Source organism: Phaseolus vulgaris, chromosome 6 (assembly GCF_051622355.1).
Source record: "Phaseolus vulgaris cultivar YP4 chromosome 6, ASM5162235v1, whole genome shotgun sequence".
NCBI classification, from domain to species: domain Eukaryota; kingdom Viridiplantae; phylum Streptophyta; class Magnoliopsida; order Fabales; family Fabaceae; genus Phaseolus; species Phaseolus vulgaris.
The window spans coordinates 8,903,854-8,975,942 of NC_143503.1; the positions used below are offsets into that span (position 1 = coordinate 8,903,854).

General features: G+C 36.5%; 3 protein-coding genes across 16 annotated transcripts in view; 2 read left to right on the forward strand and 1 right to left on the reverse strand.

Moving 5' to 3' along the window:
• Nucleotides 1-15,522: 15,522 nt before the first annotated feature.
• Nucleotides 15,523-17,752, forward strand: LOC137816931 (uncharacterized). Its single transcript, XM_090303809.1, has 8 exons — nt 15,523-15,543; nt 15,628-15,795; nt 16,117-16,264; nt 16,360-16,444; nt 16,981-17,101; nt 17,205-17,309; nt 17,459-17,536; nt 17,609-17,752. The coding sequence occupies exons 1-8, from the start codon at nt 15,523-15,525 to the stop codon at nt 17,750-17,752; spliced, it is 870 nt and encodes a 289-aa protein (XP_090159935.1).
• Nucleotides 17,753-46,896: 29,144 nt separating this feature from the next.
• LOC137816910 (Glyceraldehyde-3-phosphate dehydrogenase-like family protein) lies at nt 46,897-56,066 on the reverse strand. Of its 4 annotated transcripts, none has more exons than XR_016521530.1 (12): nt 55,822-56,066; nt 55,359-55,509; nt 55,199-55,276; nt 54,157-54,272; nt 53,097-53,150; nt 52,119-52,206; nt 51,911-52,003; nt 51,383-51,423; nt 49,380-49,437; nt 49,099-49,262; nt 48,844-48,913; nt 46,897-47,273 (listed from the first exon to the last, which is right to left on the reverse strand). XR_016521530.1 is itself a non-coding variant. In XM_068620082.2 (12 exons), exons 1-12 carry the CDS (start codon nt 55,915-55,917, stop codon nt 47,148-47,150), a joined length of 1,131 nt encoding a protein of 376 aa, XP_068476183.2. In that variant the 5' UTR covers nt 55,918-56,066; the 3' UTR covers nt 46,897-47,147. The 4 variants fall into 4 exon arrangements, 2 of the variants coding, with proteins under 2 accessions (XP_068476183.2, XP_090159615.1); XM_068620082.2 differs by having other exon boundaries at nt 49,380-49,433; XM_090303489.1 differs by lacking the exon at nt 46,897-47,273 and adding an exon at nt 48,528-48,751 and having other exon boundaries at nt 49,380-49,433.
• Nucleotides 56,067-71,982: 15,916 nt separating this feature from the next.
• The window catches only part of LOC137816898 (uncharacterized), a 15,246-nt gene continuing 15,139 nt past the window's right edge, over nt 71,983-72,089 (forward strand). For 2 of the 11 annotated variants that reach the window (XM_090303302.1, XM_090303305.1), the window contains exon 1: nt 72,075-72,089. This exon is cut by the window's right edge and continues 103 nt beyond it. The gene's annotated coding sequence lies outside the window, so the exon portion shown is untranslated. The other 9 variants (XM_068620058.2, XM_090303298.1, XM_090303300.1 and 6 more) reach the window with 9 other exon arrangements.

Sequence of the window (72,089 nt, forward strand, 5' to 3'; positions counted from 1 at the left end):
TCAATACAAAGAAAGCAGAGCAATATCGAACTCTGATTCAAGACACATTAAATACGCCAAGTTGGGACTGTGATGATGTCTTACATATTACGACAGGAAATACCATTTGGATAACGCCAATCATTAGTTACCTCACCAAAGAAGTGCTCCTGAGTAACTCCAATGAAGCAAGAAAATTAAGATGACAAGCTTTATTCTACACCATGTGCAATAGTGACCTATTTAGGAGAGGATTCTCATTACCTTTGCTTAAATGTCTAGATAATGATCAAGTAGAGTATCTCATGGTAGAGTTGCATTCAGACATATGTGGAGTGCATAAAGCTCGGTTTATGGCATCAAGAGTATTACGAGCAAGGTACTATTGCCCAATACTTAGAAAAGATGTTCATTCTTTTATACAAGAGTGCCAAGAATGCCAAAAATTCGGGCCCATTTACACATTACCACCTGAAGAGCTTCACTCCATCATCACACCTTGGTCGTTCACTACTTGGAGAATGGATATAGTCTACCAGTTCCCAATGGCTAAAGAACATGTGAAGTTTCTCATAGTCGCCATTGACTATTTTACTAGGTGTATAGAAGCAAAACCATTGGTGACTATCACATCTCAACAAGTGCAAAATATCTCTTGGAAGAATATCATATGTAAACATGAATTATCAAATTGTATTGTTACCGATGATAGGCGACAATCCACTAATAAAGGTTATGAACAATTTTTACAACAACTTAGTATCAAACACCGAGTTACTTTCGTTGAGCATCTCCAAATCAATGGACAAGCTAAAATCGCCGAAATGTGATATTAAATGAGTTGAAAAAAAATATTGGTCAGACAAAGGGGCTATGGGCAGAAGAGATCCCAAGTATTTTATGGGGATATAATTGCATGCCTCAATCATCCACAAATGAAACTCCCTTTCGTTTGATGTATGGAGAAAATGTCATGATTCCTATCGAGCTCGGCGAAATCTCTTGGAGAAGACAAGTTCATGACAAGCAGCATAATGATACAAACATTCGAGGTGAACTCGACACGATAAAAGAGATCTAGGAATAGGCATGATACAAGAGATCTAGAGTGGCTCGATGGTACAACATTAGAGTGCAAGAATGAAACTTCCACAAGGGAAACCATGTGTGGCACAAGTTCGACGATGTACGAAGAGACAAAAAGAAGGGCAAGCTAGCCCTTAATTGGGATGACCCATACCGAATTGTTAATTCTCTCCAAAATGGTTCATACAAGTTAGAAGATTTGAGCGGTAAATTGATATCTTACACAAGGAATGCTACTAATCTTAAGATTTATTTTAGTTAAAGTCCATTGTAAACCTCTTAACAATGATAGTGTACTTTTTTTCCATAACTCGGATTTTTTTCGTAAAGGGGTTTTGAGGAGTAAGGTTTTAATGAGACACTTTCTTGAATAAATAAAAATAAAAGTTTATTTTCTATAATTACATGTTCAAATTTAAATATATACACTCGGTTCAAAGTTAATCGATCATTATTGATTCAAAGTGTTGAACAAGATGCTTTGATGTCTCCAAATCCAAGAGGAAAGGTTGAAGACCTTGCTGCTGGGTGTGTGTGTGTTGTCTAGTTGTTTGAAACTTATTAATTCACTCCTTAAGATGATCCAAGTTCATTTGAATCTTTAACCTTTTGAAAAGATGTGTTTTCTAAAAAGCTGTCAAAATTTCAACAGGCTGTTTTACCTTAGTAGTTTTTGAAAAAGGTTGAAAGCTGTTTGACTTAGTTGACTTTGCTGTCAAACCAAATCAATCGATTGTTTCGACAAAACAATCGATTGTTTCGACAAAACAATCGATTGTTTTCCTGTAAACCTTAACAAAATTCTGTTAAGTGGTTTTAATATGTTTTAAATGATCCTAACTAACTTGGCTCCTTTATTAAATGCTTTTGACCACTTGGTGGGTCTATATAAAGATGGTTTTACGCTCCTAATCTTGGAGTTAGAGAAAGAGTTTATCAAAACAGTTTTTCCAAGATTTGAAAGAGCTTTGGATCATTCTTAAGTGTGTGGAATAGGATTGAGTTGTAATTCTGAACTTTAAGCTTTGTAATACCCATGTGTATTCTATTCCCTTCTTCCTTGATTACTGTATTTCTGTAGTTGTGTTGCTAAGGAGTGTTGTGTGTTCTTGAGGTGTTCAATATCAACATTCTTGGTGTGGTTTGCCAAAGGTAGTGTGTTTCTTGAGGGGTTCAAGGTCACTACTTTGGTGTGTGATGTGTGTAATCTGGTTTTGATTGCATAGTGGATTACCAATGGTTTCTGGGGACTGAATGTAGCTCTTGGTGTAAGAGTGAACCAGTATAAATCTGTTTGTGTGATTCTCTCTTTCCCTGATCTCACATATATCAGTTTTAAGTTGTTTTTATTAACTGCTGATAAAAACAACCGATTGTTTTTCTGATATCATTTTAAAACAATTTTGGGTATTTGTTTCCTTGATTCTTTTCTTTGTAATTCAGCATTGATTTTCATTATACTTTCAAAGTTTGCGAAAATCCCTCTTAAACAATTCACCCCCCCTCTCGTTTAAGGCCATATATTCTAACAATTGACATCAAGAGCTAAGTTCTTGAAAGTTATTCAAGTTTTCGATCCTAAATCTTTTTTCTATGGCTGAAAAACTACCTTTTGGGGAGGGTGCCTCAATTAACAGGCCACCTCTGTTTTGTGGACTGAATAATCAATTATGGAAGGTTATAATGAAATTCTTTGTTGAATCTATAGATAGAAAAATCTGGAATGTTATTACAAATAACTATCTCATGCCTATATCTGAAAATGTTTCTTCTGAAAGAGAACATCTTGATTGTGTAGCTATGAACATCATTGTATCTGCACTTGATTCTGATGAATTGCTCAAGGTTTCATAATGTAGTTCTGCAAAAGAAATGTGGAATACCCTTGAAGAGTATCACAAGAATCCAAGGAGTGCCTTGATGGACAAAGAAGAATCTTCTGTTGAATCTTTCTCTTCAGAATCTAGAAAGGAGGTTTGTCTTATGACAAAAGAGAATCTGAATCAAGTCAAGAGAGAAGGAAAAGAAAGCAAAATAAAAAAGAAGCCAATCTTTGTTTGATGGCCAAAGAAGAAGATGATGCAAGTAGTGTAAGTTCTTGTACTTCTTTAAATGCTGAAAATTATAGTCAACTTTTTCAAGCCTTTAATGAAACTCATAAGAAAGCTAATAGGTTGGCCCTTTTAAATAAACGGTTGAAAGGTTTAAACAACTCGTTGGAAAATAGAGTCAAGACTTTGGAAGAAGAGTTGAACCATTCAAAAACAGATTTTGAAATGATTTACAAAAACTCTTCTTGCAAGTGTGATTCTAGCTTTTGTGAAAATTGTGAATCACTTGAAAAGAAAGTCCACTACCTTTTAAAAACCATGGACAAGTTTTCCAAAGGCCAATCCAATCTAGAAACTGTTCTTGCTACTCAAAAATGTGTTTTTGGCAAGGCTGGGTTGGGGTTTAATCCAAACAGCAATAACAAATCTGTTTCAAAACCCTTTTCAAGTTTCTTTGAAAAACAACCTGTTGTTTTATCGAAACAACTGGTTGAATTTTGTCATTACTGCATGAAAAGGGGCCACACTATTAGACTCTGCAGAGTAAGAAGGTTTTATGTTCCCAAAGGTATTTTGAAATGGGTTTCTAAGGTTTCTAAGGTTCCTAAGGCTCCTACTAACATCATTGGACCCAAATTTATAAGGGGACCAAATCTTGCTTCTTAATCTTTTCTTGTAGGGATCTTTGGCAGCCAAGAATTATCTTTGGACTTGAAGAATGACTGCTAAAGGGAAAAGATTCTTTCTGGACTTCCAATTACTGTTGAGTACAAAACCTAGTTTTCTTGGAGGCCAAGAGAAGTTACTTGATTATGGACAATGACTCATTGAAAGAACTACATTGTCAAAAGGATAAGACTTTCCTTGTTTTTATTTTCTTCTCTTGAATTTTTCTTTAATTCTATAGTATGAAAAATATTGATTGATGTCTTTATCTTTCATCTATGTAATGTGAATATGAATTCTATCCTTCTGATTCATCTTTACCTGTCAATTCTGAATCTGTGAAATGCTTAAATTGCTATCACGGAAAAACAACCGATTGTTTTCACGAAACAACCGATTGTTTTTCCTCTGGCACCTTTGTATAATGCTGCCAAGTTTGCTTATGCATGAGTAAACCATTCCTCTTTTTCAAATCTTGTTTTTGGACAAATATACATTGAGTGTGCCTCAGAATTTGATAATAAAAGATTATATCCACTTGTTTTCTTGAAAGCTCTATATCATTTTCTATTTCTTGAAATGTCAAACTTGTTTGTACTGCTGGTCTACTATATTGTCATTCTGATTTCTGCTTTGTACAACCCTTCTCATTTGCTATTTGTGAGAGCAAATAGGGGGAGCTGTTTATGCTTGATTTGGTTGTATAAGGTAGCTTTAAAACTGATGCATTATGTTGTTGTTCTTTGCACTTGAAAGCACTTGATTACTTCAATTTTTCTGGTTTTTCTGCTAATGTTGTATATGTAGAAAACTGGTTTGTGTGTGTCTTGTTATCTTGCTGCTATACTTGCTTTGTATATGCATCAATTCTGCGTTACAGGACTTTTCAAGTACAGGTGCTATGTTGAAGACAAATCAAAGTGATGCTTCTTATTATGGTTCAAGAGCACCTTACTCATATTCATGACAAGTCAAAATTCATGACCTATGTAAAGAAACTTCAAGAATAAAGAGTCTGATCTGGTGTTGTTGATGGCTTATAACTGTGGAGGAGTCTGTCCATGTTGTGTTTGATGAAATCATTCATAGTGATCCAGGTTTTATAAAGGTAGTGTGTTTCTTGAGGGGTTCAAGGTCACTACTTTGGTGTGTGATGTGTGTAATCTGGTTTTGATTGCATAGTGGATTACCCAGTGGTTTCTGGGGACTGGATGTAGCTCTTGGTGTAAGAGTGAACCAGTATAAATCTGTTTGTGTGATTCTCTCTTTCCTTGATCTCACATATATTTGTTTTAAGTTGTTTTTATTAACTGCTGATAAAAACAACCGATTGTTTCGACAAAACAACCGATTGTTTTTCTGATATCATCTTAAAACAATTTTGGGTATTTGTTTCCTTGATTCTTTTCTCTGTAATTCAGCATTGATTTTCATTATACCTTCAAAGTTTACAAAAATCCCTCTTCAACAATTCACCCCACCCCCCTCTTGTGTAAGGCCATATATTCTAACACAAAGTAGGGGTGGTAAAGTGGGGGAGGGCGGGTTGCTTATTTCAACCTGCTGGCCCGCTTAGACCCGCCCCGCATAACCCGCAGCCCGCGCGGGACAAGTGCGGGGCGGGGCGGGTTGGCCCATATAACCCGCTTAACTTTAAAATGTATAAAAAAAATAATTTACACCCCTATATTTTCTTCATGAAACCTTATATTTTACATTCTGAAATTTTTAATAACATCTTACTATACATATTTCATGAAAATAATACTATGAGACCATTTACCTAATGCATCTAGATAAAAAATAAATTATTATTTTTTTTAAATATTTCTTATGCGCACTGACACGCAGGCCCACGAGCCAACCCTTATGCGGGGCGGTTAGAAAAATCAGCCCGCAAATTCTATGCAGGGCGGGCCAAGTGCGGGGCGGGTCAGCCCGCATTGCCACCCCTAGTTCAGAGTTAACCAATATTTATTATGTTCAAATCAGTTCACTCAAAGTTAGTCAATTATAATACGTCACTCAGTTCAAAGTTAACCAATCACTATTCGTTCAAAGTTAACCAATATTTATTTAAGTTCAAATTAGTTGGCTCAAAGTTAGCTGATTACAATACATTACCCAATTCTTAGTTATCCGTTTATAATTGATTGTTTAGTTAACCAAATCTAATCATGTAAAGCTCGACAATATTTCAAAACACCACATCGAGTAGAGATTATGACATTTCATAATATATAAGTGGGTGCAAACCTCACCTTATAAGCCAATTTTATAAGGTTGAGTTAAGCTTAAAGTCTACTTCTTAACATGATATCAGAGGCACATAGAGTAGTGTTTCTTGGGCTTATCAAGTCACCTGTTATCGGACCACCCATAATTTATAGTCTCACATACGAGTTGGTAGCCTCAGCATGAGGGTGTGTGTTGGAGATCCCACATCGACTAGAGATTAGGACATTTCATAATATATAAGTGGGTTCAAACTTCACCCTATAAGCCAGTTTTATGAGGTTGAGTTAGGCTTAAAGTCCACTTCTTAACATGGTATCATAGTCATTTAGAGCAATGTTTGTTGGGCTTATCAGACCACCTGTTATCGGACCACCCATAATATATAGTCTCACGCTCGAGTTGGTAGCTTCGACATGAGGTGTGTGTGTGTGTTGGAAAACCCACATCAACCAGAGATTATGACATTTCATAATATATAAGTGGGTTCAAATCTCACCTTATAAGCCAATATTATGAGGTTGAGTTAGGCTTAAAGTCCACTTCTTAACATTGTATCAGAGCCATTTAGAGTAGTGTTTGTTGGGCTTATCAGCCACCCGTTATCGAACCACCCACAATATATAGTCTCATACATGAGTTGGTAACCTCGGCGTGAAGGGGATGTGTTGGAGATCCTACATCGAGTAGAGATTAAAACATTTCATAATATGTAAATGGGTTCAAACCTCACCTTATGAACCGATTTTATGAGGTTTAGATAGACTTAAAGTCTAGTTTTTAACACTGACAACTTGGATTCACCACCTCGAACGACCTATACGCAAAACCCAATAAGAACATATTAAAATAAAAATAGAGTATTATATTTTTCATAATAAATAAATAAAAAATAGTATGATATTTTTTTTCATAAAAAAAAGATGTTTTCATTACCTAAATTCAATTTAGTATATGTTTCTTTTGTGTTAACTGATGCAATAGTGCGTTTCAGCTTTGGGCTTGGCTGAGACGGAAGACAGAATGAAGAGATCTGTCGACGCGAAAGGGGATGGATAGTTGTATGGTTTAGAAACACTTATTTCACCTTTTCATTATAAACATTTTCTGCTCTAACTATACACTTACTATATCAATAAAAAAGTTACTTAACACCCACCACTTTATTTTAAGTACATAAAATGTTTATATCAAAGTTAATAAGAAATTCACTTCAATATAATGTTTTATTATTAAAATAGATTTGTCATATTATTGTTCATAAAAAGGGTTGGTTATTAATGTATACTTTTCTAGAAAAAAAACTAGAGAAAAAAAAATCATTAATAATTATGCATAATACTTTTTTTAGCAGCAAAATTTTCGTTCCCAAACTCATAGTTTGTATGTATAACTATTTAAATTTGCTAATTTAACAACTCATCATAATGTAAACAATTGTATTGTTAAAATGCTTATAATTTTTGTTTTATTTATTCCTGGTTGACGATGATATCTTGGTAAGACATATAGAAACAATGTATTTGTAATGAATTAATTCGTAATTTATTAGGGTTTAGGGGTTATTTGTAACTACTGAACAGAATATAAAACTTAATTATATCTATCCAATCAATTAATTATGTCACATAATAACTAAGTATATCATATGATAATTGATATATAATTTTCTTAATAACTAATTAAGTCATATAATGACTAATAATATCACATTATAACTTATATATTTCTTAATATTCATCATTGGAGAGTGCAAATCAAGAACTCCCAACTTGCTTATAAAAACTTCAATTGCTCTCTGCCAAGCACTTTCATAAAAATGTATGCCAACTGCATCTTTGTAGAAACATAACATAGATGAATCTCACTTGCTTGATGTTTTTCCCAAACTATGTGACAATCAATCTCATGTGTTTGTACGTTCGTGAAAAGCTGGAATATGTAAAGCTGTTGGATTATCACAAAATAACGAAGTCTGTTTGTGCAATTCAACCTTCAAATCCCAAAGTATATATCTCAACCAAGCTATTTCCAGACAAGTATTTGTCATTGCTCTGTATTCTACTTCTACCAACGAATGTGAGACATTTGTTTGTTTCTTCGATTCCCAAGAGATAAGTGATGATCTGAGAAAAACACAGTAACCAGTAACAGAACGTCTTGTAGTACGACATCCTCCTCAATCTGAATCACTTGTAGTACGGCATCCTCCTCAATCTGAATCACTTGTAGTACGACATCCTCCTCAATCTGAATCACAATATGCATTAAGAGTTAAATTATTTTCAGATGGTAGAAAAGGTCATTGACCTGGCATCCCTTTAATATATCTGTGAACCCGCAATGCTACTTCCCAATATGGCTTTCGAGGTGTGTTCATGAATTGACTAAGGGTACATACTGAATATACTATGTCAGGTCTGGTAACGGTCAAGTATATTAATCTTCCAACCAGTCTCCGATACTTGCTCGGATCATGAAGTATTTCACCATCTTCATCTGTCAGTTTCAAGTTTTGGTCCATTGGAATTTTGTCTGTTTTCACACCTGATAATCCTATGTCTTGTAAAATATCCAATGCATATTTTCTTTGAGACATAAATATCTCTATTTTGGAACGAGAGAATTCTATCCTTAGAAAATATTTCAATTCATCGAGGTTTTTAATAAGAAAATGCTTGATCATATGACTTTTGAGCAACTTGATTTCTTGTAAATCATTACCAATCTACAGGATGTCATCAATGTAAATGAGAATAGCAATAAACTTTTTACCTTGATATTTAGTAAAAAGTGAATAATTTGCCTTTGGTTGTATGTAACCAGTAGATTTCACTGTAGTTGCAAAAGTTGAAACCAATTTCATGATGCTTGTTTTAAACCATAAATAAATTTGTGAAGCCGACATCCTCCCCTGCCGGCGAAGACCAGGAGGTGGAGTCATATACACCTCTTCTTGTAATGTCCCATGAAGGAATGCATTGTGCACATCAAGTTGATGGGTATACCAGTTGCGGGAAGCAACAACAGTTAATAAACAATGAAGAGTGGTGAGCTTGGCAGTAGAAGAAAAAGTTTCCTTATAGTTTATACCTTCAACTTGGGTGAAGCCCTTGGTGACCAAACGAGCTTTATATCATTCAATGGTCCCATCAGAATTATACTTTATTTTATATACCCAACGACATTCGATTGGTTTGTGCCCCCAGTGGAAGAGAAATCATATGGCATGTGTTGTTGCGTTTTAGAGCTTGAAGTTCAACAAACATGGCTTGGCGCCAAAATGGATTACTGTCAGCTTGCTCAAAGGAAGATGGTTCTTTTTATGCTCTTAAGCTAAAAAGGCACAATGATGAGGAGAAAAATGAAAAACAGACAAATGAGAAGAAAGGGGATACCTTGTACCTTTACGAGAACTTGATAACATCAAAGAATGATTAATGTGAGAAGACATGTCGTAGTCTTTTTGCCATGTAGGAGGTTGAATATGACGAGTGGAACGGTGGAGAGGAGGTTCATCGAGGGTCGAAATTGGTGACGGATTGGAGGGTTCTAACGTCACGGAAGGTGAGGAAGAAGACAAAGTAGGCAATGAAGAATGAGATGAGGATGGTATGGTTGTTTCAGGGGATGAGGATTCTGGAATAGTGACATCAGAGGAAGGTGTATGTGATTCAAGATTATGATCAAGTAAGGGAAGCGTGGAATTGAGAGAAAAATCAGGAGAGGATATCAGTTGAATCAGTGTATCAAAGGAAATGTTGTGAGGTAGAGGAAAATATGGTGATGAATTTTGAGGAAACAAAAAAGATATGGAATGAAAATGGAAAATATTTTCTTGAAAATATACGTCACGGCTGATGGATATTTTTTTGGTTTGTAAATAAAAAATTTTATACCTTTTTTGTCCATATGGATACTCCATGAAGACACAAATAAATGCACGAGGGTCAAATTTTTGTTTAGGGTGAACATTAATCGTGTAACATTCACAACCAAGGACCCGTAAATATGCAAGAGAAGGAGGGCGATATATAAAACCTCAAATGGAGATTTGTTGGATAACAATGGTGTTGGAATTCGGTTTATGAGGTAAACTACAGTTAAGACACATTTTCCCCAAAATTCAAGTGGGACATTTAATTGAAACATAAGAGAATGAGCAACATTCAAAATGTGTCGATGTGTTCGTTCAACAACGTCATTTTGTTGTGGAGTGTGAATGCAAGAATTTTGGAGCTCGATTCCTTTATTTTTCAAGAAAACTGGGAAGAGAAATACATTTTGTGCCATTATCCACTCTTATCATTTGAACATTTGTTTTAAATTGAGTTTTGACGAATTGTATGAAATTAGTCAATAAAATTTGTGTCTCTGATTTATGATGCATGAGAAAAATCCATGTGCAACGAGAAAAAACATCAACAATTGTAAGAAAGTAATGCAAACCAATGTGTGTAGGAATTTCTAAGGACCCTAGTCATTAAAATGTAAAAGAGAAAAAAGGAAATTTTGTGGTTATTGAGATTTTGGGAGAAGGTAGGCGTGTCTGCTTATCCTTTGGACAAATTGTAGAATTATTTCTTAGTTCTTTAGGATGATCAGGGAGTAAATGTGACCTTAATTTAAAACGAGAAAAAGTGGGATGACCCAGGTGTAAATGCCATAAGTTGGACGACTGAGAGTCATGGAAAATAGCTAATTTATTCTTTGATGGATGCATGTAGTATAAACCACCACACTGTCTATCCAAGCCAATCATCTTCCCCGGAACCAAGTCTTGCAAAATACAAAATTCAGGAAAGAATATAATGCAGAAATTTAGGTCCTTTGTGAGTTTGTTGTCTAAAACCAAGTTCAAGTTAAAAGATGGGACACATAGGACATTTTTAAGTGTGAGTTTGGGATTAAAAATAACGGTGACAGTGTGTGTGACTTCAGTCGTAGCACCATTCGGTAAATTGACGCTTATAATATTAGAAGATTTGGATTCAGTTAAAAGAAACATGTGGGAAACAATGTGATCTGTGGCGCGGGTATCCAAAATCCAAGAACTTGCGCTAGTAAAATTAACAGACACAAGAGTTGATGGAATCAAACCTCGTCGGTTGACCTCGGCGACAAGCTCTAGCCTGGTCTGCCTTTTCTGTAACCTGTTGTACGTCTTGTTGCACTGGAACTCGACTCCGTTGAAACAGAGGGTTCCTACCTGTTGATTACAATCCGACGATCAAGTCAGTAAGGGCTTACTAGAATTTAAGAAGTATTCAGTTTCAGTCCCAAAAACAACGTCCCTTTACCTGGAGTCTCAAGCCCATTTTATAGTTTATAACAACTTTCTTTCATTGAATCTAATCTCAACTGAAATCATACTCAACAGAAAAACATTTTGTTTACGGGCGCCTTCTCTCTAGGTGCTACAACAGAAAGGAATCAGAATCTTATCTCTAAAGAGAGCATAAAATAATAACATAATAACCACCTGCCAGCAGGACACCATCTTAGGCCCAACAATAGGGAGATATTTTGCTTATGTGGGCATCCTTCTCACGATGCAATGTTATCTTTTACCATGCATGCAACTTAACCACTATAACACACATACTTAGGTTAAAAGAAACATTTACTTGATCTAGACACCACATGTACTATACTTACGTATCCCTATATTCGAAAATACCTTTTGCTAGTAGCCTTATACCAACGTATAAAAAGGTTATTTTAACTACGCCTTAACGGGCTTACCAACCAAACTGGGTTCACTCACATGGCCCACCTTACTGACCCAACAAGAGCCTTGAGTGCTCTGTCCAGTACAAATTTAATATCTATCAGAATGTATAATATAAAATTTTTATTGTGATTATAAAATCATAATATAAAGTTTGTATTACTCCTCTTTTACTTCAGATTCCACCAATTTATCTTCAGCAACGCAGCATTACCAAAAGAAAGTGGAGAAAGAAGGAGAATGAATGGACGAATGAGAGCGAAGGGGGAAAATCTATACTTATAACATTTGAGGGAGCACAAACAGGCAAGTTTCTCCACGTGTCACTCTCACGATTTTTTGAAAAAAAAAACAAAAAAAAATTACCAAAAGAAGAAAACATTACACGTGGCAGATTGTGAGGCTTGGGAAGAAAACGAGTCACGAGCCCATGGATCTGCTGGGCCAAAATGAGTGAACAGACCCAATATCTATAGGTGGAGGAAAAATTAGGGTTTCTGAGAATGTGTTTTCTGTGTGCCTAGCAATGGCTTTTCCAGAAGCGTGTATGGCTCTGCAAATGCCGATTCCAGCAGTTGTGCAGAACAATGACAGAGCACCCTTCAGGTAATGTTTTGAATTTGAATTTGAATTTCTGCTTTCCCCATTCTCTGTATCTCTGAAACCTAATTACTATCCTTTACTCCTTTTCACCAATTTGGCAACTTCAGAGATGTTGTATTTGAAAGCTTTTTTTCCCCAAAACACCATTATTTTTCACTATATATACCGTGTATTTTTCACTGGGGTTGAGTTCGTGTTCTAGGGTTGTAAGCCTTTTCATTGCTCTTTATTTTTGCCTTTCTGATATTTTGTTCTTTTGATTTGTTCATATGTTCATCGTATTTCTCATTTTTCGCTTTTTGTTCATCTTATCCAACTTATTCAATGTCTTTGTTTTTCATCATTACTGTTAGTTCAAAGATGGCAAACAGTTCCTCCATGCATTCAAACAGGCGCTGCAACTCAACTGTTCAGGTTGTATTCATTACTGTTTTTGTTCTCTGTTTTTTTTATCAAAGTTGCAAACTTTGATCTTCTCTGCCATCCTTTTGTCAATATGTTTTCTCATGCTTTATTTTCATGATTTTTTGGTCCTTTGTTCTCTTTTTCAGATAAAAAAAACTTTCTTTCTAACATGCAAAAGCTTTCTTAAATTTATGTTTGTTTTTGTTCTTTGTTCTTTTATCAAAGTTGCAAACTTTGATCTTCTCTGCCATCCTTTCATGCTTTTTCTCAATTTTATTTGTCTTTGGTTCTTTGTTTCTGATCAAAGGTAATTTCTTTTTGAATTTGAATTGTCCATTGTTATTGTTTTTTAATTTTATTAGACTTTATTGTGTAGGCTGCATTTGAAGAAGTGTCTGAATATCAGTTTGAAGAACACGTTGCTGCTTAATGTGTAGCCTGCATTTGATCTTCAATGTGTAGGATCAAAGATAGGAGAATATTGCTTTTTGGTCTTTGATTCTCTGTTTCTGAAAAAAAAAACTTTCTTTCTAACATGCAAAAGCTTTCTTAAATTTATTATTCTCTGTTCTTTTTATCAAAGTTTCGAACTTTGATCTTCTCTGCCATCGTTTCATTTTTTTGTTTTGTTAATATGTTTTCTCATGTTTTTTATCACTTTGGTCTCTTTGGTTCTCTGTTTCTGATAAAAAAGCTTTCTTTCTCACATGCAAAAGCTTTTTTAAATTTCTTTTTATTTTTGTTTTCTCTGTTTTTTTTTATCAAAGTTGCAAACTTTGATCTTCTCTGCCATCCTTTCACGTTTTTTCTCAATTTTATTTGTCTTTGGTTCTCTGTTTCTGATCAAAGGTAATTTCTTTTTGAATTTAAATTGTCCATTGTTATTGTTTTTGACTTTTATTAGACTTTATTGTGTAGGCTGCATCTGAAGAAGTGTCTGAATATCATTTTGAAGAACACGTTGCTGCTTAATGTGTAGCCTGCATTTGATCTTCAATGTGTAGCATCAAAGATAGGAGAATATTGTTTTGTGGTCTTTTGTTCTCTGTTTCTGAAAAAAAAAAACTTTCTTTCTAACATGCAAAAGCTTTCTTAAATTTATTGTTCTCTGTCCTTTTTATCAAAGTTTCGAACTTTGATCTTCTCTGCCATCCTTTCATTTTTTTTTGTTTTGTCAATATGTTTTCTCATGTTTTTTATCACTGTTTTTTGTCTTTAGTTCTCTGTTTTTTTATTAAAGTTGCAAACTTTGATCTTCTCTGTCATCCTTTCTTTTTTTCTTTGTCAATATGTTTTCTCATCCTTTGTCTCCTTATGGTTCTCTATTTTTTAATTTTTTCACCGTTACTATTTTTTAAATTTGTGATTTATTTTCATTTATAATGTTTTCATCTGTTAATTTTATTGTTTCTTTTTTACATGCAAAAACTTTCATGTTTTTTCTCAAATTTTTTTGGTCTTTGGTTGTCTGATTCTGATCAAAGTTTGCAACCTTTGATATGTTTATGAATATGTTTTCACCATATTTGGTTGCTTATGGTTCTCTGTTTTTTACTTTTTTCACCATTACTATTTTTTAAATTTGTGATTTATTTTCATTTATAATGTGTTCATCTGTTAATTTTATTGTTTCTTTCTGACATGCAAAAGCTTTCATGGTTTTTCTAAAAAAAAATTTGGAAATCAAGATTTGGCGCCTGATTATTGCTTCAAGAATAAAGTTTCACCATTTATACCATCTCTATCTTGAAATAAGTTTGTAAAAACTGTAATTTGTAAAATTTAATAAAAAAAAAAATATAAAGTGGATTGTGGAAATTCATGTGGCGCCAATTTTGAGAAAATTTATTACAATGTTTCAATGAGGTTTGTTTGTATTACGACACACATTTATCAATGTTTTCTCCAATAATGTATAAACTTGAATAAGCCTTCCCAAAACTGTAAAAAGTATGTGCAAAAGTATTTTTTGCTGCATGGACTGCATTTTCAACATTTTTTATGGTTTATGAGAAATGTTTGCAGATCTGTATAATTCAACCTGGTGTGTTTCATGAAGTCAACCAATTGCCACAGCTGCCAATCCTATGAAGTTATGGGTGGTAGAGCAAAAGGTCTGTCATAGCCTTTCCCAAACGTTGTTCAAATTGGGCTGCCAAATAGAAAGTGGATTCTGGAAAGTATCATTAAAACGATACTAATTTTGTCTGGATTCATAACATTGTTTGAATGAGGTTTATGAGAGCAGTGCACAATGATCAATTTTTTCTTCAATAGTGTATAAAGTACAAGAAACCATCCTAAAACTGTAAAAAGTATGTGCATAATTGCTTTTGTATATAGGCAATGTGATGTACCTTTCATTGTCTAGAGGGGAGAATTCTTGCAAGACAATTAATTTATGTCTGCTCTAAAAAAAGTCGTGTCTTAGGTTTACCTTAACTGTGTTAAAATTTAGTTGACACATGGAAAGTTGAATGTGGAAAGCATATACATGGAAAGCTAGGTAATGCTGACTCTATTTAAATGAACTTCAACATTGTGAATACATTCAGATTGAATTTTATTCTGTCATTGTGTTTCTCTCACTAAAATTGTTTTCTCTATTTTGTGGAATACACTATGTCTATATTGAAATTAGATCAAACAATGAATGTGTTAAATGACATGAATTCAACAAAGGAGTCATGGAATGTGGTTGTTAGAGTCTTACAGCTATGGTGTGTGTAAGATTTCACGAAACAGAAAATCCCTTTTTCACTAGAGATGGTGCTACAAGATCAACAAGTAAGTTTTCCATAAAACTGTTGTGACATGCATATATTTTATATGTGTTGCTTTTGAACATGTTTTCCTTATGTATTTTTTTAGGGAGTACGAATCCATGCATGTGTGAGGAGGACACTAATATATAAATTCCAGAGTCAGATATCTGAAGGTCATGTGTATTCCATCCAATCGTTTAGTGTGGCATCCAATTTAGGATCTTACAGAATAACTAAACATGCTTATAAGATTAACTTCCAATATGGAACAAAGGTATCTTTAATGGCTAATGAAGTGGTACCACAAACTAAACCATATTACACCCCTCTTTCACTACTTTTTGTCGATGACTTTGACACTGATTTTTTAGTGGGTTAGTTAAATTAACTTTTTTGCTGGTTTTTGGTATCTTTTCAATACAAGTTTTTTGTTATTAACTTCAGTAGTGTTTTACACATATATAATTGGAATTCTGACTGAGCGGGAGTTGACAAAGGAAGGAAAAGTTACCAAAATGAATGTCATCTCCATAGATTGTGATGGGTAATCTTCTAACTTCTATCCACCATTTTTTTTAAACTGATTGTGTAACAGAGTTGTGAGTTGTTTTGTGAGAGTAGTTTTAGGATTCAATGCACCCATTTTGGGACTTATGTAGATAAGTTAAATGCATTTCTGTCAACTGGGGAAGTAGACAATGCAGTCATATCTATAGAATTTGCCAAAGTCAAGTTCTTCAGAGGTATCATTTTGGATGAATCAAAGTATCTTATCTCTATTATTTGTTATTAGTCTTGATTTCTTAATTTTCTTACATGTTAATTTTTTATTATATAGACAACATCTATGTTCAGAACTGTATTGATTGCACAAGAGTGGAATATAATGTACTGACTGAAGAAGCATTACTGTTGAAAAAAAGGTACTTTAGAAATATCATTATTTAATATTGGTCAAAAGCTTTTTTTAATGTATTATAATTTGTTTTTAATGGTAAAGGATGTTAGAAACAATGGAGTCTCCATCCTAGGGGCTCAGCCAACTGTGTGAATCTTCAAAGCAAATTCCTAAAGATGAGTTTCTTCAGTCCACCACCAGGAACACCATAGTAGGATTGAAGGATTGTAGAGAAGTAAACATCATTATATATTTTAAATTCTTATCTGTCTTTTGTTTCCACTTATTTTTACATTTTATTGAAACAGGTCAATACATTCATAGTTCTTGCAACTATAAAACATGTTGTGGATGATGATGATTGGTGGTATACTGCATGCATCTGTAACAAGACAGTTTACCCCAACTCCAAAATGTTTTTTTGTGAAAAATGCAATAAACACGTAATAAAGGTCACCCTTAGGTACACGTTTTGAAGTATATGTTATTGATATCTACTGGAATATTGATTATAGTACAATATTAATGTGTTGTGTTGAACATATTGTATTTGTATGGCAGGTATAAAGTGCAACTTCGTGTGATAGATGACACTGATTCTACAACCTTCATGCTTTTTGACAGAGAAGCAAGTTCACTGCTGAGTAAATCATGTGTTGAAATATTTGAAAGCCATGATAAGGTTATTGTTGCACACCTTTAAATGTTAATTATATATATATATATATACATACATACATATATAACTCGTGCATTGATTAATTTGAATTTCATTTTTATTTTAGAACGGAAATCTTCCAAATGAATTTGCACAAATATTGGAGAAAAAGGTTTTGTTTAAGGTTGATTCAAAAATGGATAAAGGCTTCAAGTTTGAGCAAACCTTTAGAGTTAAAAAATTGTGTGGATGAAGACATCATTCAACGTTTCATCAGTGACAATAATAGTTCATTGGTAAGTTATGTTTGACTGTACAATGTCTGTAATATAAAATGTCTATTAAGTACTGATTTTTTTAAATCCTCGTTTGTTTAATAAGGAGATATATGATCAAGATGGAAAAAAAGGAAAAGGAAAGCTAGCATTAACAGATGCTTACTGTGAGAACATCACAAAGGTATAAATAAATTCTAATAGACAATAGCATTACTTGAAAACATTTGTTCTAAAAGTGTGTGTATTGAAACAGGATTTGTTGACAAAGTTTGGGAGTGAATGCAATGACAGTGTTATAGTGACTCCACTCAAGAGACAATCTCCACCATTGTTGCAAGTTGGAGAGGACAATCTGCCACTCAAAACATTCAAAAGAAATGTTAAAATTGAGAAGTGAAATGTTATTTAAAATTTATGTGTGACATTTGATCTTTTGAGGATATGAGAGCAATTTGCTTACTTATGTAATATTGTAGTGGATTTGATATATTATGCAAAACAATGTCATAACTATTTTATGTTTTGAGGATATTATGATTATTATTATATATGACATGTTATGTATTCCATTGTATAGTTGTGTATTGCTATTTTGTAGGTTTGTATGTTTTGATCCTCAATGAATGAAGATTGTTAGAGTATGCTGAAAGTTTTGTGATAACAAAGTTGCAGAGGAGAACCAGAATGTTCCACGACATTGTTATAAGATTGAAGATTGTTCATACAATATTTCATACATGTATAAATCATTTGAGATTTGATTATTAATGTGAATAATCAAATGTGTTGTTTGTATCTTTCAAGTGTGTTATGCAGTGCATGACTTTAACCCATGTAATGGATTTATTAATAGGTTGTAATAAATGAAATTTCAAGTGTAGTATTGGATTTGAGCTCAAACATTCTTTCTTTGGTGACATTATAATGAATAGTTTGTCCAGTTATTGCTAAACTTTATTGAAATATGCCATATATAAGCTACCAAACTTATATGCCATTTTTTTTTTTAAATATAGAATTGAAGTTTGTTATTGATGACTTGATTTCTTAAGGTACTCCAGATAAAAATTGCAACAAAAAAAGTCCTCAGACAACCAGAATTTCTTATTGAGAAACAAATTATGTTTTAACAACAGGTAAATGAGGTTCTCATTGTTGGTTATTATTTACTGCTAATGTATTAAAATCAAAACTACATTGCAGATGTGACAAATCAGGCCACAATCCAAAAGAAAATGAAGATGGTTTTCAACCAAGAATCCACAAGCCAAAGGATAAGTTAATAACATTTTCATATGGATTAAACTACACACAGGATACGGTTTCTGACATAGAGAGTACAAAAGTTCATTTGAGAATGCAATAGAGAAAACTGTCATGGTTGTTACCCCACAATATACAACCCAAAAGAAAAACTTAACATATACAAACCATGGAGAAGAGTGTAATTTTTCACATAATGCAATATCAGACTTAGAGAATAGGCAACCCTCATGTCCTTTAAGTACAGGTAAGTCTTAAGGCCTTTCACATGTATAAATATGATTCTTCTTATTTATCTCATGATATACACAACAATTTTAGAAGCGAACTATATTCAAAATTTGAATTGCAAGGTTAGAACATTATTATTACTTGGTCAAAGTACATCTTAATATAACTAATGATTCAGTATAACGTTTTAGCATGTGTATTATAGAAAGATAATTTTATGAATTTTCAGATTTTTTTTATGTTGGTCAATGTGTTCATTGTGGAGTTGTTCTCTGGTATGATAAATCGAAGCATTCAGGAAAATATAAAATGTAATTTAATTAAAAATTAATTAAATTAAAATTGTAATTATAAAATTTAATTTTTGTTAAATTGGAATTAAAAAAATGATATATTAAAATGAATTTATAATGTGCACATGTATGTTCAAATATGCACCAATATTCTTTTAATGGTTTTCTTTACTTCTTATTCATAATGGAAAATAGCAATTTATTTACTATAACTGTCATTTCCCAAAATTTAGAAAAACGTATTCCTACTTCATACTAAATGTATATGCTAACTAATTAAAATTAAATTAAAATTCTAATTATAAAATATATTTTTTGTTAATTTGGAATTAAAAATATCATATATTAAAATGAATTTATAATGTGCACACATATGTTCAAATATGCACCAATATTATTTTTATGGTTTTCTGTACTTCTCATTCATAATGCAAAATATCAATTTATTTAGTATCATTGTCATTTTCAGAAATTAAGACAAATGTATTCCTACTTCATACTAAATGTATACGCTAACTAATTAAAAATAAATTAAATTAAAATTCTAATTATAAAATGTAATTTTTGCTAATTTAGAATTTAAAATATGATATATTAAAATAAATTTATGATGTGCATTCAAATATGCACCCTCTTTATTTGGAATTCTGTTAATTCTTTTAGATAGGGATATGTGTGAAGGGGAATTTAACCACAAAAATATTTATTTATTCATGAGAGTGCATTTTTTAGGCATGCACTCTCCTATGCTGGATTGGATTGATGTGTTGCCTCATAAAAGTTTCTTAATTCACATTAAAACGTATACCTAACTCTTGAAGTCTGATGAGCATATATTTATTCACACTCACTAGCCTTATTCATAGATTATTGGACTATAATAATAAATAAATTCATTATTTTAATTAATATTCTTATAATTGGGTTTATTTGGGCTTTAACTATTATTATTGTTAATTTTGTGTTTTTAGAGTAAATTATCCGGAGGAAGCATCTACCTTTGTGAATTGGCCAAATATGAAAAAGTCCAAGTTGCTTCTTGAACCAAAACAGAAAACAAATTCTGAGGAGAAGAAAGAGAAAATAAAATCTACAATATCTCAGAAACAAAATTGGAAGCAAATCTTCTGCAAAATACAAGAATTCTGGAAAGATGAAAACTTAGAAACGGTTAACAATTGCAAAATACAAGAATTCTGGAAAGATGGAAACTTAGAAACGGTTAACAAAATATAAACTACAATATTCTCTCAAGATCCTTGGAGCAGAAAAACCTATAAAAGGACACAAGCATCAAGGAGAAAAGAGAGAGCTTCATAGGGTTTTCTTAGTTTCTTTTCTTCTTTATAATTCTTTTGTTTTGCCTCCGCATGGAAGGCTAAACCTTTTTGGTTGATTCCTTTGTAATTTCCCATTGAGTTCTGAGGTTTTGTTCTATAAAAGTTTCGATTTTAAGTCTTTATAGCAGTTGTTTTTATTGTCTAATCTCCTGGAAAACTAGTTTTTGTGAGAGGTTGTACTTGAACGCATGATTGAGAGTCTTCCTTGTCTTAAACTTTGGTTTCTTAGTTAGTTTGCATCGTTCTAATTAATTTCTTGGGCGCATGATTCAAGAGAGAGGAGGTAAGCATTCCCATGGAGTATACGCATGGAACAAAGTGGGTATTGATTAAACTAGTAGACGCATGCTTTACTGGTGAGTTTCAGTTGAATCAGATCGGCGCATGTTCAATCTGGTTTAGCTCTGTTGGAGGTTTGAGAAAAGATTAATCTTTAGAGAACCTGTGAAGAATTCAATGGTGGAAGAACTTGGGATCAACCGCTTTTTATTTGCTATTTTAATCTCTTTTATATTTTTTGCACAACTATCTCAAACCCCCTTTGCATCTTTATTGTTATTGCTAACTTTTATTGCTTGCAGATAGATTTTAAACCCTGATCAACTGATTTTACTATTGGATTCGTTGGGAGACGACTTGGGGTCATCTGGCCACAATTATACTATCATCTCTCTAGTGTTAGACAAGTCTACGCTAGAATCATATTAATTTGACAGCAAAACGACAGCTATCAAAGTCTTTTTCAAACTCTTACATTTTAAATCCATTGTTTACCCAATCTTCTTTCTATGGTTTTTTTGTACTTCTCATTCATAATGGAAAATAACAATTTATTTACTATCACTGTCATTTTCCAAAATTTAGAAAAATGAATTCCTACTTCATACTAAATGTATATGCTAACTGTACAAGTTGGACTTAATGTGGACAACCATATAGGTTGTTCAAACATTATTAATATTTATAACTATTATATTTCAGTTTTTTAATTTATGTTTTTTTTTTTTGTGATTTGGTATTTTGTTATTTTCTATAAATTTAGTATCTTTGTTATATTATATAAATTTCTTTACTTACAAATTGTATGAGTTGATTGTGTTCCTGCCGGTTGACCAGGATCGTCTTTGCGCGTGGCTTGTCCTCGCGAGCTAGGGCACCTTCGTTCTGCTATGTCTGTGAGTATCTGAAAAGAAGTGGACAAAGGGGCGCCCTCGCGGTCGTTTGCTCTCCAACGATCAAGTCAGCTAGCGAGAAACATCAAAGGTGACGCACCTCTGTATCGGAACACCATGAACAGATGCTCTGAAGGTGGTCAAAAATGCTGGATAACTAATGCTTTCTTCCCTAATTGTCTGTGCGTACAGTGGGTGCGCGAGCAAAACAACTAGGGTTTGTGTGTGTAAAACTGAGTCTGATCTATGTTTCAAACGTCTCAAGCCCCTTTTCAACGTCTCCAGCCTTCAAAGCGTCTTAAAGCGCATTTAAAGCGTATAAAAACGTTCAACGCGTTTAAAACGTTCAAAGCATTTAAAGCGTTTAAAGTGCTTTAAAACGTTCGAAACGTAAACTAAATTAAAGCGTACCTTAGCAAACTTTCAGGAAAACATTGATGTTTCAGTGCTTACTGCCACGTGTTCCTCTGACTTGATCGCTACTCTACGTGGAGGGCCTCACAGTGCCGTAACCCAACTTAGGGACATTCCATCGTGTAAGTCCTTCTTCTTCGAAGTGCATCTGGCGCAAGGGGTGACTTTTTGGGTGCCAACTCATGCGCCCCAACCTCTAGTCACTTGCCCTGGGAGTGTATCTGCCTTTCTCTCGTACCATGCACATGGTTCGCCCTTGGGCGTGGCCCTCTCATGGGTCGTATCTGTCCCAGGGGCCCCCAGAGGTGGCGTGGGTACTTCACAAGTCAGGTTACTCCTCACTGGTACTAGAGCTATGGCCTTGAAGCCACCTTTCTCTTCTCTTAATTACTATTCTGAGGTACTGAGGCCTCTCGCGGCGTCGCCCCCTCCACGGTCTTTCCTACCCATGGGTATCGAGGGGTGACACCGTAGATGCGTTAACTTGGCGACGCCCTAACCTGGCGACGCCTCATCTTGGCGACGCCTTAAGCGGTCAACCTGTTGACTTTCTTCCATTGGGCCCCCTTGAGGGGTCCAACATACGTTGACTTTGACTTTGACTTTCGTCAACGTCCGGGGACGGGACGGTACAGAAGCCCCCCAGTCTTGAGCTGACACTTGTTTCAGCAAAAAGACTAAGGCCTCGCCCTATCATCCACGTAGCATTCCTGCTGATGTGACATTCCCTTGAGCAGTTGACGTGACACTCTCTGAGCGTCTGACGCGACATTCTCTGTGCTGAAGATGTGACGCTTTAAGTTGCGTGCTAATCTCTCGACACGTGGCACGATCCTACGGCTGGGGACGAGTGTCGTTAGCGCTTTCAAGTTAACATTATAACCTTTTGAAAACGCGCGCTCAAGGCACTGTTCCATTCGCTCTTTTCATATTCCCTCTATTGTTCACCTTCTTCTCCAAAAACTCTCTCTGCATTCTCTCTTCGCACTCCCAACCTTCGTCCATCCGATCACCTAAAGGTACGATTTTTCCTTTTCAATGACTCTTCTCCTTTACTGTTTTGCACTTATGACTGCCTGGGATTGTTTATATTTCTGCATCTCTTGTGTTCTTCTCCTTTCCCCCACATCTCTTCGTTCTTCCCTCTTTTCTGGATTTCTCGCGTGGGTAGGGTTTCTCTTCCCCTTTCTACCTTATCCCCATTTGCTAAACCTTTTTCCTTTCTTCCTTCTTCAGCTTTTCCATCAAACCATGGTGTTGAAGATGGATGAAGCTCATCTCTACCTAGTCCTACTGTGTTTGATGTAGATGTTAGCTAGGTTGCTTTGTAGGTTACTATATGGCTTAGATGATTCTGTTGTTTAGGCTTGTGTGTTGTCAAGGTTGCCTTTTGCTGCATGACCCATCCTAGATACCAAATCAAGGTAGTAAGATCAAGCTCATGATGTGGTTAAATGTTTTTGGAAAAGCTTTTTAAAGTTTTCTTAAATGGTTTGATTCAGTACAAAAATAAATCTGTTTTATTGAGAAGCAATCGGTTTATTTCTTCTCTGTTAAAGGCTTTTCGAAATTCTGTTAAGGCACCAAAGGTATAGCTCAGTCTGTTATTTCAGTTAAGCTGAGCTGGTAGCTTTATCATCTTTTAACCTGTTGTTTTTCAGAATCAATCTGTTGTTTTGCTAACGGCTCTGTAACTGTTTTTTAAAAAGTGGTTAGAAACTGTTCTCTATAAAATAAAATGCCCTTCTCACGTAAAGGGATGCTGAACAATCACAGTTTTAACAGAGATACAACATTCTGTGTGTAAGAAAGTGAATTGGAAAGGTTTTTGCAAAGGTTTTTCAAAAGTGAAATACATGTGAGCTTGTTCTTGAAGAACCTTGTGCTGGATGAAGGTGCTGGTACTGTTTTGGAGCAAATAGAACAACTGGTTTATGTTCTTGTAACATTGTTTCAAGTGTAATATTTTCCTTATTCCTTCTTGTATTGGTTTTGAGCGTTAGTCACTCTAGATAGGGTTTCTTGGAGTGCAAGGTATGCTGGAATAGTGTTTTTCAGGCTTGATAGTTGATGTTCTTGAAGGGTTCAAGAACTGTTGTGTGTTTGTAATTGATTGTATCAGTTTTTAGTGGATTACACCTTGGAGTGAGGTGGACTGGACGTAGCTCTTGATGAATGAACCAGTATAAAAATTCTTGTGTGATTCTTTTCTCATCCCTGCACTTAATTTTGTAATTTCACATAATCTGTCAAGAAAGGAATCTGTTATATTGAAACTAAATCTGTTAATTCTGGACCTGGATAGATCTGATGTTCTAACTTGTTAATTAATCCTCTAATCATAAATCAAGTTGCTGTGTGAATCTGTAATAGGATAAGAAGGGTGAACTGGTTCCCTTAACTAAACAGTGACATTTGGTTCATTACTCTAGATGGCTTATGTTAAGTAAAAAATTGATTAATTCTGTACCTTAAGCTGCAACGTTATAAACAGTAAAAGTTAATCAATTTGGTTTTGGTATTGTTGCTGGTTGATCTAAACTGTGCTGATCTTGTTTTAATTGTGCTAGATTCATCTGTAAAAACAATATGTTCCATTTAATATCAATCTATTCTTTTCACCTCTGTTACATAGTAAATTAGATTGTTTTGTGAAAATTTGATAAGCTCAATTCACCCCTCCCCTTTTGATCTTAGACATTGCTTAACTCTAACAATTGGTATCAAAGCTAGGGCTTGTATTTTGCTCAAGTGTATGCATGATGTCTGAGTTTAAAATGCCTTTTGCTGAAGGTGCGTCTATTAATAGACCTCCTATGTTTGGTGGTGTTAACTATGCTTTCTGGAAAATCAGGATGAAAATCTTTATGGAGTCTATTGACAAGGGGATCTGGGATGCAGTGGTCAGTGGACCTTTTATACCTATGCAGGTTGTCAAAGAAGAAACAATAAAAAAGCCTTGGTCTGAATGGAGTGAAACCGAGAAGAAGAAGGCCCAATATGACTCCTTAGCCAAGAATATCATCACCTCTGCACTGAATATGGATGAGTTCTTTAGAGTCTGTCAATGCAACTCAGATAAGGAGATGTGGGAGATACTAGAGGTAACTCATGAAGGGACTGATGATGTGAAACGGGAAAGGAAGCACTCACTAATTCAGGCATACGAACTGTTCAGAATGCAATCAGAAGAAAGTATTGCAGATGTGCAGAAACGATTTACACATATTGTAAATCACCTCACTGGCCTTGGTAAAGTCTTTGACAAGGAAGAGCTCAACATAAAGGTGCTAAAATGCCTCGATAGGAGCTGGCAGCCTAAGGTAATAGCAATCTCAGAATCCAGAGATTTATCCAAGATGTCCACTGCTGCACTTTTTGGAAAGCTGATGGAGCATGAAATAGAGCTGAAAAGATTGAAAGAACAAGAAACTGTGGAGAAGAAAGCCAAAGGAATTGCCCTGAAAACTACCATGGAACATGATACAAGTGAGGAAGAAGATGATCTTGAACATGATGAGACTTTGAGTCTGCTCACCAGAAAATTCAGCAGGTTTCTTAGAAAGAAAAACTGTGACAGAACTCAACAAAGAAAGAGGTACTCTAAACCCAATGATTCAAATTCTTCCAATTACACTTGTTTTAGATGTGGTAAACCAGGTCATATAAAGGTTGATTGTCCAAACAATCAAAACAAAGAAAAATCAGCAAGCAAGAAGAGTGAAAGAAGCAAAGGCAAAAAAGCATACATCTCATGGGAAGAAAATGATGTATCCTCATCTAGTAATTCCTCAACCGAAAGTGAGGAAGCAAATTTGTGCTTTATGGTGAATGATGAAGAATCTAATTCTGATTCAGTAAGTGATTTTTCTACTGATTCTGAAAATTATGATCAGCTGTTAATTGCATTTAAGGAAACACATGATGAAGCAAACAGATTAGCTGTAATTTGCAACAAATTGAATAGAGTAAATAGGGTACTTGAACCTAAGGTCAAAGCTCTTGAAGAATTGTTTGCATTTAGGTCTAATTATGTTGTTTGCATGCATCAATAAAAACCAGTGATAATTGTAAGAAGTTGGAAAAACATATTGAATATTTGTTAAAAACACTTTCAAATTTCACCAAAGGAAGAGAAAATCTTGAAACTTTATTAGGTTCACAGAATGTTGTTTTTAATAAAAATGGTCTAGGATATAATTCTGAAATGAAAAGCAATGTGAAAAAGTTATCCAGTTTTTTTGTTCCTTCCAAAACAGGTTTTTCTTCTTTTAGTTGTTCAAAAACAATGCATACTGCAACATGTTTTTACTGTATGAAGTCTGGTCATATATCTAGAACGTGTAAAGCTAGAAGGTACCTTGTTCCTAAAGGATTAGCCAAATGGCTTCCTAAGGAAAGGTATTAATCATGCTGGACCCTAGACTAAAAGGGGTACCATACATGCTAAATCTGCTTTTTTGCAGAAAAACAGCAGGAAAAATTAGTGGTACCTGGACAGTGGCTGCTCAAAGCACATGACTGGTGATGTGACCCAGTTCATAAATCTGAAACTCAAAGCTGAAGGGCTTGTCACATATGGGGACAACAATAGAGGAAAAATTCTTGGAAGAGGAGATGTTGGTACTAAAGACTCAACCACTATTGAGAATGTACTGGATGTTGAAGGGCTAAAACATAGTCTTCTAAGCATTAGCCAGTTGTGTGACAAGGGATACAAGGTCAATTTCGAAGCCAACACTTGTACAATTTCAAATGAAATTTCTAGTAAGGTGTTGTTCACTGGAAAAAGGGTAAACAACATCTATCTCTTAGATATTATAAAGAGCTGTTCTGAAAATGAGTGTTTGTTATCTAAAAGTGATGAGTCATGGCTGTGGCATAGGAGGCTAGCTCATATTCACACGAATCACTTGAATAAGCTAAAGTCTAAGGAACTAGTTTCTGGTTTACCAAACATAAAATTTCAGAATAACAGATTGTGTGATGCTTGTGTAAAGGGAAAACAGATAAGAACTTCATTTAAATCTAAAGATGTAGTTTCTACAAATAAAGCCTTGGATGTTTTACATATGGACTTGTTTGGACCATCTAGGACTGCTAGCTTAGCTGGAAATTACTATGCCTTGGTGATTGTTGATGACTTTTCAAGATATACATGGACTTTGTTTCTTGCTTCTAAAAATGATGCAAATAAAGCCTTTAAGAAACTTGCTAAGGTTCTGCATAATGAAAATGAAAATAGGATAAAACAGATTCGTAGTGATCATGGGGGAGAATTTCAAAATGCAAAATTTGATAGATATTGTGAAAAACATGGGATCACACATAGTTATTCTGCTCCTAGGACACCCCAACAAAATGGTGTAGTTGAAAGGAAGAATAGGTCATTAGAAGAGTTAGCTAGGACCATGTTAAATGAATCTGGTTTACCTAAATATTTTTGGGTTGATGCAGTATACACTGCTTCTTATGTGCTTAACAGAACATTGATTAGACCAATTCTTAAGAAAACTCCCTATGAATTGTATAAAGGTAGGAAGCCTAGCATTAGTCATCTTAGGGTCTTTGGCTGCAAATGTTTTGTTCTAAATAATGGTAAAGACAATCTGGGGAAATTTGATCCTAAATCAGATGAGGGAATACATATTGGATATGCTATAAATGGTCATGCTTATAGAGTGTATAACAAAAGATTGCTTGCAGTAGAAGAATCTATACATGTTGTATCTGATGAAATAGATTTTTGTGTGCCCAAATCTGTTCTGGATGAACCTGGTATGGATGATTTAAGAACCATTTTGCAAAAGAATCAATCTAGTGAGCTTGATGCAACTAATCAAAATTCTGTCAAAGAATCTACTGTGAATGCAGGATTACCTAAGGAATGGAAGACACCCAGGGATCTTACACTAGACAATGTAATTGGTAAAATTGAGAAAGGAGTCTCAACAAGGAATTCACTTAATAATTTCTGCAGAACAGTGGCCTTTGTTTCACAGATTGAGCCTAAAAGTCTGGAAGAAGCACTACAAGAGAGCAATTGGATAACAGCAATGCAGGAAGAACTGAACCAGTTTGAATACAATGAAGTGTGGACTTTGGTTCCAAGAAGGCATGAGATGAATATCATAGGAACCAAGTGGGTGTACAGGAACAAGATGGATGAACATGGGGCTATCACTAGAAATAAAGCAAGGCTGGTTGCTAAAGGTTATAACCAAGAAGAGGGAATTGATTTTGGTGAAACCTATGCACCAGTAGCACGTCTTGAAGCTGTCAGATTACTCCTAGCATTTTCCAGCATACAAGGTTTCAAGCTGTTTCAAATGGATGTCAAGAGTGCATTCTTAAATGGTTACATTAATGAAGAGGTGTTTGTATCTCAGCCTCCAGGGTTCGAAGATCATAAAAATCCAGAGCATGTGTACATGCTTAAGAAGACGTTATATGGATTGAAGCAGGCACCTAGGCAATGGTATGAGAGGCTAAGTGAATTTCTGCTCTCTCAAGGATATAACCGTGGCAGTTCTGATAAAACTTTGTTCATAAAGAAGAAAAGAGAAGACATTATACTTGTACAAGTCTATGTGGATGATATTATCTTTGGATCCACAAATGAAGAGATGTGTGAAGACTTTGTGAAAACAATGAAGAGTGAGTTTGAGATGTCAATGTTTATGTGCTAGATATCAATCTGATCCAAAGGAATCACACTACAATGCAGCAAAGAGAATTCTGAAATACTTACAAGGATCTAAGGATGTCGGGTTATGGTATCCTAACAATGTATCTTTAAATTTAACTGGTTTTTCAGACTCTGACTTTGCAGGTTGCAAGGTTGATAGGAAAAGCACAAGTGGGACTTGTCACATGCTTGGATCAAGTCTAATCTCTTGGCATTGCAAGAAACAGGCTTGTGTTGCTCTCTCTACAGCAGAGGCAGAATACATAGCTGCTGGAAGTTGTTGTGCTCAAACCTTATGGCTAAGGCAGCAACTAAGTGATTTTGGAATTTTATTAAACAAGATACCTATAAATTGTGATAATACTAGTGCTATAAATCTGTCTAAGAATCCTATCATGCACTCAAGGACTAAACATATTGAAATTAAACATCACTTTCTAAGAGAACATATAGCTAATGGAACTTGTGATATAAAATTCATTGGCACTGAATTTCAATTAGCTGATCTATTCACTAAACCTCTTGCTAAAGACAGGTTTTATTTTCTTCTAAATGAATTGGGTATCATTAGCTTAAATTGTCCTCTGCAGTAAAAATTTCAATATGTTACTTTATTTTTTAACATGTTTTGTTCCCTGTTTCAGAATCACAGCTGTGACTAGGAAAGAGAAAGATTTGTTTTTCTCTCTTTCTCTTTATCTTTGACTGCTTTTACGGTTATTAACCAGCAGATCTATGCAAATTAGCGTGTGGGTATCCTAACTGATTGGATATTGTGTAGGTGCAACAGATTTGATTTAACAAAATCTGGTTCCAATATATTCTTACGTAAATCAACACCTGAACATGCTGCACCACAAGAATAAAATCTGAAGCATATCTGTTTGATTTGATTTTCTCTTAACCCATAATTCTTGAAATCTGATTAAATTGATTTCCTTTAAAAATTGTGATTTTTTGAAATCTGAGTTAAAGCTCAATATAAACCTAGCACTAATCAATTGTCTCTCACACCTTCTCATATCTGCTACGTGCTGTCCAGGTTCAAAACAGATTATTGTGCTTAATTTCTATTTTGAAGTGATCATGTGAAATGTTACTAACCCTTCTTCTAGCTGATTTATCTTTAGGTGACTAAGTGTAGATAACAACAGATCAAGCATGACATCCTCCTCACACAGAAAGAAGAAATCCAAAGAACAATCTAACAGTAGCCAAGGCATCCTGGAAAAATGGTTTGCTGGAGATTCTGAAGCCATGATTAGGTTCATCCATGAGACAAGCAGAAAGCAAGTCAATGTGCCCAAGGTGCTGGAATTTTCATGGTTAAGGGAAGAAAATCTGACTGAAGCAAAAACTCTGCTCAAGCATCAAAAACTGAAAAACTTCTTAGAAATGACTGGAAATGTCTATCCAGACTTGGTGAAAGTGTTCTACAGCAATCTGGTTCAAGAAGGAAAAAATTTGGTCTCCCATGTAAAAGGTGTGAAGCTGAAAATTACAAGAGAAATATGGAGCAATGTGGGAGGAATCAAGTATTCAGGAATGAAGGTTAGCAAAGGGAATACTGCTGGAATTCAAGGGTTCAACAAAATGCAGTTTTATAGGAGCTGTGTTATAAACCCTGCTGAACCAGTAGCCAGATTTCATGCTGGAAATCTCACAATAATTCCAAGACTTCTAGCCTACATAATTGCTTGGCAGTTTACTCCAAGAGGAAGTAATCATGCTACTCTTCATGAAGAGGATTTGATTCTGTTGTACTGCATAATGAATCAACTCAAGGTAAATTGGGTGAGTACAATGGTAGAGCATATGCTCAAATCCACAAGGCTTCCACATTATCGTTTTCCATATGCTATTTTTGTGTCAAAGCTAATTCATTATTTTGAAGTTGACACTGCAAATGAGAGAAATGACACCATTAAGGCAGCAAGTGAAATAGACAACTCCACTCTCTTGAAGATGGGGTTCCAAAAGGAAGATGACAGCTGCGTATTTAGAAGGAATGCTGCAAATAGAGCTGAGAATGAAGCAGCTGATCCAGCAAATGAAGAAGAAGAAAATGCTGATGGGTACAACACATGGATGAGTCACCAGTGCACTCTTCTGGGAATGAGGATGTTGCTGCTACAAGCCAAAATGCACTGGTTGCATATGAGGAACCTGTGTATAGAGGTGAACCTCTGTCCATGTTCGAAAGACAAGTTCTAAGCAGGCTGGACATACTCACATATGAGCAAAAGGCACATTATGAAATGGCTCAAGCCAGGTTTCAACACTTGGATGACCAAATTGAAGGAGTTCAAGAGCAGCTAGCTGAGCTTTACTACCACAACAAGTGATCCTATTTCATAGTCTTTATCTTTTATATCTTGTTGAACAATTTGGGTTTAGTCTGTTTGTCTTTATTCTGCACTGGTTTTAGTTAGTTTTATTTTGGGTTGTAATAGAACTCTATACTGGTTGTTTGTTTGAACTGTTATGAATGTCTATGGTATGTCTTTATCCCATGCCTTATTCTGTTTGATGAATCCAAAGGGGGAGAAGAACAGAGAAACAACTCACAAAGGTTGATGTTTTGGTTCAAGTTGCAGGAAGGTAGCACAAAACTCACACACTGCTATATTCTGTCTTGGAGGTGCTGGTACTGTCTTGGAGCAAATAGAACAACTGGTTTATGTTCTTGCAAAATTGTTTCAGGTGTAATATTTTCCTTATTCCTTCTTGTATTGGTTTTGAGCGTTAGTCACTCTATATAGAGTTTCTTGGAGTGCAAGGTATGCTGGAATAGTGTTTTTCAGGCTTGATAGTTGATGTTCTTGAAGGGTTCAAGAACTGCTGTGTGTTTGTAATTGATTGTATCAGTTTTTAGTGGATTACACCTTGGAGTGAGGTGAACTGGACGTAGCTCTTGATGAGTGAACCAGTATAAAAATTCTTGTTTGATTCTTTTCTCATCCCTGCACTTAATTTTGTAATTTCACATAATCTGTCAAGAAAGGAATCTGTTATATTGAAACTAAATCTATTAATTCTGGACCTGGATAGATCTGCTGTTCTAACTTGTTAATCAATCCTCTAATCATAAATCAAGTTGTTGTGTGAAACTGTAATAGGATAAGAAGGGTGAACTGGTTCCCTTAACTAAACTGTGACATTTGGTTCATTACTCTAGATGGCTTATGTTAAGTAAAAAATTGATTAATTTTGTACCTTAAGCTGCAACGTTATAAACAGTAAAAGTTAATCAATTTGGTTCTGGTATTGCTGCTGGTTGATCTAAACTGTGTTGATCTTGTTTTAATTGTGTTAGATTCATCTGTAAAAACAATTTGTTCCATTTAATATCAATCTGTTCTTTTCACCTCTGTTACATAGTAAATTAGATTGTTTTGCGAAAATTTGATAAGCTCAATTCACCCCTCCCCTCTTGATCTTAGACACTCCTTAACTCTAACACATGGCACGTACAAAAACGACGTCTAACCCTCCACCCCCAAGGGTCAACTATAAGGCCCTGTATCCTTGGGCTCCCGACGAGCTGCTCGATGAGTACTCGAGCCTGACCTCCACGAAGGCCTGGAGGGATCACATTGGAGAATCGAGCGTCTACGACCATCGCGCCTTTGTGAAAAGGCATGACGAGGACATAGCAGTGCTCCCTTGTACCCCAGGGGAGCCTGTGTGTGGGGACGAGCGGGCCAACAATGGAGTCCCCTTCTTTTACTTTTACCAGGTGGTCTTCAAACGTATCGGGTTGCGCCTGCCCTTCTCGAGGTTCGAAAGGGAACAACTAACCGAAATTAACGTCGCCCCAGCCCAGCTACATCCCAACAGTTGGGCCTTTGTCAAAGCATTCGACATTCTGTGCAGGTTTTTCGGACATGCCCCCTCTGTCGACATCTTCCTTCATTTTTTCGAAGTGAAGAAGCAGGGGAAAAGCCTCTGGGTAAGCTTTAGCAGCATATCTGGAAGGGTCCTCCTGACATTATTTCAATAGTCCTTCAAAGGGTGGAAGGGAAAATTCTTCAAAGTATGCTGCTCTGACTACGACCACACCGCCCTTGACGGCTTCCCCTTGTACTGGGTGAAGAAGGTGAAGCTTACGAAGCCCAAGTCCCTTAACGAGCTGCCCTCGACCGATCGAGAGGCTTGCCAAATTCTGACCAGCGTGAGGGCCTTCAACACCTCTACCCTGATAAGCCTCGAGTACAACGTCGAGGCCCTCGCGAAATACATAAGTATAAGAGCCACCCTTATAACCCTCTATTCACTGCCCTTGCTTGTTCTTACTTAGTGTGTGACTTATTTGCTTTCTTTGTATAGTAACTTAACTTGTGCTTAACCCCTACTGCATTTATCTTCTTGGTGCAGATTCAAAGATCGACAAACAACGAAGGTTGAGGCTCGCTCATATCCTGAAGTCCAAGGGCGGGGCTTCGGCGAAGGAAGTTGGAGGGTCCCCACTTCCAACCTCCGATGCACCACCATCTTCTCCCAACCCTCGCCCTCAACATAACCCGACGCCATCAACTCCACCAGCCCAACTCTCTCCTTATCAACCTCCAAACTCACCCCCTCCCATCGCGGTCATCCCCCTTGCGCTGGTCGAAGCTGCTGCTCCATCAGCCCCCCTTGACAAAGGGAAAAGGGTAGTGGTGGTGCCCTCCGACGACGATGAAGACTCCGCCGAGGGGCAAGTCTTCAAGTGACGTAGGACAACCCAGCGTGCCCCTCAGACTGCCACCTCTGCCACTTCCTCCTCACATGGGGCCGACTCTTTGAGGGAGGACCCTCCAAGCGCCTCCTCACCTCCTCGATCAGGGGCCTTGGAGGGTCGTGCTGATGTTGATCCTGAACCTACCCATCCAGAATTCCCCTCGCCCATCTGGGACTCGCTGAGGGGCTACCTAGAGAGGGAGTCTTCGCGCGGCCAACATGAAGGGCCCAAGAGAGAAGGCATTTACTATTACTTGGGTGCCTTCATGTCTTGTGCCCACATCTGGCATGCGTAGGCCAAAGCCAAAGGCATCGAAGCCTCCGCCTTCCAAACATTGGAGAAAGAAGTCACCTCCCTGAAAGAGGAGAAGGAGAGGTTGGCCACTCACTGGGGGCGTCAAGAAGATGCTTACAAGGCCTCTCTGAGGGTGGCGCAGAAGACGAAGGAGGAGGCTAATAAGCGGTTGCATGAGGTGTCGCAAGCCCATGCTGAACTCCTTAATCAGGTGGTGCCCCTCCGCTTACAAGTCGTTGATCTTGAAGCAGAGGTGGAGACGTCAAAGGCGCAGCAAAAGAAACTCGAGGACCAATGTGTGGATCGAGAGCAGACACTGGGGAAAATTGAGGTCACGCTTGAGGACAAGACTAGTGAATGCTCCCAGCTAGCCGCCAAGAACGCCACCCTCCAAGCCAAAGTCCAAGAGTTGATGGCTGCTTTGGCCTCCAAAGAACAAGAGATGACCACTCAGGCTGCAAACTTCAAGGTTGCTGAGGAAAGGCTAAACGAGGAGGCTGCCACTGGGTTCACTGATGGGTTCGCAGAGGCTCTTGTCCAAGCGGCCTATGCTAACCCCGACATCGACGTCTCTGGGTGCAGCCCTCTAAATGAAGTGGTCGACGACAAAATTGTGCCCTTGGAGGCCTCTGAGGAATAGCCTCTTTTTGTAACCGCAACAAATATTAATTGTACCTATCTGTAATTATAGCTCTTGATTGTGCTTAAATGCCTATTCGAACTTTGTCTTTGCCTTCTCGTGTGTCTTTTAGCTTCTCTTACTCTCTTATCCTTGGTAACTCGTGCTTCCATCCTTCTTCTTCTTCTTGCTCGTCGGTTTTTACTTGCCTTCTGAACTCATAAAAGTCTTCAACTCGCTTTGTACTTACTTGTTTTGAGCCCTCTGGCACTCACTGCCAAAGGCATTGCTGGCTTTTCCATCACTTCAAGATGGAAAAAGGGGGTCTCATCTCTTCTCTGGCCTCGACATCGCTCAGGGGCGAGGGAGGACTTGATCTCTTCTATGGCCTCGACATCGCTCGAGGGCGTGGAGGGCTTATCTTACCTGCACTGTGTGTCCACGCTCGAGGAAAAACCTACTCTGGGTGTCCTCAGTGTGTCTAGACACTTGGGACGAAAGTCGCGCTTCGGTGCCCACGCCCATGGAGAGGCTTATACAACAACGTCGTATCGTCGATGGGGTGTTTCAAACACCAAGGCAACTTAGCCCTTATCTCTGCACGCTTGGTGCCCACACATGAGGAGAGGCCCACCCGGAGGTAGTGTCGTTTCGTCCCCAGGGTGTCTGAAAACACCAAGGCGATCAGTGTTCTTGGTGCCCACGCCCAGGGAGAGACATGCTGTAAGCATCGCCATATCGTTCCTGGTGTGTCTAAACACCAAGATGACCAGGGGTTTTGGCGATTACGCCCAAGGAGAAGGTTTCCCGAAGGATGGCTCTTCTCCTCGGCTGCGCGTATCTGCACCAAGTGTCCTGGTTCTCCACTGCTCCGAAACTCCTTACTGCCCGATGCCCACACTAGAAGGAAACACCCCCCGCCACTTCCTTGCGAGGTGTCTAAACACCAGACACTGGGGCTAGCTATTCATACCTGAGGAGGGGGCGTCCCGAAGGAATCCCTTAATCCCTTCCTAGGGACCAGATACCCGGATTTTAACTTATGTCTAACATCTGACACCGGAGTTGGCTATTCATACCTGAGGAGGGGGCGTCCCGAAGGAATCCCTTAACCCCTGCTCAGAGACTAGACACCCGGATCGTAACTTATATTGAACATACCTGTTATCTTGATCTCTGGGTGAGTGCATGCGCTCCTACTACTTGCTTCGAATTTTGACGTCTGTCCCTTTAACAGGCGAGGCCTTCTCCTAGTCGCGCCTTGTCCCAACTTGGAGACACTTCATTTTGGCGACGTCCCAACTTGGCGACGCCTCATCTGATCCCTACGTCTGGCGATACCTTAACTTGGCAACGCCTTATTTTGGCGACGCCTCGTCCCGGCGACGCCTCATCTTGGCGACTCCTTGTCTGGGCGACGCCTTATCTTGGCGACGCTTACCTCAGGCGACGCCTTGATTCTTTGTCTTTTGTTTCTTAATCTTTACTCTTATACTGTGTGAAAGGGAAAAATTGAGACAAAGTTTTCTTGAACTTATTTTTACTTAGGTGACCTCATTAAAAAACCCCTAAGAGTGAAAAAGAGTGTCCCCTTTACAACTGTGTATTTCATGACTTTCAACTAAAATAAAATTTTAAATTGGCCGCATTCCAACTGCGTGGAATGGGCCCTCCTTCTAGAGTCTTTAGGTTGTACGAACCGTTTCCCTTAGCTTCGGTTACTTTGAAGGGTCCGGTCCACTTGGGAGACAGCTTGTTTTCCAACTCGTAAGGATGAGCCTTCCTCATGACCAGATCACCAACTTGGAATTGTCGCAGCTTCACCTTAGAGTTGTACTGATGCTCTACTCTCCTCTTCACAGCTTCAGCCTTTATCCTTGCTTCATCCCTGGCCTCGTCCAATAGGTCTAGATTCACCTTTCTCTCCTCATTGGATTCTTCTGCCACAAAGCTTAGGAAACGTGGAGAACTCTCGTGAATCTCTACTGGGATCATGGCATCTGACCCGTATAGTAGGCTGAAAGGCGTCTCCATGGTGGAGGATTGAGGCGTGGTGTGGTAAGCCCACACTATTCTTGGTACTTCTTCTGCCCACGCCCCTTTAGCCTTCTCAAGCCTTCGCTTCAATCCCCTCAGCAAAACTCTATTCGCTGACTCGACCTGCCCATTCGTCTGGGGGTGTTCAACTGATGCAAACACCTGCTTGATTCCTACTTCTGCACACAACTTCCCCAGCTGTTGGCTCGCAAACTGAGTGCCATTATCTGAGATGAGACGCATTGGCACTCCGAAACGACACACAATGTTCTTCCAAACAAAGTGTTGTACCTTGTGCGCAGTGATCTGTGCCACCAGTTCTGCCTTTATCCACTTCGTGAAGTACTCGATGGCGACTATCAAATACTTCGTCTGCCTTATCGCCAGAGGGAAAGGCCCCAGAATATCAATTCCCCATGTGTGGAAGGGCCATGGGCTATAGATCGATCTCAGCTCCTCTAGAGGTGCCTTATGCCAGTCTGTATGCATCTGACATTGCTTGCATCGCTGGGCGTATCTTACACAATCTTCCCTTACTGATGGCCAATAAAACCCAGCGCGAATCACCTTGGAAGCTAATGATCTTCCCCCCACGTGACTTCCGCAAATCCCTTCGTGAAGCTCTGACATGATCCTCGTGCACTCATCGCCACTCACACATGTCAGAATTGGGTGCGTAAACCCATGCCTAAATAGCACTCCATCAACGAGGGTGTACCTTGCAGAGTTCCTCTTTATCTTCTTTCCTTCTCCAGGCTCTGCTGGGAGAATTCCATCTGCAATGTATCGCTTATAAGGCGTCATCCACGTGCCGCTTTCCTCCAAGGCGCACACCTTCATGCCCTTCTCTCCTTCTGGCGAGGCCGCGTAGGTGCTTATGCGAGGTGCCCTCGTCGTATCTTGAATCAAAGAGCGATGGCTCTTTGGCTTTCCTCTTGCTGCGCTAATGTGAAGGACATCTACCCTGTTGTCCGCCACGAACTTTCGCAGCATTTTGAGCGTCTCTTGGATGACTGTCCTCTGCCTTCCCCCCTTGCCTGAGCTGGCCAGCTTGGCAAGCAGATCAGCTATGGCATGTTGCTCTCTAGGGACATGCACCAACTCGAACGCAGCGAAGGCTCCCTTCAACACTTCGACGTACCTCAAGTACGCAGCCATCTGTGGATCCTTTGCCTGGTACTCCCCTGTTACTTGTCCTGTGACCAATTGTGAGTCACTCTTTGCCAGGAGGCTTTGCGCGCCCATCTCCTTGGCCAAGAGCATTCCAGCGATCAGCGCCTCGTACTCAGCTTGGTTATTTCTTGCTTTGAATGTGAAGCGTAAGGCTTGCTCGATCAACACTCCGTTGGGCCCCTCCAAGATTATTCCAGCGCCACTCCCCTGCTGATTGGAGGACCCATCCACTGAGAGCATCCACTGTGACCCTAACTCCACCTCTTGAGGGTCTCCTCCTGGTGAGAGCTCTGCTACGAAATCTGCATAGACTTTCCCTTTGATGGACCCCCTGGGTTCATACTGGATGTCAAACTCTGACAACTCCACTGCCCAGGGAACCATCCTCCCAGCTACATCTGGCTTCTAAAGTATTTTTTGGATGGGGAGATTCGTCATCACCACCACTGTGAAACTGTGAAAATAATGTCGGAGTCTCCTGGCTGAGAACACTACTGCTAATGTCGCCTTCTCCAGCGACTAGTACCTTGATTCTGGGCCTTGCAAGGCCTTGCTTACGAAGTAGATGGGTCTCTACACTTGGTCTTGCTCCTGGACCAGCACTGAGCTGATGGCCCACTTTGTTACTGCAAAGTACAATCGAAGGGGGACGCCTTGTCGTGGCTTGCAAAGCACAGGTGGCGTCGCCAAGTATCCCTTCAATTTGAGGAATGCTGCTTCACATTTATTTGTCTATGCAAAACGGCTATTCCTCTTGAGGCACTGGAAGTAGGGGTGGCCCTTCTCCCCTCCAGCAGACACGAACCTTGACAGGGTCGCCATCCTCCCAGTCAATTGCTGAACTTCTTTAACTGAGGTTGGGCTCCTCATGGCGATGATAGCTGCACACTTGTCAGGGTTTGTCTCTATCCCCCTTTCAGTGAGCATAAATCCCAAGAACTTTCCCGCCTCCACGCCAAAAACGCATTTCTCCGAGTTCAACTTGAGGCGGTATCTGGCTATCGTGGCGAACAGCTCTTCCAGATCCGCTGCGTGCTGCCCTCTCTCATGCGAAGTCACCACCATGTGATCTACGTAGGCCTGTACGTTCCTCCCAAGCATTGGTGCTAGGTGATGGAGGAGGGCCAAGCACACCTACCCAAGGAAGCCAAGGCCCAAGCCAAGGAGAGCGTCTAGACCAAGACCAAGGTGAGCGTCTAGGACGTGAAGGAGGGAGGCTATCCATGGAGCTAGACCGTCTAGGCCCCCTTACAAGATCAATGGCCAAACATGCTCAAACACAAGTAAATGAAGCCACGGATGGAAGAGAGAAGGCTTTGTATATGTTTGCATAAAGGCCCATTAGGGGTACTTAGTAGATAGGATAGTGTAGAAAGCACTTTTGGATGGAAACATTCTAGAATCTAGGGTTGTGTGGCCGGTCATTGCACATGGCACATGGCTTAGAATTTAGATTTAATTTTGGTTTTCTTTTCCTTAGAATTTAGCTTAACATTTACGTCCAAGATAGCTTATAAATAGGAAGGCTATCTCATTGTATTTTTCAAGTTTAATTGAGTAAGGTTATGCTGCCATTTTTGTGCACAAGCTTTACTTCTCCTAGAAATCTAGGCTCTAAACTTCAATCCTTTCACCTTTTCCCTTGAGCTGGCCGAACCACTCAAACACCATACTCATCATGCACCTACAAGGCCAACACAACTCCTAGGAGGGTCTTGATCATCTCACCCATTGCTTCCGCACCTTATTTTCTACTTTGATTCAAGAAGAACACATGAAAATGCCATCACTAGGACCTTATCCATTAGCCTCTGATAGGTGACGCCTCCGTTCTTCAGCCCAAACAGCATCACCTTATAACAGTAACTGCATGTCTCCGTCATGAACGCCGTTTTACACTCATCTCTTGGGTGCATCTTGATCTGATTGTAACCCGAGAATGCGTCCAAGAAACTCAGCATTTTGCAGCCCGAGGCGCTGTCCACCAATGCGTCGATGTTGGGCAGCGGGTACGAATCTTTGGGGCACACCTTGTTCAAATCCGTGAAGACGACGCACATCCTCCACTTCCCATTCGCCTTCGTCACTAGAACTACGTTGGCCAGCCACTCAGGGTATTGTATCTCCCTGATGTGCCCGGCGCTTAGCAACTTCTGCGTCTCTTCCTTCACGACGAGGCATCGTTCTCCGTTAAACTTCCTCTTTCTCTGTCGCACATGGCGAACCTTGGCGTCCATGGTAAGGTGGTGGCACAAAAAATCTGGGTCGATGCCTGGCATGTCCTCCGCAGTCCACGCGAATGCATCTAAGTGGTGTGAGATCACTGCTGCCACTTCATCTTGTTCTTCCTGGCTCAACAAACGTCCCAATTTGAACACCTTACCCCCTATCTGCCTTTCAACCACATTGTCTACTGGTTTGGGTCACTTGCCACGCACGCTCTCTGCACGAGACTCATTTCTGTGATCCTCTTCTATTGGCGTCGCCCTATCGGATGCATCAGGCGTCGCCTTCCCCGACGCTTCTTCCATGGGCGAGGCGTCACCGTATCTTTCTTCCAGTGGCGAGGCATCACCGTATCTTTCTTCTGTGCGCGCATCTTCTATAGGCGTCGCCCCTGCGGGTGTGGCCTCGACAGGCGTGGACTCCGCGGGCGTCGCCTCTTCCAAGGGTTCTAACTCCATTCGCGAACCTGAAATTGGTGGTCGTTCGATCACCATGACCACGCCTCTCTTTGTCTTCAGACTATTTTCATAGCATTTTCAGGCCTCTTCTTGATCTGACTTGATTACAATCACTTTGCCACTAAGATCTGGTAACTTCATCTTCATGTGACGCGTGGAGGACACTGCCCTTAGCATCTTCATGTGGTCTGTCCAACAAGATGTTGTAGGCTGAATTGGCGTTTACTACTAAGTACCGAATACTCTCGGTACGTGACGCCGCTCCATCGGTAAACGTTGTCCTTAGCTCTAGATAGCTACGTACCTCGATTGGGTTGTCCGCGAACCCATACATACATCCGGTGTAGTGCCTCAACAAGTTAGGGGACAACTGTAGCTTGTTGAAGGTCGACCAAAACATGACATCTGCGAAATTGCCCTGGTCGACGAGCACCCTATGCACCTTTCTTCCGGCGGTGATGACCGAAATGACCACTGGGTCATTGTTATGTGGGACGACGTCACGTAGGTCAGCTCTAGTGAACACGAGGTCTGACTCCCACAAGTCATCCGAAAATTCTTCAGCAACAGAATTCACTGACCTCACATATCTCTTACGCTGAGAAGCAGTGGGTCCTCCTCCGGAAAAGCCAACCAGAAATGGTGTGCACCTCTCCATGGATTAGCATTTCATGCGCCTGACCCTCCTCTAGTACCGCCAGGGTTGTGGTCGCAGCAGACCCAGCAAGATAATCCTTTAGGAAACCATTCTTCACAAGCTCATCCAACTGATAGCCCAACGCTAAGCAGTTGTTGATATGGTGCCCGAACGCCTCGTGAAACTCGCACCACGACTCTTTGTGGGGTCCCAGCACCTTGTCAGACTTCACCGGTGGCCTCAACCTATCAGCTATGTTGGGCACAACGATGAGGTCTTTAAGTTCCACCACAAAATTGTGCCTCAAGGGTCTATTTTCTTCCCTTTTTCCCTCTGCTCGACCCCTGGGTTGGGTCCTCCTTGCCTCGTAGGGGCACTTCCTGTCTTGGTTCTTCCTCCCTGTCGCGGCCTCGTGGACCCTGGCGGGTTGTGCGTGCGTCTGTGCTCTTGGGCGCGCGGGCGCAACACTTCTGCGTTTCTCATACACTTCACCCTCAGAGGCGATGTGTTCCACCGTGCGACGCCTTATCTCAGCAAAAGTCTTGGGGCGGTTGCGGATGATTGACTCGCAGAAAGGCCCAGGGCACACCCCTTTTCTAAATGCGTACACGATCATGGGCTCTTCTGTGGTGCCAACCTTCACCACTTGCGCCCCAAAGCGATTTATGTATTCCTTCAAGGTCTCGCCTTGATATTGCTTCACGTCGAACAGGTCGTATGAAACCGGGGGTGGAGCCTTGTTGGCTAGATACTGCTCTCTGAATAACTGCGAGAGCTGTGCGAAAGACGTGATATGACCCTCTGGGAGGCTGATGAACCCGTCATGGCCATCCCAGTCAAGGTGCTCATGAAGAGCTTGCACCTTACGGCGTCGGAGCCGCCTACCAGCATCATCTGTGTGTGGAACGCAGTGAGATGCACTTCAGGGTCCTCCATCCCTGTGAAGGTTACCTTGGGCCCCGTGAACGTGTTGGGGATCTCCGCCTCCAAAATCAGCTGCGAGAACGGCGTGGAGAACTCCCTCGGTGGTGTGAAAGGCTCAGACTCATCTATCTCGCGCTAAGCGCGGCGCTGCTCCTCTTTTGTGCGGTGGAGCTATTCATTTCTCGCCTAAGATGCTGCGAGATTCGCTTGCATGCGCTCTTGCTCCACTTTCGACGCTGCCATTGCTTCTTGTAATCCTTGCATCATACCCATGAGTTGTTGCATGGTCATCTCTTCACTCTCAGCGCGCGTCGAACCTTGTCTCGTGGACCTCATCATCTGGAACTTCTCCTAGCTGTCGTGCAACTCCAAAGGGCAAAGGAACTCGAACTCGAACGAACGCGATCGCACGACGACTCAACCAAAAGCAATTGGTGAAAACTGCACCAATTTCTCAATGACAATGGCTCTTGGTAAAATCTCGAGGGAATTGGGTTGGAAACTGCAACTGGAACTGAACTCTTGAGGTAGGACTGATGTTTTAAATCGGCCCCACGGTGGGCGCCAAATGTTCCCGCCGGTTGACTAGGATCGTCTTTGCGCGTGGCTTGTCCTCGCGAGCTAGGGCACCTTCATTCTGCTCCGTCTGTGAGTACCTGAAAAGAAGTGGACAAAGGGGTGCCCTCGCGGCCGTTTGCACTCCGACGATCAAGTCAGCTAGCGAGAAACATCAAAGGTGACGCACCTCCGTATCGGAACACCGTGAACAGATGCTTTGAAGGTGGTCAAAAATGCTGGATAACTAATGCTTTCTTCCTTAATTGTCTGTGCGTACAGTGGGTGCGCGAGCAAAACAACTAGGGTTTGTGTGTGTAAAACTGAGTCTGATCTTTGTTTCAAACGTCTCAAGCCCCTTTTCAATGTCTCCAGCCTTCAAAGCGTCTTAAAGCGTATAAAAACGTTCAACGCGTTTAAAACGTTCAAAGCATTTAAAGCGTTTAAAGTGCTTTAAAACGTTCGAAACGTAAACTAAATTAAAGCGTACCTTAGCAAACTTTCAGGAAAACATTGATGTTTCAGTGCTTACTGCCACGTGTTCCTCTGACTTGATCGCTACTCTACGTGGAGGGCCTCACAGTGCCGTAACCCAACTTAGGGACATTCCATCGTGTAAGTCCTCCTTCTTCGAAGTGCATCTAGCGCAAGGGGTGACTTTTTGGGTGCCAACTCATGCGCCCCAACCTCTAGTCACTTGCCCTGGGAGTGTATCTGCCTTTCTCTCGTACCATGCACATGGTTCGCCCCTGGGCGTGGCCCTCTCATGGGTCGTATCTGTCCCAGGGGCCCCCAGAGGTGGCGTGGGTACTTCACAAGTCCGGTTACTCCTCACTGGTACTAGAACTATGGCCTTGAAGCCACCTTTCTCTTCTCTTAATTACTGTTCTGAGGTACTGAGGCCTCTCGCGGCGTCGCCCCCTCCACGGTCTTTCCTACCCATGGGTATCGGGGGTGACACCGTAGATGCGTTAACTTGGCGACGCCCTAACCTGGCGACGCCTCATCTTGGCGACGCCTACACCTGACGACGCCTCATCCTGACGACGCCTCATCCTGGCGACGCCTACACCTGGCAACGCCTACGCCTGGCGACGCCTCATCTTGACGACGCCTTAATCGATCAACCTGTTGACTTTCTTCCTTTAGGCTCCCTTGAGGGGTCCTAACATACGTTGACTTTGACTTTGACTTTGACTTTGGTCAACGTCCGAGGACGGGATGGTACAGATTGTATTAGGTGAAAATATATATGTTGTAAAATTTATTATTATTAAAATATTTCAATTTAAGATTATATAAAATTATTTATATAAGACACTATAAGACATCTCTATGCATCTTTATTGCAAAAAAAAATAAATTAAAATATATACCTACATAAATTACAATTATTTAATTATTTATTAATATATTAATAATATTTTATAAATATAATCTTTCCCAGATAAAATCTTTCTCGTGCAAAGAGAGGGGTTAATCACCTAGTAATGTATATATTTATTGTCGATGATCTTTGATTTAGTGAAGGTCGTCCTCGTTTGACGTGACATCTTTGCGAGTGTGGAGCGGCAATCGGAGAAACCAATCCCTATAAACGGAACATTGCTGAAAAGGGAACAGTTCAACTGCACTAACTAACACTAATTTAATCTTTAATAACACTAATTAAATTAAAGATTAAATATGTTTATGATGTTAATAATATAATATAAAATTGATTGTTTTAGGTTCAAATTTTATTGAATTTAAGTATAAATAATATGAAAATAATTAAAATAAATTTTGTTATTACAATTATTTTTACATATAAGAATCTTTTCTAATTATTTTCATACGATCATAAATATTTATATAATCTAATATGAAAACTAATTTAATCATATAGTATATTATAAAATATATTTAACTCTTAAATTAATTAGTAAATAATTAGAAAAATTAAAAAAAAAGTGTTAATAAATAAATTAAAATGAAGAAAAAAAAAGGAAGTCAATCTACGTTGAGAAAAGAGATAAGAGGAACGTTGGGTCAAAGAAATTAAAGAAATTGAATGTCTCTTTGTTGACTACGAGTTTGATGTTTTTTAAGAGTAGATTTTGTTTTGATGTTTTTATCAAGGAGTTTGAAAATGTTGTAATTTATTTATTTTTATTTTTTTTCTGATAAAAAAAGTATAACACTAAAATTCTAGTACCTAAGATCATTTGTAATATATTCAAAAGATTCATATAAAGAAATAATAAATTAAAATACATAATAGTGGAGATGAAATCAAACTCATTAGAAAAATCGAAAGTTAGATAAAAATACATTATCTTATCAATACTTTATATAAGATGCTTGAATTTTGAATTTAATTAAAAGTTAAGGTTTTTGTTTTAATTATTGAAACATTTTCTTTGTAGTAATGGAATAAATACAACATGTATAATTTTTCATTGATATTTTAAAGAGATCTAGGATTAAGAAGACAATGGCCTAAGGAGCAAAAATATATGATCACTATTAAACAGTTTTTTTTTTTAATTTGTAAAATTCATTAAGCTACTACAGGAAATGATTAAACAAAGCGTCACATCTTTCCTACTTAAATAAATGACTACTTTGTTTGGATAGAGTACATGGTGAAAGGAATGAAAAAAAAAAGTTGGATTGAGAGAAAAAGAATGTAAATAAATAAAAGTAAGATAAATTTAGTTTTATTATTTCAATATTATATTTAAATTATTATTATGATAGAAAGAAAAAAATAAATACTATTAAAAAGTTACAATAATTAAATACTTTATTTTTTTTTCAAATAGGAAGGGTATTGTGATCTCGGGAAGGATGGTGTAAGGATTTGAGAGGGATGTGGGAAGAAAGTGCTTGTGTTTGGATTGAAATTGAGAAAAAAATATTTAGATTTATGAGTGATGTAATGGTTGTGAGAGATTTTTTTTTAATTTTTTTAAAAGGTGTAAAATGAAGTTTATAAATTTATCTTTGTAGTTAAAAATGTTTAAAAAAATAAAATATGAAGTATTTTTATATAAACATTTTAGTTAATTAAAATATTGTAAATTATTTTCGGTATCATTAAATATTTTTAGAAAAAAATATAAGTTATCTAATATAATTAGAAAATGTTGTGAATTGAATGTAAATAATATTATTAATTGTATAATAAATTAAAATATTAATAATTAATTCAATACTTAAAATATTTGTAAGGATTAATTTGGAATTAAAATGCAGTAGATGGAAACCATGAAAGGAAATGCAATGCTAAAGAACATAATTCTAAAATCACAAGAATGTATTGAAAACAGAACAACAAGCATGCTCAAATTGAATCAAATAGCAAAAATTAAGAAAAAAGAAATTGAAAATAAAGTAAACTAGAAACTGAAATGAATTAGACTGAAAAACTTGTATTAACTACAGAAATCAAAATCAGAAAAAAAAATTTGAAAGTTGAAATTGAAAACACAAAATAGAAAATAGAAAATAGAAAGTAAACTAGCTAACAAAACTATTTTAACTACTAGAACAGAAACATAATTTTGAAATTAAATTGGAATCATGAAAAGAAAAATTGAATTAAATAATATATACTGCAGGTGTTATCTATGTATAACAGTTGAGAAGGCGGAAATGAAGCCATTGAAAGAGAAGGAAGGTTTAAAAACAACAATAGAAGGTAAAGATTGAAAAATAGAGGACAAAAGTGATTAAATGAACATAACATTTATAGAGTGACCAGATTTAACATTTAAATTCTCAACATGAAAATAAATATACACAGGCAAACAATACCTTCAAAACTACCAAGAACATGCAATAACAATTATCAAAATAATTTTTAAAATACTAGAAGAATTAACCAACATAATAGTAACCTAAGATATTATGTAACTTTTTTCTATAAATAAAGTAAATTATCAAGCTCTAGAAAAGGCTTGGAAAAAAAAAATACATACACAAAAGCTTTTATATACCATTTACACCAACCATTAATCAATTGCTCCTAGATTGTAAGGAAAGCTTTATCTTCTTACTTATTTTATTCTTGATTCTAGAAAAAGCCCTATGTTCTTGCTTTTTCATTTTCATCATTTTGTCTATTGTTTTTATAACTTTCCTTCTATCTATATAACTCTTTATTTTCTTCTCCATATGACCCTTTTTATCTACTTATAAGTATGAATATGTTTATATCATTTGTTCTCGTGATAATTTCATTTCATGATTCTTATAAAGAAATTGAGTTATTTGAATACATATTCTAACTTCAATTTAGTTTATACTTATGTTATAATTTATCCACTTCCTTAATTTTTTATGTATTTTTTCCAATAAAAATAGTAATCTCTTGCTAATTAAAATAAAAAACTTTTAAAATATTTTGACTTGGGATAATTCATATTTAAAAAAGTTATTTGTTAATAAAATCTTTTTGAATCAGCCATCTTTGAATTCGTATTGTGTTATTCAAACTAGTTATCAAAATTCTCCAATAATCATGATATTTGTATTTTTTAAGAAACAAAATGCAAAATTCAATTTCATCTGTGTCTGGTTCAGCATTCTGTACCCACATTTGCACTAAAATTTCATGTCTAATATCCGGAAAAAAATACGAGCCACATATTCTGGCTTCAACCAAACACAGAAAAACGCACATCAGCAGCTTTCCAGGGCAAGATTATTAGCAGTTGTACCTTCTACTTTCTCTACTCAGGATACAAAAAGATTTCCCTTCAAGAAAATAAATCTTGAACATCTACAATATCAGCAAGAACACCAGCAGCAGTGGTGTCATTTCCGGCTCCGGCACCTTGAATAACCAGTGGTTGTTTACTATAGCATCGAGTGTATATTTCCAACTGCATTTGTATCAAACACAAAATAAAATAGAATACACATGATGTACATTAATAATAAAAAGAAGAAGCAAGAACACCCTATTTCTAGAAGTGTTACAAGAAGAATGTCAAAACAATTGTCTCTTGTTAATAGCAGGTCAGCTAGAAATAAGACCAATTTACCGTATATATGTAGAGAAAAACTTCACCTACTGATTCGCAAAGGTTGAGTTAAACTTAAATATCAATATCTTAATATGGTATCAGATTCATTTAGGGTCTATCATAGTCAAGTTCTTTGAAATTATTATGCCATCATTTCGAACTCCTGATAGGCCACTCACATATCTAATAACACATTTAGATATTCATTCTTCAATGAGAGAGGAAGTGTTGGAGATTCCACCTCGACTAAATAATATCAATCTACAGTATATAAGTGGGGACAAATCACACCTTACTCAATGAGATTGAATTAGACTTAAATTCCACTACCTAATATGGTATCATAAACATTCAAAGTCTATCATAGCTTGTTGAGTTTATTGTGTCACCCATTATAGAGTCCTCAATTCCCACACTCGATGTCATCGACGTGAGGGAGTGTGTTGGAGATCCCACATCATATATATGTAAAGGTAAACCTCATCCTACTGAGTTAATGTTGTAAAGATGAATTAGACTTAAACTCATTTCTTACAAATGTTCATTTCTTTATTATTTTGTATTTCTTGGACAATTACTTTGTAGGATTTCTTTTATGTTTAAATGGGTCTCTTGTAAGTTCTTTTGCATGTGGGCTAATTCTTCCTACACCCGAAGAAATTTTAAAATGCCACAATTGCCCTTTCGCATTTTATTTGGGATGGCGAAGCAGCAACAATGAGGTGTTCTATGTCTTGGTGGAGGCTACATTCAACTGCGGTGGAGGTGTGGTGTTTGAAGTAAGAAGTGATGGTTAAATAGGGGTTTGGGAGTGAAATGGTAGAAGATAAGTTTCCAAATAATGGGGTCTGGAAAGGAAGTTCGAATGCAGATATCCAGTAGGTTGTTTATTATAATTATTGTGGTTTGCGAAGATTGAAATCCGGAACTAACAAAAGTATTTTAGAAAAGTAGTTGTTTGTCTTGGAACTAACAAATGATCTTGATATCCAATTACTTTTCTGGAACATATTATATTTATTCCGCATTTGTTTATCCAAAATACATTTGTCAGTTTCGAATCTCAATCTTTGCAAGTCACTACCAAATATCTGCATTCAATTCTTTTCAGACCCAGATATCCGATATCCAGAAACCTATCTTCTACCATTTCACCCCAAATGCCTATTTAACCACCCCTTCTTACCTGAAACACCACACTCAAGCTTTTAAACACCAACAGGACCTCCATCACAGTTGAACATTGCCTCCACCACACTACAAACCACCAACACAAAACACCTCACCGTTGCAGCCTCCAAACTCCATAATGCCAAGTCATCTAGAGTTTGAGGCTGAATTTGAGAGAGTTAATTTCCATCTCCTAGGATCTCATATTTATAATAACTTTGGATACATAAGAGAATATAACATAAAAGAAGCTTACCACATTATCATTTCCCCTTAGTCTTCCCAAGGGAGAATTTTTTTCTAGCTCCTTAATACCAACTTCACACCTACTCAGATGAAAAGGTTAATATTAATAGTAGAAAAGGAAACATACAATGTGAATAATTGCAAACAATGAACACTATAAAAGCCTATACAAAGAATGAATTGAAAAAAGAAGAAAAAATGTGCAAAGAAGTGAAGGCAATGCTTGATTGAAGACACAATATGAAGGGAGGATAAAAAAAGATGCCTTGAACCCTCGATCACACAAACATAGCGCAGAACATTTCCATTTGAGGCGGCCTTCTCAACTCTAGCTTGAATATCTTTATCTAGCAATGAGAGTCCTCGGTCCAAGAAGTCATCAACAGTCATTACATCAGGTCCCATTTCTTTGGGATACAAGCTCTCAATCTGTTAAATGTATATAGAATTACAAATATAACAAACTTATGATACAGGTAGAAAAACTGGCACAAAAACATAAATGCAAGGGATGGGAAAGTTGAATATAATAATGCACATCCAAACCTGAATGCTATCCAGATTAATTTGATGGCCAAGTATTCGAGTAAGAATTAAAGCCTGTCTTAATATTGGCCCAAACAAAGGAAGTTAGTATTAGCACATTATGTCATTAATAATTCAAAATAAGAAACAACCAACAGTGTTGTAACATGACTTCAAAATTAACATTCATTTCTCCTGCACCAGCAGTACAAAAAGTGTATACACTTTTTTTCAGTACCACAATATTTTGGATAACCAAAATCACCAAATGGAGACATGAGTTTTACAAATCTAGGCTAATGAAAACTCATTTCTTTCTACAATAATTAACTGATATGCCTACTGTCAGCATTGTTAAAAGGTGGTCATGGCAGAAGGCAGTGGCAAAAATCCCTTTGGCCACCAATCAAGGTGGTCCAAGATGAGCTTTTGATGGAGGGCCATGTTGGCTGCAACATGTCACATTTACAGCTTCACAAGCAGACCATGGCAAAGGACAAAGTTGTCTAAAGAAGCTAAGGTAAGGGGAGAAACAAAAATTGTTCTTATGCCTCCAATTGGAATCATGTGTTCTTACTCTCAAAGCCATGACTCCTCTTTGTTCATGTATTTTGCCTTGTTCATGAGAAAAAAAATAGCTATGGACTATATGAAGCAATGAAGAAAGCAAAAGAAGCAATTATGAAATTTTCCAATACCAATGAAAGATAAGTATAAAGATGCGTTTGCACTCACTGATAATAGATGAAGTTTTTCAGCTTCATCAACCACTTCATGTGGTTGTTCACCTATTAAACCCTTAATGTCAACTTGAAGTTAAATTAGGATTTGGAGGTTACTAATGGATTGTGTTGCAGATTCCACATAAATTAGAGATATAGTCAAATTATAATATATAAGAGGGTGTAAACCTCACTTTACAAGTCGGTTTTAAAGCAGTGTTTGACTTAAAATCCACTTTCTAAGACGATTCGGATTCTGTCCAAACAAGCTTTGTCGTGCCTACTATGTCACACTATTAGACTGTCGATAAATATCTACTTCTTGAGATATCCAATCCTCAATGTAAGAGGGTGGGTTGGAGATCTCACATCCACTAAAGATATGGCCAAATTATAGTGTATATAAGTGAATGCAGATATCACTTGTTGGTTTTATGAGATTGAATTAGAGTTGAAGTCCATTTTTTAAAAGGTTGGTGTCTATAGAGATGTGCAACAAAAGATTCTAACTTCCCAATTTATAACAATGGTGTGGTCTCTTTGGTTCTGAGTTTGCAAGACCATCAAGGAAATTACAACTCACGGTGAGAAACTAAGAAAATAACTCATAAGCTCTAAGTATTCTAAGTGTTTTTTAATATGTAATGTTTACACAGCAGCAAAACCAAAGCTCTCAAAATGAGCTTTGGTATCAATCTAAAACTAAATAAGGAAATAAAGAATTATTTTATTAATAATAATATTCTTGTCACCTCTATTTGCAACAATCAAACTCTTCCAAATAAGGAATTAAAAAAAGGTGCAGAAAAATTCTAAAAATGTTTTCTCCTAAGTACTATGGAGATATTGAGAATATTTTTATCCTAATAATTCCCTATTTGCACAATAACATTGTTACGAGGAAGTAGGTTTAGCATAACTCAATTTTACAAAACTAGCTTCTAAAGTGGGGTTTTCACCTACTTATCTCTAGTCGGTGTGAGATCTCTAACATACCCTCTCATACCAAGGCATGTACATCTCATGCCTTCCACCATAACTGCCAATGCCATCTGCTATATTTGTAGGGGGTATTTTTGGCCTGATGCAATAAATCAGCAATCTGTTATTGATAACACTGTTACTGCCTATTATCAAAGAATGGACATCATTCCTTGGTGGCCAATACATGTAGGCTGCAGTATTGTACAGTGTCCTTATGAGACCAGAACCATTTTATGTTGATTGTGAGACATTATTAGCTTTTACATAGATCAGAAACAGCTACAGATAATCTTCAAGGTAAAGCAAACTACAATGTACCTTTCTAGCAACATCCATTCCACCAAGGTCGTCACGTGGATCTACAACAAGACAGCATGTATAGATAAATAATCTAAACACCTGAAAGCTAAATTATCATTAACTAACTATTTAGCAATTACCAAACGGAGCTCAAGAGGGAACAAGCAAAAACATGAAGATTAATCATGACAATAATCTAAGAATATACTTCATAATGTTAATAACTTTTTTCACCAAAAAAGAAGTTAACAGCTCATTAAAATGCTAAAATCATTGGAATTATAAGATTCAGGTGGTAAAGAATAAATGTGAGAATAATATTTACATTGATATGGTTTGTTGATAATGTGATACAAAACACTGACCCAAGTCCTATGAAAACTAATAATTTGGTCAAACAATAGAGTGGTATACTAGTACAAGCCATAGCGAGTAATAATACTGACAATATCCCCATATTCATAAGGTTCACGTGTAGAAATTAGAATTACATAGATTAACCAGTTTCACATATCAATGACACAATTCAAATGTAGCAGCACAAACCTGGTTCAGTATACCCCAAACTTTTAGCATCTTTAACAACTTGGCTCAGTGGCTTTCCATCTTCAACCTCACTCATTACATACGCCAATGTCCCTAATAAGAGAGAAAGTAGCATAAAATAAAGTATTAAAAAAATTAATTTTGAATTAAGAATGCATGTTGGAAAACAAAAATAATATGTAATTATAGGACCGTGAAAGATATATACCACTCAAACTTCCAATAATTTGATGAACGGGATCACCAGAACAGATTATGCGATTCAGGGATGCTATTACTGGAAGACCAGCTCCTACCTTCAAAAATATAATTACCAGTTCAGTAGTAGTTCATCAATATAATTCAAATGTATTTTCGTCATATAAGAATATGAGGCACCCTCCAAATCTATGTTGTGCCACATAGGAAAATGGAAGACGAGCAGGATATTGCACACAAGTGTGCAATGAGAGCACAAGGGGAATGGGTTTGAGTGGCAAAAACCCGCTCATGTGGCAGGTAGTGGAATAACAGGTTAAAACAGAGAGAGGAATGGAGAAATCAGACTGAAGATCTTTCTAGTGAGGCTAATGTTATAATTTCATCCTGTTTCTGTTAGTTTTTCATTTCTGGGTGCAATGGCTTCTTGAGTATCGGTTTCTCACTTAAATGAGTAAATATAAGAATTTCTTTAAGGATTCTAGTATGTGTATTGAAAGAGTAAGTATCCAGAAGTAACATTTGATTGTGGTTATTATTTTCTTTTCATATTTTATTTTCATCATCATACTTTCACAAGTCAGCCACACACCCCAATTTATGATATTTTCCTTCTTAATATAATGGAGAAGATGAATCGTCAATCTACTGCAAATAACACACCATGTGGCTTTTTCCCTGGATTTAATTTTCCTTTTTTATCAAGGTAAATTTTGTTAAAAAAATTAAGCAAGCATCAGCTTGAACATTATTGATCCATACAAGTCATTCAGAACTTCTAAAGGCTTTGATTTTATTACTATGAGCTAAGTGTTCGAAACAACAAAGAATAATCAAGCAAAGAAATTAAAGCAGTAATGCTGCATTTTATATTACATAGTGGAAAATACACATTTCAAATAAATATTTTCAATACTGTCACAATGCTGCTACGTGTTGGTGAAGAGATATGATATTGTAGTTAAGGAAAGAGATAAGTATCACTTACTGTTGACTCATGTCGGATACGACGTGGATACATGAAAAGTTTTTTAAAATCCTCCTGTTACATAAAAGATGTAATTGTTTAGACGAGACATGCACAACACAACTACCATAAAAAGGTGCTAGTGAGAGGGAAGAAACCGAAATCTTATGAAACCTTATTATAACTACCAGGAAAACAATATACAAGTGAGGGAATAAACCAAAATTTTATGAAACCTTGTTGTGAAAAAGTACAAATTGCCCCGTCCAATTAGGATCATGCACTCTTTGTTTTAGAAACTTTGGACATCAACAAAGAATTGCTAAAATTACTATGTGTGAGCTTTGCCCTTCCATTTTATTATCAATCACACTAGTCAAAACTATCACCCTCGTACTATTTAAACATTTCTACTATCAAGTTGATGCTGAAAATGTAAATGCAGCCACGAATGATGATAATTGGGACGTTTCAGGAGTTATGGAGCAAGCTAATAATGGAGTTTCTAAAACCATGTAACCTTCCATTGTATTTATCAAAAGTCATATTTTACCCCATATTTGTTACAAAATTACCATTTGAACCCTAAAGTTTTCAAAATTCCAAATCTTTTCAAATTTACACTTTTAACCTTTAAACCAATAATAACCCACAAAATACCAGAGACGAAGACTTAATAAAGAAATTGAGACGGAGGAAATGAGATGCCAAATTCAACATGTTCAAGAATTTGTTGATTGGCTTCTGACTGTCAAAGAGGGTTAGAATTTAAAGAATCCATGAGGACATAAAAGTCAAGATTGTTACAGTTAAGCTAAAGAAGCATGTTTCCATAAGATAGAGAACCTAAAGAAGAAGCAAGAGCGTGAAGGCAAGACTAAGATGAAAGCATGGGAGAAGATTTAATATGCATACTGGACATTTTCTTTCTTTTACTATGTCTAGATCAGTACCAAGGGTTATACATAGCGAAGCAAAACAAAATCACAATAAATATAGTCTTTCTTGACTTCAAAAATAAATATATATCCCCTACCCTCACATCTCAACAATTGTTATAAAACAATTAAGATGACCTTACCATTGAAGATGTAAGAGGCTTCTTATTTGCCAAAACAACACAACAACCCATATCAATTGCTTGCTTTAGCACCGCGACAGTGTCAAAGCTAGCAGAGCAATCCACAAGCACCAAACCTATAACCAAAAACAATTGACGAGTTCAGTGATTTAATGCATGAAGCTCTAAAGGTTCACTCTCATTTCAAATTTATTTTAAAATCAACAGCAATTAGCAAGAAATACAGTCCATAATAAAAATACAAGGCTTAAATATGTTTAGGGTTGTGGTGTTGCAGGATATAACGGGCAGAAGAGGTTTCATGGGTACTGCCATAACCAGTTCATGGTAGTGAATGATTGCTTACATAGGTATAAGTTAATGGGTAAGTGAATGTTCTTCTTTGATGTGGATCCGTCATCTATAGGCCACCAAAGAGCACTATTAAGTTTGTTCCTGATTCACTCTCTGCTCAGTTCACCATTGAACAGATGCCAATAAGTAGCAACCTATCTTATCGCAGATTACAGCAAAACATATAGGTACATTCTCCTCAAACTTCTTGCTTTTTACAAATATTGTTTCTCATCTTCATCTAACGGGCTTTTGCCAACTTAATCAGCATTTTCAAAATGTGATGTGATGCCATTGATTTTTCTTTTCTTTTTTGTTTGTATAGGTTCTTGATAATGTTGCGGATCTTGAGTGGTTGTGTGGTGTTTCTTCCCCTAACATGGAAGGTGGGGATTGATTTGGTTTGAAGCAACCCATTCCTGCATGGATACTTGAAGTGGCGTGGTGATTTCTCTGAATTTTCTGGGTGACTTATTATTCCTTATTTATTAGCTAATTAGTTTTAATTATTAAAAATAGCAAGATGTCGTTGGAAAGAACAAGGGCAGAGAAAGAAAAACACTAGAAGATAGAGAAATGAAAAATCCAGATTGAATACTCACTACCGTTGTCTATGTTCAAGGACTACAATAATCATTTCAAAAAAGTTGAAGATTAAAAAATGAAAATTTGTAATGCAAAAACAAACAAGAAAGTGCCTCAGCTATACCTGTTTTTCTACCAAGTTGAGATGCAATCTCTAGAATCTTTCCTTGTGGCTCCGGATGCACAATCGCCCGGCATTCCCCTTTGAATAAACATACAAGTAAATATTAAAAAAACACAAATTTTCATATCACCATCAAGACAAATTAGGCATAGATATCAACCAAAATCACAAAGTTTTGATAGAGATTCGCCAGCACTCTTGACCCGGCAAAGTTGTAACAGAAAACTATCGTCCAACCCCTTATGCAGCAAATCATCCGACACCACCAAAGATTTAGTATCACCAACTCCTACAACTCTCAAGCACAGTCCCTGCCACCAAAACACTCAAACAAAATAAATAAATAAATTGAAATATCAATCAACTAAACAATAAACGCTCATTTTTATATCCCATTTTCAATCAATGTCAACAAAAATTTACGGATTGCAATCGTTGGATTCATTTGACAAAGAAGCCAAAAGCCCACACAAAAAAAAAACCCAGAAAGAAAAAAGGTTCATAAGACAAATGGGATATCAGAAACCCAAATAAGTTTTCATTTTCAGTTTAAAGCCATGACATAAAAATAGGAAAAAGAAACAAAATCTGAAAACATGAGAATCCATCTAAAGGGACATTACCTGTGTGGAGTGCAGAGAACGGCACGAGACAATGTGTTGGAGAAGTTGACGACCAACTCCTCCACAACCCAGTAGAATCAGAGGAATATTCTTCATTTTTTCCCCTTTCAATCTTTCAATCAAATATGACAAAATCAATTCATTGTTATCATTCTATTAAATACTTTGTATGAAATTTTAAACTTGACTAAAAGATAGCATCAATATTAAATACTTTGTATGATTTTATTAAAGTAACAAATCCTGAAACTTTATCCCGCACTGCTTGTACAGGTGGTAATGGACTAATCCATATTTTTTATAAAATCAATTTGGATTTTTATAAATCTAAATCAAATCTAAATCCATATCTATAATTATATAAAGAGATTTATAACTGTTTATTTATTTTTTTTATTTTACTCTTATAACAATCTTTATTATATTAAATTATTATGGATATTTCGTAACTTTATATAGAACAGTTTTCAAATTGATTTAAGAAACAGATTTTAAATTAAATTAATTTAAGAAGACGTTTTTAATTCCTCTTTACTTGGTTCCTATTAGATAGGAAGATCTCCACTAGTAATGTGATGTGAATGTAATAACAAGAATACATGATTCTTTGACATTCTTAGGAGCAACTTGAGCTGGTTTTGAAAAGGCACTTTACTTTAGAATTGGATCAATATTCTAATTCAAGAACTCACCAAGACTTAGCACCAACCAAGACTCATATGGAAGTCCATATATTGTCAAATGGAATCAAACAACAAAGATGAAGAACAAGGAAGATAAACCGAACAGAAATGTAAAGCTAAGCTACTGAACCAAACAGAACCAAGGAAACAAAGCTGGAACTACAAATTCAAACGGTACAAATGAAGGAAAAACACTAGAAATTAAGAACTACCGAATGAAAATTGAAGAAAAGGAAGAAGGAGCACTTATAGAATATAACTTGCTGGATTTGAGATTTGGAAGAACAATTCACGCCACTTGGAGCCTTGATCCAAGATAAGTGAAGGAGTGTCGCCACTTGAAGCTCACCATTGCTCACAAGATAAGGCAAAGGAAGAAGAAGACTCAAGACTCACAATTTCTCTCTAAATTTGAGTATAGTCTCTCTACTATAAAATCCAATCTGAATTTTACAAAGGCAAGCACCTTATTTATAGCCTAAGAGGTGCTGAAAAATAGGTGGGAAAATTCAAATGAAACTCATTTGAAATTCCCACAAAAAACAAGTCACATGGGAGGTGTGACCTTTTTCTACTATGACACCTCCTAAAAACTACACCTACACCCCCTACTAAGTCACATGGACAATGTGACTCTCTCTAATACATTCACACCTCCTACAACTATACAAGAGTCATTCAAATGATGCTCTTTTATAAAATGCTTGGCCTTGCCCCTCATGGTTTGGACTTGGGCTTCTTGGGCTTGGGCCTCATCTTTTGCAAAGACTAATAAGAAGAACTTTAAATGCTTTGGCCCTTGTCCATTTTGGTTCTCATCATACTCCCCAAGTTGGAGAGAATTCGTCCACGAATTCAGGACTCCTGCATAAAACAAAGTCAATTTGCAATTAGATAAGAGAATACAAGAAGAAATAGGCAAACTTGACTTATCACTTTGAAACGTTGGGAGTTCAGAAAAAGATGTCCTATACATAGCCCATGTTGGAAAAGATTGTTTAGAAATGATATTATTTGGAAAACTAGAAGGTATGAAAAAATCATCCTTAACATTCTTTATCCAATATGGTGTATAAGTAGGAACCTTGGGTAATGAACAAGACAAAGAAGAAGGATACCTTGTAGGCGTAGCACGAGTCAAAAAAATTGAATTAGTTGAGAAGGTATTATGACTCGATTTATCATGTACTTCATTTGTTTTTTCATTTCCTCTTTTAGTTTCTTTGGAATTGGTCCTATATGCAGGGCTATTTGGTAAAGAAACCCCGGGCATGAAGTCTATTTGGTGTTCAATCCCTCTTAGAGGTGGTAAGCCTTTAGGAGGATCTTGAAACATATCGTCGTATTCCTTTACCAAATGGTCCAAACATGTGGGACTATCCTTAGCCGACTCATATGCAATAGGTATAGGAATAGCTAAAAAAATAGGCTTGTGAGTAACTATTACCTTTTTAACTTGTTGGGAAGATATGAGAAGGCTTCTCTTGGAATTTTTTATATCTTTTTCTTTCTCTCTCTTTTCTCTCATTTTGACTTGGTCCTCATGTACTTCCTTTGGAGAGAGAGACTTAAGAATGACTTTGTGTCCATGGAAGTGAAAAGAAATTTTGTTGGTAAAGCCATCATGAAAAAATTTTCGATCAAATTGCCATGGCCTACCTAAAAGTATATGAGTAGCTTCCATTGGAACAACATCACACAAGACCTCATCTTTATATTTGCCAATGGAAAATGTAATGAGGACTTGTTTGTTCACCACTATCTCACCCACCTCACTCAACCATTGTAACTTGTAGGGCTTGTCATGAGAGATGGTAGGCAATCCAAGTTTGTCTACCACTCTTGTGCTTGCCACATTCGCACAACTCCCCCCATCCACAATCAAAGAGCATACTCTATCATTAATAAGACACCTTGAATGAAAAATATTTTCTCTTTGAGTTTCATCAAAAGGTTTTAACACTTGTCCAAGCATGCGTCTTATTACTAATAGGTCACCCTCATGTGGGCTTTCACTTTCACTCTCACTTGGGGATCTAGAAGGTGAGGAATGTCTAGAAGATTCGGACCCATGCTCACTACTATCTACCCCATCATGCATATACATAGCTCGTTTAGAAGGGCAATTAGAAGCAATATGTCCATAGCTTAAGCATTTAAAACACTTCTTACTAGACGATTTATGTGGTGATTTAGGCCTAGAATTGGAAGTGGAAGGCTTATACTCTCTAGGTTTGAAAGTAGAGTCCTTAGAAGGGATATTTGAAAAAGAGTTATTTTTATTTTTCCAAGAAGAGTGGTAGTAGTTATCTTTAGAAGAATTTTTGAAAGCATTTTTCCTTGCAAGTTGATTTTCAATTTTACTAGCAAGGTGCACCACACTTTCCAAAGAAGAATATTCTTGTAACTCTACCACGTCTTGAATGTTCCTTCGAAGGCCACTCACAAACCTAGCTATCTTAGCTTCCTCACTCTCATCCATATTAACTCGAATTAAAAGCATGTCTAGTTGTTTAAAGTAATCATCCACACTTAGCGTGCCTTGATGAAACCGTTGGAGTTTCAACATAAGGTCTTTCCTGTGTGGGGGTACGAATCTAGCGCGTAAACATGCTTTCAAATCGTTCCAAGAGACCACGGGCGGCCTCTTGTGTAGGTCAATATCCATGAGGTATTGATGCCACCATTGCATGGCATAGTCCAAAAATTCTAAAGAAGCTAACCTAACTCTATGCTCATCCCTAATCCCATTTACATCAAAAATTTGGTCAACCTTAGCCTCCCATCCTAAGTATACATTGGGATCACTTTCACCACTAAAACTAGGAAGTTTTACATTAGGAGAACAAGGGCCAGCCACATGTTGGCGCCTCTCTTCATGGTGATGATGTCTTGGCCTTGGATTGTCTTCATAATAACCATGAGAAGAATGGGAGTGCCTTGAAGAATGCCGAATAGGAGGAGGAGTTCTTCTCTCACGGTTTTGATGCATTTCTTCTCGGTTTAACTCCAAACTTTGGAGCCGTGCCTCCATTTTCCTTATCACCTCAAGATAGTTAGCATTGGATTGCTTGACATTCTTTAAGTCTTCATAAAGGGCTGCCTTTTGGGGTTAACACGGTTTGGAGGACTCGCCACTAGAAAAATGAGCCATGAGCAGAAAATACACAAAAACAGAAAACAAAACAGTGAAAGAAACTTGTTAGACAAAAAAAAAACAGTGAGATATAGGTTGCTGGAAAATGCCCAAGAAAGCACTCAAACCACTCCAAGAAAATATTTTGTCCTCAACCAAGCCTTTCTTGTGGAATGGAGTAGCTTCAAGTGAAATATGTCACAGCAAACCAACTTACTTAAGAACAAGTCTCCTCACAACTTTAAGAAGAACAAAAAAGACAAGCAAGAAAAGGTAGAAACAATAAAAACTAAACCAAAAACAGAGAGCAATGTATGACAAACTAGAAAGAATATGAATGAAAGACAATCAAGAAAATAAGGAACTCAATGAATAAAGAAGGCACACAAAAAGATTCCTAAAGAAAAGTGCTATAGTAGATTGAAGAAAACAGAAAACAAGCTACTGGAAATTTTTTTTAAAGCTTCCGAATTTATACATGCTCGGTCACACACTTCTTCTATTAAGTGTAAACTCAATCTTGTTCCTTTGTTATAGTTCTCAGAGGTGAAATTCTTGACTCTAGATGAATATTCAAATATTTCTACGAATATCATGACATCGGTCCTAAATATAAGATTGAACAATGTTTCTCGAGTTGTGGATTGTGGAGTGGTATGATATGACCACAAAATGCGGGGGACTTCCTCTGCCCATCCTCCTTTGGCCTTCTCGAGTCTTTTTCGCAGACCGCTCAATAGGACTCTATTATCTTATTCGGCTTGATCATTGGTCTGTGTGTGTTCCATTGAGGCAAATATTTGCTTGATACCTAACTCTTGACACAAATTCTCGAGCTGGCGACTAGAAAAATGTGTTCCATTATCCGATACGAGATGTCGAGGTACATCAAATCGACACACGACACTTTTCCACATGAAGTGATAGATTTTCTAAGTTGTTATTTGAGCAGCTAGTTCGGTTTCGATCCACTTAGTGAAGTATTCAATGGCGATGACCAAGTACTTCATCTAGCGTATGTCCAAAGGGAAAGGTCCAAGAATGGCAATTCCCCATGTGTGGAAAGGCCATAGGATGGAGATCGAGCGTAATTCCTCCAAGGGCGAGTGGCTCCAATTGGCATGTTTTTTGCATTGTTCACATCTTTTCACATAATTCATGCAATCCTCCTTTATTGTTGGCCAACAATAACCTGCTCGGATCGCCTTCAGGGATAGGGCTCGTCCACCAATGTGGCTTCCACAAATGCCCTCATGGAGTTCGGACATTACTCGAGCGCATTGGTCCCTGCTTATGCATATGAGTAATAGGTGTGTGAAACCATATCGAAGGAGATGGTTGTCCACCATTGTATACCAACTTGCATTCTATTTTACGATCTTAGCTTCTAAGGCATTAAAGGGAGTAACCCATCTGCTAGGTATCGGATATAAGGTGCCATCCAACTATCTGCTGAGGTGACTTACATAACTAGCGAGTTGCTCTCCTCAGGTATTTCCCGCACACTCACCCTTGGTGCTTTCAAAGTCTCTTGGATGACCGATTGGTGCCTTCCCCCTTTGTCCGAGCTTGCGAGTTTGGATAACAAATCTGCACGAGAATTTTTCTCCCTAAGCAAATGGATGAGGTCAAAAGTAGAAAAAACTTCTTTCAAAATTTTGACGTACTTGAGTTAGGAAGCCAAGTGTGGGTCTTTAGCTTGATATTCTTCGAACACTTACCCTGTTATGACTAATGAATCACTCTTTGCTAGTATCCAGTGAGTTCCCAGCTCCTTTGCCAATAACATGCTTGCTATGAGGGTGATACAATCCAAGTAGCCAAGCAAATGACCAAGGACTCAGGAGACAATTCACAATGTGATTAGTCATCTCAACAATCAATACAAGGCCCCACCAAATATCAGACGGACCTCAACATAAGAAGAATTGTGCATAGACCAAAGCATTAAATGTTCTTTCTTCTAGTCTTCTTAAAAGACAAAAACATGTTTGTAAATACATTGGGCTCACTTTGGGGGTTCAAATAAAAAAAAATAGGCTAGAGTAGGTCCATATAGCATAATAGGGGTTGTAATTATCAAATTAGGCTTGTGCCAAGTCCATTAGAGTAGGAAGGTAGCCTTAGCTAGGACTAGGGGAGACATTGACCAAAAGTCCAACCCTATGTTGCCCTCTCTCTTATTCCAATTCTACCCTCCCCCATCTTGCTCACTAAGGCACCCCTTCCTATAAATAGGGTGCCTTGCCTCATGTATGGACACATTGAATTTGAATAGTAAAGAAACTTTGCATGAGTGATTTTGTGAGACTTGTGGTTTGTCATGTTGGCGGCTCTAGTTATCTGGGTCTTATCTTGGATGGGTAATATACCAAGTGGCGGCTCTAGTTATCTGGGTCTTATCTTGGGTGAGAAGTATCTCAAGTGGCGACTCTTGCATCACTCATCTTGGAGTCCCTCTGCTCCAAGTGGCGTGACTTCATTTCTTCCCATAAGCTCTCTTCATCTCTTCCTCTTTTATCTTTATTTACGTATTCCTCCCCATTCCATATACATCATCTTCTACTCCCTAATTTGTTCTTTAATTTGTTCTTCCTCTTTATTTGTTTCCTGTATCTAATTCTGCTGCATCATTTGTCACCTTATAATTGTCTTTTCTCTTTGCCTTCTGAAGTGAACCTTCACATTTACTTAACCACTTGGTTAAGTTCGTGTCTAGTGGGAATCTTCTTAGGGTTTTAACCTAAATTTGATAATTCAAAAATCTTAAACAAAGATCAACAAATAAAATGTGCAATCCTAAAATCAACTCACATCATGTGGTATTAGAGCCCTTTTCACCCTTTTCACTAAGCCATTGTAGCTTATAAGGCTTTGTATGAGAGATAGTGGGCAATCCAAGCTTCTCCACTACTCTTTTACTTGCCACATTAGCACAACTACCCCCCATCTATTATCATGGAACATAACTTGTTGTTGATAAGGTAACGGGTGTGGAAAATATTTTCTCTTTGGGTTTCATCCAAAGGTTTTGGAATTGTTCCCAACATTCACCTTACCACTTGATGGAAACCATCCAGCCACATACATCCACATAATGATGACGAAGAAGAAGCATTGGATTTAAGGACAAATCCTTTTCAAGAGGGAGGGGATGATGGAAGAGGCCCAAGCCCATGATAGAAAAAAGCCCAAGCCCAAGCCCAAATACAAGTTCAAGCTTCAACTCAAGCCCAACAAATCGAAGATATGGGCAAACTAAGCATCATTGGATGTCTTTCTTTTGTAATTACTTTTGAGTATTTTTAGTAGAACATAAAGGGAGGTGTAGATATAAATATAAGAGGTGCAAATGTATAAAGCTAAGTTACACCTTCCATGTGACACAAAAGAATGTGTAGGTATAGATTTAGGAGGTGCCAAAAATAGAAACCAAGTCACACTTCCCTTGTGACTAGGAATTGGCTCCAAATTCAAATGCTTCTCATTTGAATTTCCCTCCACTTTCTTTTTAATTTCCAGCCCCCTAAACACTATAAATAAGAGGGCTTGGTTCATGTATTTTCAAGATTAATGAGAGTAAAGTTATGCTGCCAACATTGTGCCATACTTTACTTCTACCTAGTTTCTAGGATCTAATCTTCATCTTCATCACCCACCATAGGGCTGGCCGAACCTCCCTCTTTCCATACACATCATGCACCTTCAAGATCACCATAGCTCCTAGGAGGATCTTGCACATTTCAATCCATAGCTTCCGCACCTTTGATCACAAATCCGAGAAGAGCTCCATGAGAATGCCATCACCACTAATAAGTCACCTTCACAAGGTATCTCACATTCATTTTCAGTAGGGTTTTTTGAATGGGTAGAGGAGTTAAACCTAGAAGATTAATCATTGTTGTCACTTACAACTAGCCCCCCCTTAACCATCATGGTTCTTTTGGTTGGACAATTGGCAATTATGTGTCCAAAACCTAAACCTTTAAAACATTTTGTACTTGAGGTTTTGGTTGAAAATTTAGTCCTAGAAGGAGAAGGATTTTTAGAATTTTGTGGGGTGTTTTCATTAGAGGAGTTGGAAGGATTATCTTGTTTTGAAAATTTATTTTTACCCGTCCAAGATGAGTTATAGAAGCCATCATTATGAGTATTTTTGAAAGATGTTTTCTTTAAAAGTTGTGATTCAACCTTGATGGCTAGGTGAACCAATTTTTCCAAAGATGTATACTCATAAATTTCTACAACATTTTGAATTTCTCTTCTTAATCCACTCATAAATCTAGCAATATTTGACTATTCAGTTTCATGCATATTAATCTTTGTCAAAGTTACTTCTAAATCTTTGAAGTATTAATCTGTTGGAGCTTCAACAAGAGTTCCTTCCTATAATGATGAGGAACAAACCGCGTGCGCATGCATTCCTTTAAATCATACCAAGAGACCACTATTGGCCTCTTGTTCAAACCAATTTCCATTACAACTTGATGCCACCATTGCATGGCATAATCTAAAAATTCTAAGGAAGCTAACTTAACCTTTTGGTCCTCTTGGACCTCATACACATTAAATATTTGTTCTACTTTAGCTTTCCATCCTAAATATACATTTGGGTCACTATCCCCACTAAAACTATGTAACTTTACAAAAGGAAAAGAATGCTTTGGTGGTGGGTGTTGATGGCGCCTCTCTTCAAAGTTATGCATTCTCCAATCTTGGTCTTCTTCTTGACTCCCATAGTGTGTGTAACTTCTAGAGGCTCTTCTCGACTCCCATCTCCTTTCTCTAGTTTGTCTATCTTAGGCCACTTCTAATCTTTGCAACCTTTCCACTAATTGCCTCATCCCCTCTTCTTTTTGGGTCAAAGTCCTCTTCGTGTCCGCAAGCTCTCCCAAAAGATATCTCTTTTGAGGAGATTGTGGCTTTGAAGATTCTCCTAAAGATAAATGAGTCATAATTTGCACAAAAAGGAAACAAACAATTAATGAAACAAATAATCTTATCCACTCCTCACTTGTATCACTCAGATATTTAGTAAAGGAGGGAAGAATTGTAATGCACTCAAGAAAGATTTGCACTCTAAAAACAAGGTCTACACTTGGTAGTAAACACTTCAAGTGAAAAATGACAAAACTTTTACACTTGCTCACCAAAGATCCCCACAACAAAACTTAAGAAAACTTTAAAGACAAGCAAGAAAAGCTTAAAAGAAAGAAAGCTAAATCAAATGGGAAAAAGATAGTGACAAAACTTTGATAAAAATTGCTTTCGTTTTTTGACTTATTGTAATTGATTTAGTGTGTATTTTGAGCTGAAATTTTGTTAAAAGATTATCTATTGTGTTAGAAATATTTTGTTATGATTTGGAGGGGAAATTCATTTTAGAATAATTTGCATAAATCCCTGACGCATCACTAGCTTTGTTTTTGGTTCTTTTTACACTAGCTTTGTTTTTGTTTTTTTTAATCCAATCTAGTGCCTTGCTTTAGGTATTTCTTTTAAAGTGCCTAATTTATTTTATTGCCTTTAATTTCTTGTATGTCTTAATTTTTGGTTAATCTTTATGTCTTGTCTCAACTTTAATATCTCTTTAGTTTTGCTTTCCAAATTGAGCTTTTATTGCTTTTATTATTGACCTCTTGAAGTGGAATACAACTTTACAATTTGTTCTTTGAGAATTGAGATAACTTCTAGGTACCATGCTAAAGAAGGCAAAGAACATTGCAAGGAGTACTCACCTTTGGAGGACAAACAAGTAGAGGCTTGGTGAGAAAACACTTGTGAGAGAAGAAAAGTGAAATATTGAAGATTTATTTTTTAATTTTCTTTTGTGTTATTTCAAATTTTGTAATCGGTCATTTGTTTACTTTAGTTGCTTTCTTTGTAAAACGATTGTAGACGATGAGTGTGTCTTGAAGGCTCTCAAGTGCCAACAAGCCTCATCATTATGAGTCATCTAGTTTAATTTTTGCAATTTAAATTCTTAGTTTTAAGATTTTCTTTCACTTTCTTTCTTTAGAAATATATTGGTTTATGTTGAAGAAGTTTCTTTAGAAAAAGGTTTGTGCAGTGCATTTAGACAAGTTATAGTTAGAAAAGAATTTGGTACTTAGGAGATCCACAGTTATCCACTTCTTTTTCCTAAGAATTTGCTTTGTGTACTAAACCGATTTTCCTTCTGGATTTTTTTTAAATATGACACTTAAGATGTTTAAGTACAATTCTCATTATAGTGTAAGTGACTAAAGTTCTTCACAAAAAAGTTTGAAACATTAATCTAAAGACCTTAAGTCACCTAAACTATGTAAAAGGCAAGAGGAAAATTTGAAAGAAAGAGATGCTAAACTTGTCATTCTTGAGGAGAAACTTAAAATTTCAAGAAAAAAAAAGGAGAAAATACCAAAAAAAGTAAAAGGTAAAAAAAAATCACAAAAACGGTAGAAACAATTCTACTCCAGAGATTACATTGGGGGATACCCAGGAAAAATAGGGTCGTCTTAGGCTGAATGAGTATTATGAACCTCCCCCTAAAATGGAAGAAAAGCCTAGTCCAAATATTTCTCATATTGAGGCTGCTCATATTTGTTCTAATGAACTTCTTTAAGTCACCTAAACTGTGTAAAAGGCAAGAGCAAAATTGAAAGAAAGAGATGCTAAATTTGTCATTCTTGAGGAGAAACTTAGAATCTCAAGGAAAAAGGAAAAACTAAGACAAAATACAAAGAAAAAATAAAAAGTTGAAAAAACCCGCCAAAAAGTATAAACAATTGTACTCTAGAGACTAGATTGGGGGATACCCAAGAAAAATATGTTGAAGATAGTTGCACTCTGAGTTTAAATTGCCTTTTGTTGATGGTGCGTCTATTAATAGACCCTCTATGTTTGGTGGAGTAATTATGCATTCTAGAAAATTAGAATGAAATTTTTTGTGAATGGCCTTAAACGAGAGGGGGGTGAATTGTTTAAGAAAGATTTTAGTAAACTTTTAAGCTTAGAATGAAAATTCTTCAAAAGAACTTTGATTAAGAATTCAATTTTTCAAATCAAAACAACAAAAGCATAAAGCTGGAAAAACAATCGGTTGTTTTAGCGAAACAATCGGTTGTTTATACCAGTTTCAAAATATCAAAACTGAATTTAAAGAGTTAGAGATAGAGAGATTGTACACAGTTGTTTATACCGGTTCACTCCAAACTAGAGCTACATCTAGTCTTCTCAGAAACCCTGAGGATATCCACTAAGCAATCACCACTTGATCACTTACACCACAACCAAGAGAATGACCTTGAAACACCTCAAGAAACATACTCTCCTTGCCCAACACTAAGATTGTTGATCTTGAACACCTCAAGAACACACAGCCAATCTCAGCAAACACAGAAACGAATTGTTCAATAGATTACAAAGATTACACTTGTTACAGATGAATATCTGAAATCAATACAAGTAGAATCCTATTCCAGCACCTTGATCAATCACAAAAACTCTTAAGCAATCTCAGCACTTTGAAAACTCTCTTAGAAAAACTTTGTCAAAAGATTCTTAATTCTTAAAACTGTTTTTATGAATATATTTAAAGATATAGTTTGTTATCAAATCTTAACAAACTCTTAAATTGCATTAAAAGATTGGTCAAAGCATTTAATGACTGGAGCGTATACAGTTAAAGCATTTAAAGCTCAGTCAAAGAAAACAGTTTTTCTGTTATGATCCCAAAACAAACAATCAGTTGTTTCCTCGAATTAATCGGTTGTTTTGGTACTTAACAATTTTCAATCTTTCTCAAAACACCTAAGTATAAACAATCGGTTGTTTCGACAAAACTATCGGTTGTTTCAACTTAGTTTGAAAAACATTTTACTTTTATAAAGATTGAGATGCTATTTGCTTGAGATTTAATACAAGGATGGATTACAACATATAAACTACCCCAGAACAAAGCTTAAATAAGCACAACAACATCAAGCAAAGCAGAGGCTTCAACATCCTTCAAAGGATTTGGATTCTTCAAAACATTGAACATCACAAGGTTCAACAATCTATTGACATGGGAATTTGGGATGCTGTGGTAAATGGACCTTTTGTTCTTGTGCAAGTTGTCAAAGATGAAATAGTGAAAAAAATCTTGGTTTGATTGGAGTGACAGTGAAAAGAAAAAAAGCACAGTATGATTCTCTAGCCAAGAACATTATCACCTCTTCCTTGAATATGGATGAATTCTTCAGGATGTCCTAGTGCAACTTTGCTAAGGGAATGTGGGCAAAACTGGAAGTAACCCATGAAGGCACGAATGATGTGAAAAGGACAAGAAAGCATGCCCTCATCTAGGAATATGAGCTCTCCAGGATTCAACTAGAAGAAACCATTGCAGATGTGCAAAAACGATTTACACACATTGTAAATCATCTCATAGGTATAGGAAAGGTTTTTGATAGAGAAGAGCTGAATATTAAGATTCTAAAATGTCTTGGTAAAAGTTGGTAGTCTAAGGTAACTGCAATCTCTGAATCCAGAGATTTATCAAAGCTTTCCACTGTTGCACTGTTCGAGAAACTCGGAAAACATGAATTAGAACTCAACAGATTAAAAGAGCAAGAATCAGTGGAAAGGAAAACCAAAGGTATTGCACTAAAGTCTAGTGTGCAGAATGATACGAGTGAAGAAGAAAGAACTCTGAACAAGATGAAACTTTGAGCCTTCTCACCAGAAAATTTAACAATTCCTAAAGAAAAAAAAACTGGTAAAGAACTCAACCAAAGGAAAGGTACTCTAAACCTAATGAATCTAATTCATCTAACTACACTTGCTTTGGTTGTGGTAAACTAGGTCACATACAAGTTGATTGTCCAAACAATCAAAACAAAGACAAACAAGTTAGCAAGAAGGTTGAAAGAAGCAGAGGAAAAATGGCGTATATCTTATGGGAGGACAATGAAGCCTCTTCATCAAGTGACTCATCAACTGGAAGTGAAAAAGAAAACCTATGTTTCATGGTGAACAATGAAGAATCCAACTATCATTCGGTTAGTAATTACTCAACTGAAAAGCTATGATCAAATGTTAATTGCCTTTAAAGAAACCCATGATGAAGCAAATAGGTTGGTTGTTATATGCAATAAACTGAGAAGTGCTAATAACATGCTTGAACCAAAAGTTAAGTCACTAGAAAAGGAACTTTTTGAAGCTAAAATAGAGTTAGTGAACCTAGAATTAACATGTTTGCATGCCTCTATCAAAACCTGTGAAAATTGTAAGGGCTTGGAAAAGAAAATTGAATACCTGTTAAAAACTCTGTCCAATTTCACTAAGGGTAGGGAAAATCTTGAAACTCTCTTAGGATCACTAAATTGTCTTTAATAAGAATGGGATAGGATACAATTCAGGAAGAAAGAACAATGTTAAAAAGCTATCAAGTTTTTTTGTTCCAACAAGAACATGTTTTTCTTCTTTTAGCCGCTTCAAATCAAAGTTTAATATTTCCTGTTTCTATTGAATGAAATCTAGTCACACATCAAGAACATGCAAGTTCAAGAATTATCTTGTTCCAAAAGGACTAGTCAAATTGCTTCCTAAAGAAAGATGATAATCTGGTTGGACCCAACACTAAAGGGTACCATATATATATATATTAATGTTTATTGTGCAGAAAAACAGTAGAAAACCAAACCAGTGGTATTTGGACAGTGGTTGCTCAAAACACATGACCGGTGGTCTAATTATATTTTTTACTTTGTCGCAATCCATAACCACGGATACCATAACTTTTGCCATTAATACATTTTTTTACCATGGGTTTTTGAAGTTCTTTACATCTCTTTGAGTTGATCAAGATCTTTTCAACCTCCTAAGCTTTAAATAATCCTGTAAGCGTTTTTGCTTGATGGGTTGTCACAAAATTGTCAAGTCTACTTAAGAAATTTCTACCCATGACACCTCCAAGGGTGTGGAAAATGTCAAAAATATCCCTCCATGTAGTTTCTTCAGAAAGACTCTGAATTGTTTCAATCTGAAAGTTAAAATTTGGATGTTGTGTTTCAGTTTGCACAATTTCATTTTTTTTAATATTCAATATTTTGGATTATAATTTGAAATTAATTATTTTAAGCTCTCCAGATTAACTAATTCAAAATTTACTTTTCTTTTTTACTTTGGATTCATCAATTTAAAATTGTAGTTTTTATTTAAGTAATATTTTTGTTTTTTTTATCAACAAGTTATGTTCAATTTGGAACTCTAAAAGTTTTGATGTGTTGTCCAAAAAGAATAATATAATTGTATATGTTTTATGTTGATTACATACTTTTACTTGATTTATATTATGATGAATAAAATGGATAATATGTCATGTTGCTTTTGGTGATGATGTAGGAAAGGATCACCTTACTTTCATTTGAGTTTTTATATGTTGTACTGAAAATCAACTAACATTAGCCTTAATGGGAAAGTTTCAACTCTAACAACTCTAAACAATTAACTTGTCAAGATTATAAAGTCCTATATAAAATATTTTTCACTATGATGTAATGATCGACCCCTACCATTTGTTTAAACTTAAGAGCATAAAAATTTGATTAAATCTTTCTTGTAAGTTTCTTGTAAGGTGTGCTTATGTTCATTCCTTAAAAAAAATGATAACTAAATAAATAAATATGCAAATGTGCTTCCCCAAGAGAAGAAAGATGACCAGAAAACCATGGATACTGTTTTGTTAAAGGCAGTTTTATTTGAAGGCAGGAATGAAGCCTCATAGTCTTCTAGAGTGCCTAAATTATTCTCCTCATTTTGTTTTGTCGAGATTTTTCTTCCATGATAGTTGTTGCATTTCTTTATGATGGAACTTTGTTATTGTTAAAGTTTTTTCCATAAAAAAAAATTAAACTTTAATTCCAAACTTAAGAGGTATAATATTATATAAAATTATAAATTTCTATAATGTAAATAATAAAAGAATTTAAGATATATTATTTAATAAACCAATTAAAATTTATAAGTATAAATAAAAGTATAAATTTACAAATTTCTATCATTTAAACAATAAATTTGTAAATTATGTAATATTATATAAAAACGTATAAAAGTTATATTATATTGTATAAAAATAATGAAATTGTAAATTTTTTCATATTATATAAAACTGAATAAAATTATATTATATTATATTATATAAAAGTGCATAAAGTTATAAATTTCTATAATTTAGACAATAAATTTATTTAAAATATATTATTTATGTAATTTAAACAATTTTTGGAGGGAAATCAAACTCTTTACACCTCACAATTTTCTTGTCTTGTTATATTCTATTATTATTAGTCATGAAGATAGAGATTGAAGGTTTTGAAAGTTAATTCCATGTTAGCAGTAATTTTTCATTTAATAAATAAATAAATATATGTGATATTAAAATATAGTTTCAGTTATCTCAATCATTATTGGATTACATGTTAACGGATTAAATTTGTTGTATTAGGATTATAATTTATTTTACTAAACCAACTATTTATACTTAAATTTATCTAAAATAAATTATTGTTAAATTTTTTTTTTACATGCTCGTGTAGATAGTAATTTTAATATGTTTTCTTATAGATGTATTTTTATATAATTTATATACTTTATGTAAATTTGGAATATTTTTTAAGAAATTTAAATTTAAGATAAAAGAAAAATGAGAGTATGAGAGTGAAGAAACTTTAAAGTTAAAAAGAATAAAATGTAAAACATGTGAGAAAATCAATTTTAACCCTTGGAATTTAAAATAAAGACACAACACAAATAATAAAGCTATGTTACTTTGATTCGTGAAGTAATATGCGTACAAAGTTTTTTTAATACATTATCATATATTTATTAAATTACATAAATTTTCAATATAATAATTTATATAAATTAAATTTTTTAATAAATTGGAAAATATAATAAAATTTACGATAAATTTTATACTATTTTTATTATAAAGTTTAAATAATTTAAAAAATTAAATATAAATTATATAATAAATTTATATTGCACTAAAGTAGTTTTAGCAAATGGCTATTTCTTCCTGTACCTATTATCAAAGTTCTTTATGCATCCATTAATATATGAAAAGACGATTTTGCTTCTTTTTTAAAATGACTTCCAAATTAATATTTTTGATTTACACTCTTCTCAGAATTTATAAATATATTCTGAAAAATGTTTTATAAAAAATATATTTTAGAAAAGATTTTCGGAATAACATTTTTAAGGTGTGTATAAGATATTTTGGAATGAATTTTTTAAGATAACTTTTGTAAAATGTATTTAAAAAAATGTTTTAAAATAAACATTAAATGGAGAATTTTGATATTTTAACTATTTGACGAGGTAAAAAAAGAGAAGTTTGACAGGGTGTCCTAAAGGGTAGATCAGAAACTGAATGGAATCTAACTACTCTCAATTTCCTCCAAATTAACGAATGACTTCTC

What these genes read in the sequence shown, in the direction of transcription:
- LOC137816931 (XM_090303809.1), top strand. Translation starts at nt 15,523, where the DNA reads ATGGTGCTACAAGATCAACAA. An exon ending in ACTTCCAATATGGAACAAAG is followed by an intron (nt 15,796 to 16,116) that starts GTATCTTTAATG and finishes ATTGTGTAACAG; the next exon opens with AGTTGTGAGTTGTTTTGTGA. An exon ending in GCATTACTGTTGAAAAAAAG is followed by an intron (nt 16,445 to 16,980) that starts GTACTTTAGAAA and finishes TTTGTATGGCAG; the next exon opens with GTATAAAGTGCAACTTCGTG.
- LOC137816910 (XM_068620082.2), bottom strand. Translation starts at nt 55,917, where the DNA reads ATGAAGAATATTCCTCTGATTCTACTGGGTTGTGGAGGAGTTGGTCGT. An exon ending in GTTCTCTGCACTCCACACAG is followed by an intron (nt 55,510 to 55,821) that starts GTAATGTCCCTT and finishes TTTTGGTGGCAG; the next exon opens with GGACTGTGCTTGAGAGTTGT. An exon ending in ATCAAAACTTTGTGATTTTG is followed by an intron (nt 55,277 to 55,358) that starts GTTGATATCTAT and finishes GTTTATTCAAAG; the next exon opens with GGGAATGCCGGGCGATTGTG.